Source organism: Helianthus annuus, chromosome 2 (genome assembly GCF_002127325.2).
Source record: "Helianthus annuus cultivar XRQ/B chromosome 2, HanXRQr2.0-SUNRISE, whole genome shotgun sequence".
NCBI classification, from domain to species: Eukaryota; Viridiplantae; Streptophyta; class Magnoliopsida; order Asterales; family Asteraceae; genus Helianthus; species Helianthus annuus.
In genome coordinates, this window is record NC_035434.2 from 80,733,508 (window position 1) to 80,805,596 (window position 72,089).

Consider the following 72,089-nt stretch of genomic DNA (forward strand, 5'->3'; position numbering starts at 1 on the left):
TTGTGGTGTACTTGGGTTTTCACTCCAACTCCAAGGGTTTGAACTCATTGTGAAGTTTTATAAAACACAATTTAAATTAAAACACAAATTTTATGTTTTGACAAAATAATAAGCCTTTTGTGAAAAATACAAGTTAAAGGTTCACGAACACTAGTAGTCTATGAAGACTATATGTCCCACGCAGACTATATGGCTACGAACAGTGACTCATAACCACGAAGACATATAATGATGTTAACGAACAATGTGTAAAACCAATTCCTGCGAACACTTAATTTAAACTAGTTTATAATTTCCACGAAGACTTGATTAACCAATTCCTACGAAGACTGTTAATACTTACAATAAATAAGCCCAAAACTTTAAATCCCAATAAAAAAAAAATTGTGAAGCCCAACATTAATTCAACGAAGACTTAAACCCCACAAAAAAATTTGTTGTAATCGGCCCAAACGATATTGGCCCACTTGGAGATATTAAGTTTCCCACGAAGACTTATGAATGACTAGGCCCAAAGAAACCACCACGAAGACTTGTTTGATTGTTACGAAGACTTGATTGCATGAGGTGGCCCACAAAGATTCAATAACAAAAGCCCACTAAGAATGTTTGTTGTCTACGAACAGTACCTTGTTTCCCAATTGTTTTAGTATGTTCACGAAGAGTTGTAATTTAAAAATAAAGCCCACGAAGACTTGAATGAAAACTTGAAAACTTGACCGACGAAGACTAGTATTGGGCTATGAAGAGTTGTATCAATGAAGAGTGATGGGCCAAGAAGAGTAGTGTCACGAACAGTGGATGACTACGAACACCTGATAAACTTGTCTACGAACAGTATGGTTCCACGAAGACTAATTGCTACGAACTATCCTATTGTTCATCCAATAAGTCTTCGTCAATTTAACTGTTCGTGAAAGTAGACTATTCGTAAACTGGAAATAGTTGGTGAGATTCCCCTGTTTTTAGTAATTCACTTTTTCTGGTTTTACAAAAGTTGAAAGCTGGATATCCTAAGTTGGTTAGAAAACAAACATTCGAAATCAAGCTTTTTCAGAAAATCCTTTTGAATCTTATCTCTACCTTACCAAAAACCGGTGACTTTTTTGGTTAACCGACTCACCGGAAAATTTGATGAACACAAATTTGGAAAGAAATTTTAAGAAAAACCAAGTCCTAACATGTCTCCATGTGTTTTAACTGGGTTTTTGTAAAAATTTTCTCCAAACAACAAGCTTTTACTAAGTTTTAAACACTTTTTCAGAAAAAAACTTGATTTACTTGTTCTCAAACTCAAAAACCACTTCCAGAAACTTCACAAAGTGTTCAAACACAAGGTCTTGCTTGGTTTTAAACAAGGAAGAGAGCCAAAGCTCTGATACAACTTGTAGGTCCACTTGGAGGATCAAGATTAAACCTACTTCCATGTTTGTTAACACACTAACGAGTGCGGAATCCACGTAAGTATGCAAACCAAAGCAAAAAGGAACAAACACAAAGTAACCAAAGATTCACAAAGCTTTGATTAAGTGAAGAGAATCAGTACACATACACACAGTGTTACAAACTCACAGGACTCTCTTGACTCTCTTAACTGAAATGTGGAACAAGTATCTATTTAAATAGACCTCAATACCCAGTTTACTACGAAGACTGATAACAGTGCCACGAACAATCTACAAGTCCATGAAGACATAAGTCTTCATGGACATCATAGGCGAACAGTTAGATTCCACGAACATTTAGTCTTCATGGTGAACCATTTACCCATCAACAATCCATCATTGGCTACGAAGACTTGAGTCTTCGTTGAATCAACTAATCATGATAATTTCCATGAACACTCAATGGTTCTTCATGAAGACTACTAGTCTTCGTCCACCATTATTCATGCTCTTCAAAATTGCATGCAAATATTAGCTTATCCACATGACATCATCATGACATCATGATGATGTCAACGTAATGTCAACTTGTGGCTCTTCGTGCTTCGTGTATCGAACTCTGGGACACACGATGGAGGAATGTCGCGATGTCGGTCTTGAGCCGAACTTAAACGAGTCAAACCGAACCGAGTCGAACCGAACTGAGCTGCATTCACAAAGTACATCAACAAGTGTAAGTATCATCATGATGGAGCTTGTCGCATTTCGAGGTGCGACAAATAAGGAAGATTGGTTCACCGAATAGAAGATTGTTGGGGAAGACGAAACAGAGGCAATAATAAAAACGGCTATGGGAACAGAAATGGAAATGGAAATAGGAATGGAAATGGTGCTGGCAACGGAAATGGTAATCGTAATGACAACGGTGCTGGAAATCGAAATGCAAATGGGAAAAACCAAGGATGTTTTGGTTGTAGCAGTAAAGAGCATTTCGAGAAAGACTGCCCGAAAGAAAACAACGCTCAAGCTCGAGCATTCGTGGTAGGAGTAAGGAACGCTCGCGTGGACCCTAATGTACCCACTGGTACGTTTCTCATCAACAATCACTTTGCATCCATATTATTTGACACTTGTGCCGATATTAGTTTCGTGTCTGTGGAATTTAAACGTATGCTTGGGATTGAATCTAGTAGATTAGATATTCCTTAGTCCATAGACTAGCCGATGGTAAACTTGTTGAATCGGGCGAAGTTGTTAGGGGATGTACATTGGAACTTGGTGAACGAAGATTTAGCATTGATCTTTTGTCGATCCAATTGGGTAGCTTTGATGTTGTGGTCGGCATGGATTAGCTATCCAAGAATAGGGCCGAAGTCGTTTGTCATGAGAAGATCATTCGCATTTCCCTTGCGAATGATGAAACACTCATAGTGCATGGAGAGAAAAGAGACACGCCTCTTCGGATCATCAACTGTATGAAGGCACAAAAATGCTTACGAAAAGTATGAATTGCCTTCCTGGTGCACGTGGTAGATAAGAAGGTTGAGGAGCTGAAGCTTGAAGATATTCCTGTGGTAAAGGATTTTCCGGAAGTCTTCCCCGACGACTTACCAGGATTACTTCCGCAGAGACAAGTCGAGTTCCATATTGACTTGGTTCCAGGCGCCGCCCCTGTGGCCAAGGCACCATATCGATTTATAAAGGATTTATAAGGCCGAGCTTCTCGCCTTGGGGAGCTCCAGTATTGTTCGTAAAGAAGAAGGATGGAACCTTGCGGATGTGTATTGATTATAGAGAGTTGAAAAAAGCTCACCGTTAAGAATCAGTATCCACTGCTGAGGATTGACGACTTATTCGACCAGTTACAAGGATCGAGCTATTACTCCAAGATTGACCTTCGATCGGACTATCACCAGTTGAGGATTCAGGAGGAGAGCATACCAAAGACAACGTTCAGAACTCGTTATGGGCACTACGAGTTCCTAGTGATGCCATTTGGATTGACGAACGCACCGGCTGTATTTATGGATCTGATGAATCATGTATACAAATCGTATCTCGATAAATTCGTGAGTGTACTTATCAATGATATTCTGATCTATTCACGAACAAAGGAAGAGCACGAGCAACATCTCAGAACCATTCTTGAACTGCTGAAGAAAAAGAAGCTTTATGCAAAGTTCTCAAAGTGTAAATTTTGGATTCGCGAGGTACAGTTCCTTGGCCATTTTGTGAACGAGAATCGTATCCATGTCGATCCATCAAATATTGAAGCGATAAATAATTGGGAAGCCTCCAAGACACCGACTGAAGTGTGACACTTTTTGGGATTAGCGGGCTATTACCGAAGATTTATCAAGAATTTCTCCAAAATTGCTCAACCGCTAACTTCCCTCACACAGAAAGATAAGAAGTTTGACTAGGAAGAAAAGCAGGAAGAAGCCTTCCAACTTCTCAAAGACAAGCTACGCGATGCACCAATACTATCTCTACCCGAAGGCACTGAAGACTTCGTCTTGTACTGTGACGCTTCGCGTCAAGGTTTGGGTTGCGTGCTCATGCAACGCCAAAAGGTCATTGCATATTCATCGTGACAATTAAAGGTTCATGAGAAGAATTATACCACCACGACTTGGAACTTGGTGCCATGGTGTTTACTTTGAAGATTTGGCGACATTAACTTTACGGTACTCATTGTACTATCTTCATAGACCACAAGAGTTTGCAGCACATATTTAATCAGAAGGAATTAAATATGCGCCAGCGACGATTGGTTGAGTTACTGAACGATTATGACTGTGTGATCAAGTACCACCCTGGAAAGGTGAATGTGGTAGCAGACGCCTTGGGTCGAAAGGAAAGAGTTAAAACCTTAAGGGTTCGAGCTTTAGAGATGATGATTCGAACGAATGTCACATCACGCATTCATGATGCACAACAAGAAGCCCTCAAGGAGGAGAACCTTAAAGCTGAATATGTCTTAGGTATGGAGAAACAATTGACGCCAAACGAAGAGGGAACCTTATACTTTATGGGACGCAATTGGGTTCCGCTCTTTGGTGGTGTTCGAGAGGTAATCTTTGACGAGGCTTACAAGTTAAGTTACTCCATCCACCCAGGACTAGACGAAATGTATCAGGACTTGAAAGAGTATTATTGGTGGCCAAAACTCAAAAGCGACGTTGCTACTCACGTTAGGAAGTGCTTAACATGTGCTAAGGTCAAGGTTGAATATCAGAAACCATCAGGTCTACTGCAACAACCTGAAATTCCCGTATAGAAGTGGGACCAAATTGCGATGGACTTTATAACAAAGTTGCCTAGGACCCCTAGATGGCATGATATGATATGGGTAATAGTTGATCGACTAACCAAGTCTGCACACTTCCTACCTATTCGGAAGAAAGATAGCACTGGAAAGCTTGTTGAGCTGTACCTTAAGGAAATTGTGGCACATCATGGAGTGCCTATTTCGATAATATCAGATAGAGATGGACGTTTTGTATCAAGGATCTAGAAATCCTTTCAAGAGGCCTTTAGATCTCAATTAGATCTGAGCACGGCCTTCCATCCGTAAACAGATGGCCAGAACGAACGGACTATACAAACTCTTGAAGACATGCTTCGCGCATGTGTAATGGATCTAGGAGGCAGCTGGGACACTCACCTACCCTTGGTCGAGTTTTCCTATAATAACAGCTACCATATGAGCATAAAAGTCGGAACGTTTCAATCTCTATATGGCCGCAAATATCGCTCATCGTTGTGTTGTGCCGAAGCCAGAGATAGACAACTGATTGGTCCCGAACTTGTTCAAGAAACGACCGACAAAATCATGCAGATCCGAGACCGTATCAAGGAGACTCGTGATCGACAAAAGAGCTACACCGATCATAGACGAAAACCTTTAGACTTCAAGGTGGGAGACAAAGTGTTATTGAAGGTCTCACCTTGGAAAGGTGTAGCAAGGTTCGGAAAACGTGGAAAGTTGAATCCACGGTACATTGGACCATTCAAGATCTTGGAAAAGATTGGTACCGTAGCGTACAAACTAGAGTTACCGGAGGAACTGAATGGCGTACATGATACGTTCCATGTGTCAAACCTCAAAAAGAGTCCAACCTAGGAAATAGTTATCATCCCTGCGGATGAGGTACACATCGACGACAAACTCCGTTTCACAGAAGAGCCTGTGGAGGTAATGGATTGGAAGATCCAGAAAACAAGGAGGAGTCGCATCAAACTCGTTAAAGTACGTTGGAACTCTAAGCACGAACCTGAGTACACTTGGGAACGTGAGGACCAGTTTAAAGCTAAGTACCCCCACCTATTCGAGAAAGCTCCTATGAGAGATAACTCAGCTTGAATTACAGGACGAAATTCTATTAACGGGGGGAGACTGTGACAATTGGCACAAAACCGGTAATGTCCATACTACTTTATTAATTAATTATTATTTGCAATTATGTGCTTAAATGTCAACATTATCTGTTTGCTTACGTTACATATGAATTCATGCATGTTTTATATTTCAAATATCACATTGTGCATTACATTAAGCGTTGCGTCAGAAAACTAGTAAACTCACCGGTAAGATACGCTGTGTTAGCACTTCCGCAGAAAGCACTCAGACAGTAGATTTAGGGCCTAGGAGTAGGTCCAACATCAAAAACACCTTAAAACCCAAGTGTGGATACAAGGGTTAACGTATACACTTTCTGGAAACTAAAATAAGCACTAAAAGGCACCCGAAACTCACTTTAAATGCTGAATTCTGCATAATTCAACAGAAAAACAGAAAAAACAACATTTAAACACCAAAACACTATGCAGAATTGAAATTTTAGTGTCCAGAATAACTTGTAAAGTGTCGGGAATTAAAACTGTCACAAAAGGTGCTTCATACCTAGTAAAACTGCGTAATTTAGCACTTTAACGAACCGATAACCGAACGCATAACCAAACATTACCCAAAACATCAAAACTAGACTAGAAGCATTATTTTTATGATATAAAGCTAGTGTTGGTGATAAAACACCTTAAAAATCATAAAAACACATAAACACACCAAATATTACTTAAACCTTCTAGTTTACAATTTCCACCCACAACTTCCAATTTTTTTGCATTTTACCATCCCCCCCCCCCCCGTATGTGTAACCGGCCCCAAATGTGGCCCCGCACCTTTTCCATTAAACAATTCACTAATGTACTCTAGATATGGGACATTTAGACTAATGGTTAAACATTTGTTGGAAGAAAGTTATAAGGAACCATAAGTGAGTTAACCTATTCATTTTCACTTCAAATTTTCTACATCTTCTTCTCTCTTTTTCTCTCAACATCATGGCCACACTACACCACACATACATCTTCATTTTCAATCTTCAATCAAGCAATCCAAGGTGATATTATGGTGTAAGAAGATGATTTAAGAAGGTGTGAAGCAAAGGAAGCTTAAGGACCACTTGGAAGAGCTTTTAACCACCTATATTCTTCTATCTTCATCTTCATCTTTGTTGAGCCACTTCCCTAGCCATTAGAGCTAGTAGTAAGCATGCTAAACTCTATTTTACTTCATATTAGTGTTATGTACAACTTAAACCATCTAAGAAACTAAACTTTAAAAGATGAAGATGCGAAGATCTAACATAATCTAAAGGAAAACAAGTTATTTTAGTGATGTTTGATGTTTGTGTTGAAGTTTTGTTGTTGAATGTTGTGTTTATGTTTAGATCTATCATGTTAAAGCTTGATTGAAGCTTATATCTAACAAGTTTAAGCATGGATCTTGAAAGATCCATGGTTAAACATGAAAATGAACTTACTATTATGTGAACTTGAAAAATGATTTTTAAAGCAAGATCTTGTGTTCTTGAAATAACTAAGTTTATGTAAAGTTAACTTTTGAAACTAAAGTCCATGAAAAGTTTTTAAAAGGTTCATCAAGAAGCCTGTTTATGAAAGATTCAAGTATGTTAAGCATGGATCTTGGAAGATCCATGATGAAACATGATTTTAAACATAAAGATCTTTTAAATAAGCACAAGAATGGGTTTAGAACATGTTTTTTCAAGACTTTGAAACCCTAAAACTCATGGATGGTTTAGTTAGTAAGTTAAAGTTTCATTAAAAGTTTGTTTCAAATTAACAAGAACACTTGTTTTTGAAAATCCTTGTATGTAAAGTGTAGATCTAAAAGACTACACATTTTTAACGAGAATCAAGTTAAACATAAGGTTTTACATGATAAAATTAGTGTATGTTACTTGTGAAAACTGTTGGAAATTGTTTTTGGTGATGAAAAGAAAATAAACACATGTTTTGAAAACATGAGAAACCTCCATTTTTAGGGGAAACTATGTCAAAATTTTTATTAAATTTTGACACTTAGAAAAATATAAGTTTTGATAAAACTTATTCCTCAAAAATTCATTTAAAAATATTTATCAAGATTTCCTAATCTTTGTATAAAATTACAAGCAAAGAAATAAGGATTTCTTCAAGTTAAAATCAATATTAAGTGTGTATATTTTTAGGAAAATATATATATTTAGTGATCACCAAATTTTATGCTAACTGTATATTATGTGTATTATATATAGTAGTGTATTAGGATCATCAAAATACATTAAATACTCCCAAGGAGTATCGCCAACAAAACACACATAAAAATACATAACAAATACCCAAGAATACTCATACAAAATAACTCATGAAAGGGTATATGGACAAATACAAGACAATATATTTATATAAATATATTTCTTAACAAATTTTGGAATTGGACAATTTATGGACAAGTATGGACATGGATATATATTTGGACAAATATATATATATATATATATATATATATATATATATCTTTTACCAAGTAATGAGAATGATACAAAAATCGGAAAATAACAAAAATAAATATATATATTTTACAAGATAAAACATATATATATTTCAGATAAGTCTTAAAAATATATTATTTTTAAGAAATATAATTCCGGAAAAAGTTAAAAAAATCACATTATAAATTTTTGACAAATAATGTAAAATACACAAGTTTTTACATAAAAATACAAGTATACTTTCCTAAGTATACTTGCACAAAAATAATATTGGAAATATTATTTAACAAAATACTTATATTTATTTTTCAAAAATAATATAAGTAACATATTTTGAATAAGTTAAAAATATAGTTATTTTTTAACACTTACTGATCTTCACCGAACAAAGAAACAAATACATATTTTTGGGAAGTAAAATATATATTTACAAATGGATAACACAAATTCAAAGTACAAGAACACGACAAACTGGCGAGACCCGACAAACAAGGGCACGACCCTCCCACATGATGAACATACACAGAACAAATACATAAACCTAAGATGGTGACTTGTACTCCGTGTGTTACAAGTCTAGTGACTAATGTACATAGAACACGTATAGGTTATGACGCTTACGAGACAAACCCGGTGAAGTTTACGACGCAAGATACGCAAAACTGTGAGTTCATGTCCCCACTTTTAAACTTTTACTTGTTTTCTAAACTTGGGGAAAATACATGTACTATGGTATGTAGAACATAAAACTAAGGAATGACACATAGATCATGTGACGAATAGAGTGTCATAAGCACCATTAATCAACTGTATACCTAGACTGCAGAACAAAAGGTTGGATCTAATAGGTTTCAGGCAGCCACACTCTTGGCCACATTGTTACGGAGAGTGATTTTGTGTCTCTAGTCGTGAATCGATAAGTAAAATACAAACTCTTGAAGACATGCTTCGCGCATGTGTAATGGATCTAGGAGGCAGCTGGGACACTCACCTACCCTTGGTCGAGTTTTCCTATAATAACAGCTACCATATGAGCATAAAAGCCGGACCGTTTGAATCTCTATATGGCCGCAAGTATCGCTCATCGTTGTGTTGTGCCGAAGCCAGAGATAGACAACTGATTGGTCCCGAACTTGTTCAAGAAACGACCGACAAAATCATGCAGATCCGAGACCGTATCAAGGAGGCTCGTGATCTACAAAAGAGCTACGCCGATCATAGACGGAAACCTTTAGACTTCAAGGTGGGAGACAAAGTGTTATTGAAGGTCTCACCTTGGAAAGGTGTAGCAAGGTTCGGAAAACGTGGAAAGTTGAATCCACGGTACATTGGACCATTCAAAATCATGGAAAAGATTGGTACCGTAGCGTACAAACTAGAGTTACCGGAGGAACTGAATGGCGTACATGATACGTTCCATGTGTCAAACCTCAAAAAGAGTCCAACCTAGGAAATAGTTATCATCCCTGCGGATGAGGTACACATCGACGACAAACTCCGCTTCACAGAAGAGCCTGTGGAGGTAATGGATTGGAAGATCCAGAAAACAAGGAGGAGTCGCATCAAACTCGTTAAAGTACGTTGGAACTCTAAGCACGAACCTGAGTACACTTGGGAACGTGAGGACCAGTTTAAAGCTAAGTACCCCCACCAATTCGAGAAAGCTCCTATGAGAGATAACTCAGCTTGAATTACAGGACAAAATTCTATTAACGGGGGGAGACTGTGACAACTGGAACAAAACCGGTAATTTCCATACTACTTTATTAATTAATTATTATTTGCAATTATGTGCTTAAATGTCAACATTATCTGTTTGCTTACGTTACATATGAATTCATGCATGTTTTATATTTCAAATATCGCATTGTGCATTACATTAAGCGTTGCGTCAGAAAACTAGTAAACTCACCGGTAAGATACGTTGTGTTAGCACTTCCGCAGAAAGCAGTCAGATAGTAGATTTAGGGCCTAGGAGTAGGTCCAACATCAAAAACACCTTAAAACCCAAGTGTGGATACAAGGGTTAATGTATACACTTTCTGGAAACTAAAATAAGCACTAAAAGGCACCCGAAACTCACTTTAAATGCTGAATTCTGCATAATTCAACAGAAAAACAGAAAAAGCAACATTTAAACACCAAAAAACTATGCAGAATTGAAATTTTAGTGTCCAGAATAACTTGTAAAGTGTCGGGAATTAAAACTGTCACAAAAGGTGCTTCATACCTAGTAAAACTGCGTAATTTAGCACTTTAACGAACCGATAACCGAACGAATAACCGAACATTACCCAAAACATCAAAACTAGACTAGAAGCATTATTTTTATGATATAAAGCTAGTGTTGGTGATAAAACACCTTAAAAATCATAAAAACACATAAACACACCAAATATTACTTAAACCTTCTAGTTTACACTTTCCACCCACAACTTCCATTTTTTTTGCATTTTACCATCCCCCCCCCCCCTATGTGTAACCGGCCCCAAATGTGGCCCCACACCTTTTCCATTAAACAATTCACTAATGTATTCTAGATATGGGACATTTAGACTAATGGTTAAACATTTGTTGGAAGAAAGTTATAAGGAACCATAAGTGAGTTAACCTATTCATTTTCACTTCAAATTTTCTACATCTTCTTCTCTCTTTTTCTCTCAACATCATGGCCACACTACACCACACATACATCTTCATTTTCAATCTTCAATCAAGCAATCCAAGGTGATATTATGGTGTAAAAAGATGAGTTAAGAAGGTGTGAAGCAAAGGAAGCTTAAGGACCACTTGGAAGAGCTTTTAACCACCTATATTCTTCTATCTTCATCTTCATCTTTGTTGAGCCACTTCCCTAGCCATTAGAGCTAGTAGTAAGCATGCTAAACTCTATTTTACTTCATATTGGTGTTATGTACAAGTTAAACCATCTAAGAAACTAAACTTTAAAAGATGAAGATGCGAAGATCTAACATAATCTAAAGGAAAACAAGTTATTTTAGTGATGTTTGATGTTTGTGTTGAAGTTTTGTTGTTGAATGTTGTGTTTATGTTTAGATCTATCATGTTAAAGCTTGATTGAAGCTTATATCTAACAAGTTTAAGCATAGATCTTGAAAATCCATGGTTAGACATGAAAATGAACTTACTATTATGTGAACTTGAAAAATGATTTTTAAAGCAAGATCTTGGGTTCTTGAAGTAACTAAGTTTATGTAAAGTTAACTTTTGAAACTAAAGTCCATTAAAAGTTTTTAAAAGGTTCATCAAGAAGCCTGTTTATGAAAGATTCAAGTATGTTAAGCATGGATCTTGGAAGATCCATGATGAAACATGATTTTAAACATAAAGATCTTTTAAATAAGCACAAGAATGGGTTTAGAACATGTTTTTCAAGACTTTGAAACCCTAAAACTCATGGATGGTTTAGTTAGTAAGTTAAGTTTCATTAAAAGTTTGTTTAAAATTAACAAGAACACTTGTTTTTGAAAATCCTTGTATGTAAAGTGTAGATCTAAAAGACTACACATTTTTAACGAGAATCAAGTTAAACATAAGGTTTTACATGATAAAATTAGTGTATGTTACTTGTGAAAACTGTTGGAAATTGTTTTTGGTGATGAAAAGAAAATAAAAACATGTTTTGAAAACATGGGAAACCTCCATTTTTAGGGGAAACTATGTCAAAATTTATATTAAATTTTGACACTTAGAAAAATATAAGTTTTGATAAAACTTATTCCTCAAAAATTCATTTAAAAATATTTATCAAGATTTCCTAATCTTTGTATAAAATTACAAGCTAAGAAATAAGGATTTCTTCAAGTTAAAATCAATATTAAGTATGTATATTTTTAGGAAAATATATATATTTAGTGATCACCAAATTTTATGCTAAGTGTATATTATGTGTATTATATGTAGTAGTGTATTAGGATCATCAAAATACATTAAATACTCCCAAGGAGTATCGCCAACAAAACACACATAAAAATACATAACAAATACCCAAGAATACTCATACAAAATAACTCATGAAAGGGTATATGGACAAATACAAGACAATATATTTATATAAATATATTTCTTAACAAATTTTGGAATTGGACAATTTATGGACAAGTATGGACATGGATATATATTTGGACAAATATATATATATATATATATATATATATATATATATATATATATATATATATATATATATATATATATATATATATATATATATATATCTTTTACCAAGTAATGAGAATGATACAAAAATCGGAAAATAACAAGAATAAATATATATATTTTACAAGATAAAAAATATATATATTTCAGATAAGTCTTAAAAATATATTATTTTTAAGAAATATAATTCCGGAAAAAGTTAAAAAAATCACATTATAAATTTTTGACAAATAATGTAAAATACACAAGTTTTTACATAAAAATACAAGTATACTTTTCTAAGTATACTTGCACAAAAATAATATTGGAAATATTATTTAACAAAATACTTATATTTATTTTTCAAAAATAATATAAGTAACATATTTTGAATAAGTTAAAAATATAGTTATTTTTTAACACTTATTGATCTTCACCGAACACAGAAACAAATACATATTTTTGGGAAGTAAAATATATATTTACAAATGGATAACACAAATTCAAAGTACAAGAACACGACAAACTGGCGAGACCCGACAAACAAGGGCACGACCCTCCCACATGATGAACATACACAGAACAAATACATAAACCTAAGATGGTGACTTGTACTCCGTGTGTTACAAGTCTAGTGACTAATGTACATAGAACACGTATAGGTTATGACGCTTACGAGACAAACCCGGTGAAGTTTACGACGCAAGATACGCAAAACTGTGAGTTCATGTCCCCACTTTTAAACTTTTACTTGTTTTCTAAACTTGGGGAAAATACATGTACTATGGTATGTAGAACACAAAACTAAGGAATGACACATAGATCATGTGACGAATAGAGTGTCATAAGCACCATTAATCAACTGTATACCTAGACTGCAGAACAAAAGGTTGGATCTAATAGGTTTCAGGCAGCCACACTCTTGGTCACTTTGTTACGGAGAGTGATTTTGTGTCTCTAGTCGTGCATCGATAAGTAAAATGCCTATGGTTTGGATGCTTCCTATGTCGTCACATATGTTAATGTTCTCGCGAAACATTAGCGATCTCGTATTCCTTACATTTACAGAACTCAGTTTACAGATACGTTTTACAAATTACATACCATGTTTTCATACTAGTATACAAACATTCTATACGAAAACTGCATGAATTCACACCAACTTATGTTGACGATTTCCAAAACTTACATGTATTTTAGGTAACTAGATGGATGTACACACGGTCTCCTTGTTCGGGATGGTTGTTTATGTATCAAGTCATTTTGTGTCGATGCTCCTTGCCACTTTTGGAGGATTTGTTCGTTGTCTCCCGCCTTCTACGGAGATATAATGAACAAAACCTTGATTCTTGTTTTGAAATGGTGTTGTAGACTTTCAAACAATTATCTTTTATGTGACGTAAACTTTAAACTTAACCTTTATTTTGGGATGATTAAACTGTGAATGGAAATTGGAGTTTATTTTATAATCATGTCATATGTTTACCGTTCGTATGCAATGAGAACCTTTCATGATCACACCTCGTGCTTCCGCCTTAGAAAGGGGTGTGACATTTTCTTGGTTGATTTATTTTTGGTGTCTTTATGGGGGATTGAAATGACATAAGAAGAAAAGTGCATTAACTTTCTTTTGATTACCTGGGTGTTAATGGATAAAAACATACTTTGATTTTGATTATTTGAAGCTATGAACCAGCAAGATCTAGTATTTTTATGTAACACTACGTATCTATGTCTTAGAAATGTCACAATTGAAGCAAAAAATGGTTGTTACATTTTTTTTCATATTATTATAAAAATAGAGTGTGTTGTTACATTTTTTTTTGTGTTGTTATGGAAATAAAGTGCATTGTTACATGTTATCAGATTTTTTTATAAAATTTAACTGCCTTGTACAGAAATAAAATACGTTGTAACATTTTTTGTGTTACATAAATAAATTGTACCTAATCATGTAAAAAATGTATGTTACATTTGTAACATAGATGATATAGTTAACATTTTTTTTCATATTATTGTAAAAATAGAGAGCGTTGTTACATTTTTTTCTGTTGTTACGGAAATAAAGTGCGTTGTTACATGTTATCAGATTTTTTATGAAATTTAAGTGACTCTTACAGAAATAAAATACGTTGTTACATTTTTTGGGTTACATAAATAAATTGTACCTAATCATGTAAAAATGTATGTTACATTTATGTAACATAGATGATATAGTTAACATTTTTCATATTATTGTAAAAATAGAGTGCGTTGTTACATTTTTTTTGTGTTTGTTACCAAAATAAAGTGCATTGTTACATGTTATCAAATAGATATTTTATGAAATTTAAGTGGCTGTTACAGAAATAAAATACGTTACATTTAAAAAAGTATGTTACATTTATAAAATTTGTGTCACAAAAAATAAACTGTATCTAGTTATGTAAAAGTATGAGAGAGAATATAGAAAAAGAAAAAAAGAGTACACATGTTTCTTTTTTATGTATGTCAGTGATTTGAAAACAACAAATTGTTATCTCCATATTACCCCTGATTGTACATTTTGATATTATTTTAGTAAAAGTGTCATCACTTTTTACAGAAATTGATCACAACCACCAATAACAATTAATCAATGGTAGATATAGGGTTTTCTGAGTTTCTTTACTCCAGAAGGTTTTCGATTTATCCTTTATATATAGGGCTAGGTTAACGTACAATAACTCTTATCGTACAATATGTACGCGATCATCTCAGCCGTCCGATTTGGTGTGAATTCAGTTTTAAACATGCGATTTGTGCTGAAAAACCAACATGCGATTTCATCAAAAATACCAACATCTGATTTCTAACATTCTTTTTTATAACATGCGATTTCACAATATCGTACATTAAGAGATATTGTATTTTACACTTTCACTATATATATATATATAGGGAGGGGCTCATGCGAGAACTCCATTTATTGCGAGAACCGCGAGAAACAATGTGAACACAACCTAAAATAGCTAAAAAACCTAAAAAAACCTAACCCCCACCCCCCCCCCAAAAAAAAAAAAAAACTAACCCCCCCCCCTCCCCAAGCAAAATGCTAAAAACTAAAACGCCAAAAAAACCTAAAAAAAACCTAACCCCCCCCCCCAAAAAAAAAAAAAAACCTAAACCCCCCTCCCACACCCCCCAAAAACCTAAATCCCCCACCCTCTCCCCCCCAAGCTAAAATGCTAAAAAACTAAGCCCCCAAAAAACCTAAAAATTCTACAAAAAAATGTAAAAAAATAAAAAAAAAATCTAAATTTTTTTTAATATTTTTTATGCTCAAATCGCTACTTTTAGTGGCAAAAAAAAATTTAATTTTTTTTTGGCTTCGAAAAGTAGCGATTTTTATATAGAAGATATTAAAAAAAAGTTTTGTTTGTTTTTTAGCTATTTTTAGGCATTTTTGGTTGAGTTCACATTGGTTCTCGCGGTCCTCGCAATAAGAGGTGGTTCTCGCATGATCATCTCCCTATATATATATATATATATATATATATATATATATATAGGGAGGTTCATTTGAGAACAAAATTTAATTGAGAAGAAAAAGAACAAAGGGTAAAATTATAAAATATTAAGTAGTTTTTCTTTCCTCTCATTTATTACTTTATTTAAGTAATTAATTACTCATAAAGACTATTATTCTCTACACTATTTTTTTTTGCTTACACACATAAAAAGTTACCCTACACAACATAAAAAATTATCCTACACATATCGAAATTTGTCCTACGCACATTTAAATTTATCCTAGACAACTCATAATTCATCCTACACACCAAGTAATTTGTCCTACACTCTAAATTATTTTTTTTTTATTTTTTGAGAAAAATATATATTTTGAAAATAAGTTACAAGTTTAATTTAGTTTACTATTAAAGAGGAAGACTAGAAATTAATGCTATATGTAAGTTTACAAATATACCCTTACATTAAAATTAAATGCAAATATTAAATGAAGTAAAATGAATCATTCTAATTGATTGAAACTTATTCTTTTATTCTTCTTACAAAACATTTCTTCTCATTTGAACTCTCCACTATATATATATATATATATATATATATATATATATATATATATATATATATATATATATATATATATATATATATATATATATATATATATATATATATATATATAGGGGACCGCTAAAATGAGAACCACCTCGAGTTGTAAGAACCGCGAGAACCACACCGTACAGGGCGAGGTGGACCAAATTTTTTTTTCAAAAACGTAGATGCATGTATTATAAACACATTCGTAAAAAAAATTTTAAAAAAAATGCCGTGCGTGTAGTTTTTTACACCACAAGTTTGTGGTTTACGAGTCCCGTGTGGTTTACGAGTCCCGTAAATTTACGGGACTCGTAAACCACAAACTTGTGGTGTAAAAAACTACACGCACGGCATTTTTTAAATTTTTTTTTTACGAATGTGTTTATAATACATGCATCTACGTTTTTGAAAAAAAATTGGTCCACCTCGCCCCGGATCAAGTAGTTCTCGCGGTTCTTACAACTCGAGGTGGTTCTCATTCTAGTGGCCCCCTATATATATATATATATATATATATATATATATATATATATATATGTGTATATAGGGTAGGGTTCTAGAGTGAACACTAGGTGGAGAGTGAACTATGTGAACGAATCTGGGCCTTTGGATTACACCATCTACAGATTTTTATATATTGGCAAGATTGTAATTATAATTTTGTAACTTCCCTTTAAAATAACTGATAAAAGGGTATTTGTGTCTTTTGTAAATTGCATTTATTAAACAATAAAATCAAAATCCCTAAAATCTCGCTAGTTTTCGTACATACAAGATACACAACTGTTAGTGTATACACATGTGTACAGTCTCGCTAGTATCAGTTTATACAAGATACACATACGTTAGTTTATACACATGTGTACAGTCTCTCGCTAACTATCAGTTTATACAAGATACGCAGCTGTTAGTTTATACACATGTGTACAGTCTTTTATACATCTCTGTATTATATTTAGAAGTTGTAACCTATATGTATATTAACAACATATAGTATATTATGCATGCACATGAGTAGATTCGTATAAAAAATATGAAATTAATGAAAACGAAACATATCACATGTATGCAAAGATAAATAACTTCATCACATATTCAAAAAAAAAAGGTTAATGCCCAAAAATAATTACAATTTCAATCTCAGAGAAATTTTTCAGTAGTTATTGAAAATTATAAAAAGTTAATGTAACACTCGTCTTATAATTTCATTTTATAACCATAAAATACAGACTTTTTAAATTCGAAATACATGACCAACAAAAACTTTGTTAATAACTAAGATGTATGTCGTTATAGTATTTCGACATAGTCGACTAACTAGATTAAAATGTTCAACATTCAAAAGAGTTTACAAAACAACATGTTTTTAACTAGATTAGGTTAGCGCGGAAGCATTCAAAACTTGTGTTCGGTTCTTGATTCCCTTGCTTGATCAACATCCACAACAAACGAGCATCACCTATGGTCAAAACCACAATAATCGTTAGTTTTGTCATCTTAATATTAAGTAAAAAACGAGTTTTATTGCTTAAATAATGAAAAACAAACAAATTAACTGCCAAACTGTGAGCCACGGTTCAGGACTGTGGCCCACGGTTCGCCCAGCTCAAAACAGAACTGCCAGACTGTGAGCCACGATTCAGGACTGTGGCCCACGGTTCACCCAGCTCAAAACAGAATTGCCAGACTGTGAGCCACGGTTCAGGACTGTGGCTCACGGTTCGCCCAGCTCAGCCTTCTTATATATATTTTTTTCGCTTAATTCCCCATAACTTTTTATTTACATATCCGTTTTAGCCGATTCTTTTTCCTATATGTCCGTATTAAAATTACGGATCTAACCATATAAATTTCACTTAACGAAAACCTGGATTATGAACGAATGGCCCATAAAATCCTTGTTTCGATTATTCGAGCCATTAACTATGTGTGCAATTTGTTCTCCAATTTATTCTTTGGCATTCTAATCTTATTTACCCATTCCCCGGGATAGAAATTCTTGGCGTATCTGTACCATTACATGGCTTTACGCTCGTATTCGAATTTCGTGCTTGTTTTCTATAGATTCAAGCATTGCCACTTTATGCAATTCTTACAACTAGTTTCTACCATTTGACCCGATAACACGGATTCATAACCTTAACTTAGTATAACCATTCATTGCTAAAATTGCTATCTAGCTCTAACGCAATATGAGACTTTCAAATCTTTACGCGCAAGAATCAATAAAGACATAGTTTTGACCCGTTTGGTTGAGGAGTGAAAATCCTCACTTTAATGTCAAGCCAAACTATTTCTAACCAATATTTTGACCCGCTCTCTATGATACACCGAACGATTCTAACCGTTCATTTCAACCCGTATGGTTTATTCCCACCATACTTTAACCATTTACTTTGACCCATTTGGTTTGCCGAGTGAACTTCGTCACTTCCACGGCTTACCAAACATACTCTAATCATTAAATTTGATCCGTTTGATTTATCGAGTGAACTTCGTCACTTCAATGACACATCAAACGCGCATATCACACCACGATATTATTAACAAGCTATAACTAAACATTGTTGCATAACATAACGAAACTAATAGTTACGTACCTTCAAAGCACTCCCTTTAAGCGCGTATCACCACCGGCTTGTCCGCTTGACGTCCCGGTTTCCGTGCCTATAGATTTCAATCACAATTTATTTAGAACTCATTTCTTAACATATATCGCATAGTTTGCCGAAACTTTACAAATTTGCGTTTTAGCTCTAATTTCAGTTTTAAGCCTTCTTTGAGGCATTTTTACAAACACCTTAAAGGCACAAATTCTCACAATTCATTATCAAGTTCATAACTTGTTATATAGCCAAGATTAACGTCATTCGGACAATTTCATATCAATTTTAACATCAACCAACTAGAAATTACTTCATAAAATCAGATTACACTAGAACAACAACCAAAATCCTAGTGTTTGTCAAGTTCCCACAAAACCCACTAATCACCTTCATTGGTGTTTATGGAATTCACAAGAATTAAGCATGATTTCAACTTATAATTGTCTAGGGTTCACTCCTAGACACAATATTATTCCTATATCATTCATGCAACAACAAATTTCGAATTCTCTAATTTCATCCAAAAATTCAAGTAGATATTTCTTATAAAATTCACATACCTTATGACCCCCTTACAGTGGAGATCACCAATCTAAGCTCGAATTTCGTTTTGGAACTGATTTATGCCTCTAATTTGTGAGTTTTGTGTGATTTAGGGTTTAATGGAGGTTTTTGGTCGCCTCCTGTATTCTATTCGATCCAGACACACACTCAATGTGTGTGTTTGGTGTTTTTATTTTGTTTTAATAAGTTTAGTTTCAAACTTAATACCTTTAGTCCCCCATCTATTATCAGGTATTTATCTTAGGTGTTTTAACTCACTAGCAAGCCACTACAAGGCTTTTCCTCTAACTAGGTTATTCTGTTCCTGGTTAATTCATTTTGTTTATTTACCAATTTTGTATTTATCATAACAAATTTATATTTTCGGGGTGTTACAAGTCCACCCCCCTTAAAAGGGTTTCGTCCCCGAAACCTTCTTTAAGTAGTTCTTTGGTTTGGACCTAGCCATCTTAATTTCGTTTTTCGGGCCTTATTTCTTTTAGTTGAAGGTTATCATTTGCCTCGACGCACGCGTCTTCCACATGTAAGTCCTCATGGACTTTAACTTGTGTCTTGTATTTCTATCTTATCGCCTATTTGTCCCAATTGTCATTTGACCACTCAATAGTATGAGTTTGCCAAAATGTTTACTTTATAGTAGCTCTATATTGACAAGTGTTTTATGCAAGTCACAACACAATTTCGACCTTAGGTGATCTTATCGGCTAGACTGATTAGTCACTGTCACATCCTGCCCCGTATCACGCGCTACAACATAATTATATTCTATATCACTTTTCATGACCATGATTGCATCGCATCACGTCGTGTTTAAGTTCTTATGAACTTTTTATTATCAAAACCTTCTTTCTAACGTATCGTTTAGCACCTATCGGTGTTATGACCTACATCCTCTATTATTAACCATTTTCTATTTTGTCTCGTAATGTGCATATTTGTTAAACATTGTTTCTCACTAAAACTGAATTCCTTTGTTTAATGTTTATTTCTTTTCAACACCTTTAATTCGTTTATTTTACTAATCCTTAATACAATCACACCCATCAATGTTCTTCCTCATAACGATTTTATTAATTACATGTTACTTGGATAGTTACCCATATCCAAGTTTCTAAATCCATATTTATTGATACTTTATTAAGTTTCCGGGTTCTAGTGTACGCACGCCCCTTCCCATGGCAATATCTATCATAACTATTTTTGTCTCGGTTCCACATACTCACTCTTGTTTATTTTCTTATACACACCTATATATATATATTGCTTTTATATAATTCTCTCATTTCACTACTCATATATGCCCATATGCAATTATCATTCGCACTCATATCAATTAAAATCCGTGTTAAAATTGAATTTACAAGTAACATACCTGAAATGACATCAGGTTCTATCTTTACTTCAGCTGCGGTTAATTGGAAAGATCTGGCCCTTGCCTTTTGTCACTATAAGAAAACTGGGTTTTTAGTACGCACAAAAGCGTCCTAAAATGCTATTTTAAAGGACCTTTCATTTAATAGGACCAACGGTAAAAGCGTTTCATGTAAAGGGGTCGTAATAAGTCCCGGAACTAAAAAAGCGTCCTAACATCTCAAATAAGATTATGAAACCAATTTTATGGTCGCGTAATGTCTTTGAACAAGCAAAATAGTGTCCTAATAAAAACATATTAGGACACTTTTGCGATGTTCTAACATGTGCTTACATACTTTTAATCTTTTGATACACTTACAAGCGTCCTTAGAAATTAATTGATAGGACCCTTATGATGTAACATTATAGCAAATTTAGTACCAAGAAAAGGGTCCTAATATACCAAATAGGATTATGAAACCAATTTTATGGTCGCATAATATGTCTATAGACAACTTAAATAGCGTCGTAAAAAGAACATATTAGGACACTTTTACAATGTTCTAATATGTGATTACCTACTTTTAATATTTTGATACACATACAAGCGTCCTTAAAACACTACAAAAAATGCCATTTAGTGGCATTCAAAACGTGTCATCAAATACATAAAAAGTGCCACTAAAGACACTTGCATGAATGAGCGGGACACAAAAAAAGTGCCAGTAGAAGCAGTGCCACTAAGCCCTTTAGTGGCACTTTTTTTTATCTAACACTAAATAAAAAGTATAACGGTAAAGCAATATTTCTTAGACGGAAAATGCATTTCACTAAAGATAAAAGTGTTCTTTCTTTGTACACATCCTACTCAATACTATTCAAAGACCATAATAACTAATTCAACAATATTCATTCCCTCAAAGTGCCAGTTTCTACTACGAATATAATAATCACTACAAAGTAAAGTTCATAATGAACCAAAAATTCAAGAAGCTTCATTCATCATCTTCCTGCAAAATACCAACAATAATAATCAGTGCAAAATTAGAATCACAAAACCATAAAAAAACTTATAATTTTTAACTCTATACTTAAATATAAAGATGTTCATCATCCGGTTCTTCTTTTTGGGAAATGGGACGGTACCCCTGGAAAACTTTTATTCATACGTTTATGTTCTTGGAGTTATTCATAAAACAAAGGAAGGCACAAAGTTGATACTTCAAATTATGGTAAAAAAATTATAGGTTACTACTCACGTTGGTTAATTATAATGTGAAGAGAAGCTTGACACTAATAAAGAATGCTGAGTTATCTTCTCTCCATAGTTTATAACGAAATGTTAACCTTTGCAAAGTTGTATTCAAGGATGTTGACTTATCACTGTCAACCTTCAAGCATACTCCCCCAACTGAACAAATAACGAGTATAACAATTTACAAAACACATTAATGAGATAAGATCACATAACTTAGTTAATGAATCAGTGAGTAAAATCATATAAATAAATTCAATTAATGATATCATTAGTTCATTACCAATGTGCTCCAGCAGATATATGTTAACTTACTAAGTTATAGAACGAGACCAAGAATTATTTGCTGGGGGTGCGGATGAGGTGTTCAACCATATTTTCAAGGGGTGCGATCGGGTTTTTTGCCTAAAATATACACTAATTATTTTTTTTCCAAGGGGTGTGGCCACCTTGGAGAAAGGGTGGGTCCGCCCAACTTGACATGAAACGAGGCAGTTTCTCAGCAGCATTCTGAAAACAATAAAACGCGATAAGAAATCGATACAACGAGACCAAGTTATATATATAAGTTAACTTACTAAGTTGTACATAGTTGTAAAATTTTCACCTGGCGGGCAGAGGGTGTCCTATAAGTGAGCATATGGGCAATGGCAGGGATGATGTAGACTGTGAAGCTGACCAAGAGTGCCCCAACTGCAGAGTTAATGGGTCCAAATAAGGGGAAGATAATAGCCAAGAACCATATGGGGATGACCATGGGCAGCCTTGCTACTGCCCGTAAAAAGATGCTCTTTGTGTCATGCATTGTCACAGCCCCAAAATCCACCTGCGGATAACACCCGCTTTGAGGGCGTGACTGACCAGGATCCAGCCACCAATTATACGGAACATCGATTAATAGTAGAAATACTTACTATCCAAAGTGGTTAGCAATACCATAGTTTAAGTTCGATGATTAGTTTAACAAAACAGCGGAAGCATAAACCAAATAGTTTTAAAGATAGTTCTTAGTTCAAAATAAATAAACCCAACACACAGGCTCTGACGAACACTACACATCCCCAAGCAGCAGCTCCTGAGTCACTGGTTACCTGCAAAGCATGCAGTAAGGGGTCAACAATAATGCTGAGTGAGTTCACTAGTTGTCCAGTTTTAGTTTACCAAAAACTTAAGTTGTTTAGATAAAGCATTTATAATCACGTTGTGGGGAGCTACCCCATCTGTAAGCTCACTAAACTGTAAATACCGAAACTGTTGACGGAATATAAATTCGTGCCCCGAGTCAATGTCTATCGTCATTGACCATGTTGCAAGGTCTACTAGTTCACGCCCGATCTCCCCCGGTCACGGTGTGAGGTTGTCAAACCTAATAGCGCTATCAACTAATAACCCGTTCGCCCCCGGCGATTAATCGGTACTGTAAGCAGGGACTTAAGGTGATAGAGTTTCGTTTAGCATGGCTAGTTGTGATTTATAAATAGTATCCAAACGTATCTCCCCCGGAGATAGTAATTACCCATTCTGTTTTCCCCCGGAGTGATGGGTCAAAAGTATTTTTCCCAAAGTTGGTAGTTTGTTCGTGTCCCTCCGCGGGACGCATGCTTTTAGTGTGTGAACTCACCTTGGGTTGCTCGGCAGATTGGGTTACTTGTCAAACACGTTGGTCACCACGTCCTAACATGGTTACCGGTATAGGTCAGGTTTGGTGTACAAGCAATCACGTAAAATCTACACATAACTATCACGTTGCATGCATAAAAATATAGACAGTGGGTTATTGGGCCGGCCCTAGCATTTAAGCAGTCAAACAGTAACACGCAGATCAGTCAACAGGTAGCCCATATCAAGCATACTATGGCCCAATAACCAAAGTGGACAGCCCAGTCGCAACCAGATGGTCTCGAGTCGCAACCAGGAGGTCTCGGCTTGTCACGCTGTGATTGCGAGTCGCAACCGTGTGGTCTCGAGTTGTCACGTTGTGGTTGCGAGTCGCAACCGTCGTAGTCTCGAGTCGCAATCGTGTGGTTTCGAGTTGTCATGCCATGGTTGCGAGTCGCAACGGTGCGGTTGCGAGTCGTAATGCTGTCTCTTTCATGTTCACGTGTAGATTCAGATACATCAGTCCACATTGTACTATGTAATCAGGCCCAAATCAAGTAATAGCCAATAAGGTTTTACTAACATTTTTCCTAATCTGACCATTAATAAAAATAGATCAAACTTTGCCATTTTTGAAATCTTCAAACCATATTCAAACAAGTTCATCACAAGTTCATAGTTTTTCTAGGGTTTTCATGTCAACATAGCCATACATTTTGGACCGAAAATCACATATTTCATCAAGATCAACATGTAAGAATAAAGAAACATACAATATATATCCGAAATCTTAAGTTTAACATCATCATTGCAAGAAATAATGAAGCATAGTATGGTTAGCCATGAATACTCTTAAACTACCATTATCTAGCCATCTTTAAGCATGTTAGCAAGTATTCATACATAAGGTTTAACACACATAGTCCAACTTCACAAATCACCCAAAAATCATGTATAACACTACTAACCAAGCATTTCTAGTTCATTTAACCCACATAAATCCTATGCACATAATAACAACACTAACCGGTTGAGAAGGAGAAGGATGAGCCGAAACAAAGGAAGAAAATGAGAGGAGATGAAGTGTCCGAGTGATGATATTGTCCGAGATTCCTTGACCGAGATTCTTGTGAGATCCGAAAGTTGGAAGAAGGTTAGGATGTAGAGGGTTTTCTAGTGAGAGAGAAATAGAAGGAGTGTGTGGTAACTAAAGAATGAAGAATAAGGGGGAGGTTGGGTTTATATAACAAGCATCAACTTAGGCTAAGGGGCTTTCGGCCCAAGCCGGTTACGGCCCAAAAAGGCCCACTCGAGACCGAGTGGCCCACTCGCAACCGAGTGGTTGCGAGTCATGGTCTCGAGTCGTGGTCTCGGCTCTCATATACATATATATATTACATACATATCACACATATCATGCACAAAGATCACGTTTTCATTTAATATCATATGTATACACCAAAAATATTACAAGGTGTTCGTTCGGAAAATCCTAGAGTGTCACATGCATCCCTATCACCTTCTCCCACACAAAGTACAATGGTGTGCAAGCGAATCCAAATGTAATAAACTGTCCATGAAAACGAAACTTAATAAGTTTTTCAAAGGTTTTCTTTCACCATAGAATTGTTAAACGGGTCGTGTTCGGAGGTTGACGTGTGACATGAACTCGAAAATCGTCACACATGAACCTGAACTAGATCCGTTTAACCAAAAAATATTTAGCATTTGTAATATTAAAAATTTAAAATTCTAAATTTACATATTTTTAATTTCTTTAAAGAAAGTATATTTAAACTATGCCAGGAAAATTACACAACAAAGGACATATTCTTTCGGTTTAGACCTTAGACCCAAAACGTAAGAATTTTGTTTTTTTGCTGACGTGACGTGCCCTGATTAGATATACTTTTATAAACGTGTAATTATTTTAAACCAAAAAGTTTCGTAATGTTTTTCGATTACACATTGCACAAGAAAGGCAGCAATTTTACCTGGTGAATGAGCATGAAAATGACTGCGGCATCACGCCATCGGATCTTCGGGAGGAGGGAGAAGGCGTTAGAGTGGTTGAAAAGCTCATCGCCAAACTCCCAATACACCGCGGCAGATGACAGAAGGGTTAACGTGAAAACATATAGTGGCAAAAAGGTAAATATATTTGAACTTTCGGGGCTTCCACATAGCGTGCATAATTTCCCTATAAATCATCAAAAAATATCTTGTTAGTTAACTAAAAAAAATTATAAATTGTAGCGGTGAATCACATTTTCAATGTGTTGAATAACCGAGGGATTACAATACCTGGCCGTGAATTAAAGCTGCAATGGCCATGTACCAAGCAGTGTAAGTGGTCATGCCGAGGCCGAGAAACGACTAGATTCTGTAGTTATGGAAGGACGGAATGAAAACCGTCGTCGCGCAACACGCTCCAAATATGTATGTCCATGTCCTCTTGTCCAGATTATCATTTATGTAGTATATGTTACTGTCAGCAAAATTGAAAAACCGTATTGGTGAATAATATTTTTTTACATAGATTATAATAAAAAGAATAATGATAAAGCTAACCAACTAACGAAAGTTCCAAATCAAACAAAATCGAGTAGACAAACCTTGCACAAGCTATAAGCTGAATAACAGAGCCGAACAGAAGAAACGTGCAATTAAAAGCGAGTCCAATCGCTTTCCAGTAAGGTCCCAGCAATCCATCAAGAACTTCAAACCACTGCAATTTCCAACAAACAACGATCAAACCAACTGAAGGTGATTCGTTTGACATATTTTGGAAATACAAAGCAAATAACCAAACCCGTATAACATGGTTTTTAAAATTAACATTCTCCTTCTCTTTTCTAGATCTATACTCAACATAAAGAACACTGATCAAATACGCGGTCCAGCTGCCCAACCATAGTCTCATAGAACCTTTTAATAAGGGAAACATCAATGGATTTTCCACAGCCACTACTTCCAACCAAAGCAATACTATTCCCAACAAAAGAACTTTAAATGAAAATGTTTAGAATTTTAACATCTGGTCTTGAGGCTTTTAAAAGGTCAACCCTTTTCAAGTCTAATTGACCTGAAACTTACACAAACAATCAAGATATGTTATTGGAAATCAACATTAATTAATTTATAGATGCACATAGAATAATTATTAAAAGGAGATACTCACGTTCACAGTGAATACAAAATGAAACATCTACTTAATTAGCTAAACCATATACCTAAGTGCCAAAAACATCAGAAGAATCAATTGAATAGGAATACACAAACCAACATAACCTAATCTGTTACAGAAATCAAGAAACAACATAATTCCAGAACAAAAAATGAAATCGCCTCAAACATTACCTGCTTTAGACACGAAGATGAAATTAGGGTTTTTACCGTGAAATCATAAATTGAGGCAATTAATGCACTTTTAGACGCATATCGCCAAATCTGACTAATTGTCCACTAATTAGCATCAAGGGAATCATTCGCCCATGCCAATCGCCGCCAGTATCGACGTCCATAGCGAGGTGACGAGTTCCGGTCTGGCGAAGATAGGGAGGGGGTTTGCCTGCAGTCTGACGTTACGAGAGGGAGATTGAAGAAATCCTAATTGGAGTTGTAGAATGAGGGAATGATTTTGGGGGGAGATGTTACTTGAAAATTTCTAATACATCTAAGAGGGAAAATTTGGGGAAATTTTATTAAAAGGATGAGGGGGGAAAGTGCTTGAAAGTATAAGAGCATTCACATCCAACCCACTAAAATTATACATACATTCCACTAAAAAACAACTCCTATATCAATATATTTCCACTAAAAACAAATATTTTTTCTCTCTCCTTTTCAATTAAATAAAATTTTTATACCTTTATTATTACATTTTTTTTCTCTCTTCTTCACTCACAACCACTTTCAATATATATTAAAAAATTATAGTGGGTGAACAGTGTCCCTCCAAATATACAGATGAACAGTAACATTTTCTCTCTCCTCTACTCACAACCACTTTTTATACTTTTTATATTTTAAAAACACCACATTGAGAATATGATGTCTTGGATGTGAATGCTCTAATAAGGGATCTTAATAGGATGAGTAATGGTATCGGTTACTGTATCGGTACTGATACTGAATTTAGCGAACTGGGTATATTTTTAGTACTGGGTAACGAACAGTACCATATCGGGTATGTTCGGTACTGGTACCGGTACTCACTTTTGAGGATTTTCGGTATCGGTATTTTTGTATGGTTATTTTCAGTAACGATACCCACTTTTGGGGATTTTTGGTGTCGGTATTTTTCGTATCGTTATTTTCCGTACCGGTTGGTACCGATCATATCCCTGGATCTTAACGAGCTAAGCTACTCGACTTCAGTTTGAAATAAAGCTTGTATTTAGATGTTACTAATTTAAGTAAAATTTAAAAAATAAAAATTTAATATAACAAATAGGGTAGTAACCAAGCTGAGTTGAGGCGACCGATTCGGCTAGTTTTGTACCGAGTCGATTCTGACTCAAGCGTTTTTTAACAAACAGGGTAGTAACCGGCCACCGCCACCGCCGGCCACCACCACCACTCACCATCACCTCTCACCACCACCACCACCACCACCACCACCACTGCCGGCCACCATCACCGGCCACCACCACTACTCACCAGCCACCACCACCACTCACTAGCCACCACCACCACCACCACTCACCGGCCACCACCACCTCTCACCAGCACCACCAGCACAACCACCTCTCACCAGCACCAGCACCACCACCACTCACCGGCCACCACCACTACTCACCACTACCACCGGCCATCACCACCACCACCACTCACCGGCCACCACCACCTCTCACCAGCACCACCACTACCACCACTCACCGGCCACCACCACTCACTGGCCACCACCACCACTCACCGGCTACCACCACCTCTCACCAGCACCACCAGCACCACCACCACTCACCGGCCACCACCACTACTCACCACCACCACCACCGGCCACCACCACCACTCACCGGCTACCACCACTACTCACTACCACCACTCACCGGCCACCAGCACTACTCACCACCACCACCACTCACCACAACCACTCACCGGCCACCACCACTACTCACCACCACCACTCACCGACCACCACCACCACCACCAGCCTCCACTCACCGGCCACCACCACCACCAACAGCACCACCACCTCTCACCAGCAGCACCACCACCACCACTCACCGGCCACCACCACTACTCACCACCACCACCGGCCACCACCACCACCACCACCACTCACCGGCCACCAGCACTACTCACTACTCACCACCAACACCACCACTACTCACCACCACCAACACTCACCGACCACCACCACCACCACCACTCACCGGCCTCTACTCACCGGCCACCACCACCACTCACCACCACCACTCACCGGGTCAAAAACCTAGTGTTATTATAAAACTCTAGCGAATAAGCGTCCTATAAAAGTGATGTTTTATGACTCAAATATCAGGTGTCCTATTACAGTGTATTATAATAACACCACAATGATTAAACGTCCTATAAAGGTTAAATTTATAAGACCTAAGTGTCAAGTGTCTTTTTAAGTTACATTATAATAAAACTCTAGCGAATAAACGTCCTATAAAACTAATGTTTTATGACTCAAATATCAAGTGTCCTATTACGGTGTATTATAATAACAACACAATGATTAAACGTCCTATAAAGTTTAAAGTTATAAGACCCAAGTTTTAAGTGTCCTATTAAGTTAAGTTCTGATATTATTTCGACTAGAAAGGGTCCTATAACACTGAACATTTATGACTTAACTACAACGTGTCCTATTAAGTTATGTTATAATAAGACCCCAGATGATCAAGTGTCCTAATACAGTACCACATAATGGGACACTAACAATTAAATGTCTTATAAAGTACTTTATTAGGATTACATTTTAAGTGTCCTATTAAATTATATGATAATAGGACCCCAAAAAATCATCCATCCTATTAAATAGTTTTTTAGGACACCGGTTTAGTAGAGTATATTATAAAAGGACCTTAAAAGTTCATTAGTCCTATTAAATAGTTTTTTAGGACCCTCTTTTACAAGAATCCCGCAGAAAAGGTCCTAAAAAGCCATTTTTGTTGTAGTGTGTGCTTCCATCTGCACATCCTTCTCATTCTTTTTCTTGTCCAACTCTGGGCACTCAAATTTCTTGTGACCCGGTTGGTAGCAATTGTAACAAACCGAAACCTTCCCCGAGCATAGCATAGTCGTATGCCCTGTCTTTCCGCATATAGGACACGGTTTATCCTTAAAGCGACAGTCGCCTTTATGCCCCTTTCCACATACCTTACAACTCGGCGATCCGTCCTTCACATCTGACTTCTTTGCCGATTCAGTAGTTCGTGCCTGCTTCGTAGGACTTGGGTTCACATCATGCACCCTTCGTTCGCCCCTCTCAACTTGCTTCTTCAATTCAATCTCTCGCTCTCGGGCGGTGTTAATGATTTCAGTGAGGGTCTCGTACTTTGAGGGAGTCATGAACTCCCGATATTCAGCACTCAGCATATTGTAGTAGTAGTATATCTTCTGTTCCTCGGTCGTCGCTAACTCATCACTGAATCTGAGTTTGTCAAGGAAGATACCCATGATCTTATCGATTGATTCACCCTTTTTCCTTAACTGGATGAATTCTTCCTTGATTCTGTTGATGACCTGGTCGCCTTGGGACTGTGGTGTTTAAGGAATGGTACCTTAAACTCGTCCCACGTCATAGCCTTTGCAGCTTCAGCTCCAATCTCCTTCTTCTTATTATCCCACCAATCCTTGGCTTGACCTCTCAACTGAACCGTACCGTAAGCTACAAAATCGCTTACGTCACAGTGGGTCCTTTCAAACACTCCCTCAATATCACTTAGCCATCTTTGGCATATTATCGGGTCAACTTCCCCGTTGTAAATTGGCGGTTTACACGCCATAAACTCCTTGTATGAACAACCCTTACGTTCTCCAGATTTTTCTTTCACAAGGTTGACATTGTCTTCCAACCTTTTAACCTGTTCCTCAACTAACGAAAGCACTGTATTCTGGATTTTGTCTATAAAACCGGATAGACTATTCTCGATTGCCTTTCCTACCTCTTCGGCAATCACCTCTTTCATTTGCTCGGTGACTATGGGCACCGCATCATTATTACCCTTTTCCGTCATATTGAAACTGAAATGTTTATACCAATTGTTAATCATTTCATTTATAACGTATATTTTGTTCGCTTCAGTTTAGCCAAGTTCATAACTTGCTTTAACCGTTCTCACTTAGTGCACTTTCCGGGTTTGAGTGTGATAACACGCTCTTCCCGTGCACATCAATTCACATCTCTTTTGCAAATATAATTTAAATCTACTAAAATAACTAATTCTTACCAGATGATTGATCAAGCTTGAACCGAACACACTTTGTTGACAACCTTGAGCTCTGATTACCAACTTGTAACACTCGTCTTACAATTTCATTTTATAACCATAAAATACGGACTTTTTAAAATCGAAATACATGACCAACAAAAACTTAGTTAATAACTAATGTCACGCCCCGAAATTTATAAGAAATCAGATGATATATAATCTTACTAATATAATAAAAGAAACTCTTTTGAGACACGTGTCAGATGCTGAGGACATCAAAATTGTTATTTCCCCACCCATAGTTAACATTCGCGGATATTACCCGACCCGACAGTGTTAATTAGATTACCCTATGATATTTCCGTCACTCTTTCTTTCAATTCTACGACTCAATCAGAAACCCTAATCTCGCCTCTTCACTGGATTATTTGCATCTTTTGCTTTCCAGTCTGTCTTCTACTCATCTTATCTTCAATCTCGGTAACTTATGATCTTTGGTGATTTTTTTTTACTTATTTTGATATATGTAATGCGTAATCCTACTCATTGATGTCCTGAACGATTAGGGTTTTACTTTCTCTCTTCAGTCGGTTGCTGCAAGATGGTAAGCTATTGTTTTCATACGTTCTTTATTTTCTCTTTATTTTGGTATTTTCATTCTGCACTGCACATCGCTTCATTCTTCCTCCCACTCGAACTTGGATTTCTCCATTCATCGCTGCATCTTATCTTTGGATTTCAACAGGTTTATTGCTCACCAACACCTTTAATTCCATTGATCGCCCTATCGTGCATATTTGATTTTAATGTTTGACCTAAATGATGGAGGAATTCTGATTTATCTATCAAAAGGTAAGAGATGATATTTTTTTTTAGGAATCTGTACTAAATTTTTTTAATTGATTTGATTCATAGCAAGCATAATACTTCAATATTTGAATTTGTTGTCTCAGTTTCATACATAACGTCCACAAACCCTAATTATTTTTGAAGCTCTGGATGCTAATTTTGATGCTTATTTTTAGTTTAGATTTTATGTTTTCTTTACAAGTTCTAATTGCGTAGGTATGAAATTTCGGAAGTGGATCCGTGAAACAAATTTTGTATTTATTCAACCAAATACAACGAACAAGTTTTGGTGTTATTCACTTATTCTTGATGACTTCAGAATGGATTCCATCTTGGACATATCTCAAAATGTAAGATTATTATACAAAGATATTAACTAAAAGTAGATACATATTCGTTGAGATGGCTGAATAACAACTACCAGACAAACCATCTTTAGCAACATCATTTTACTTTAAATTTTTTATTTTGCGGTTTTTTTCTGATGTTGGGGAATATGCACTCGACTCACATCATGGATTTGTTATTCGGTTAGGATTTAGTAGAGACACGGAACTTGGTATGTCACCTCTTCATTCTCATTCTTTTTAACCTGCCTAAATCCGTTAACAGTGTTGTTTCTTGTGCTCCTTTTTGTGTAAGTATAAAACTTGATTAAACAATAACCAACAAAACAAAAGTAAATAAAATTGACTTCACAGGGTGTTATTTGTTTCTTCTCTTTTTTATAGTTGAAAGTATTTACAAATTCTGTTTTCTTTACGAAGAAACTTTCAGTCTACCTTACCTCTACATTTATTTTTCTAGGATTTCATGTGGATCACTTAGAGGTAACCCGTGACTTTGAATGTTTGCTTGGGGGAATAGTTCTATGATAGAGAGTTCTATTTTAGAGTTGTGAGATGCAAAACACACACATGAATAAGCACTATCTAGGGACATGATCATCTATCTCTGGTAAGTTTTTTAGAATTTTCGGGTAAAAGGATTTCAATATCATTTTGTGATTTCACTCTGTTAAAACCGTGTAATCAAAATGACAGTTATTTGGGTGGGTGAAAACTTATCTGAGATTGCACATACACATTGACATGCGATTTTTTATTACTCTCATACATCAGGGCATGCGATTGACCATCGTGGTCGCCATCGACATAGTGCCAGAGCTGAGCTTAGAGGTAGCACAGCCGATCAGAGAATCAACTTATTGCTTTGGTGCAGAAGGTACATAATCCTTCTTTCAACACTATTGTTTGATTTATTATTAATTCAAGTTTCACTAAAAACATAACAAAATATATTTCTTAAGATGTTGTACTCTTAAGTTTTAATTTATTTTTTGTTTCAATTTCTTTAAACATAAATAATCAGTGTGTTGAACATGGTTAAATAACTTTATTATGAAAAAAAAACTATTCTAAATTCTTTAGGCAATATGGTGTGTAGCCAAGCCTCTTGGTGCCCTCCTTCATTTGGATGAATTTGATTGGGCCAACAAGGCTAAAAAATGGGGTCCAAAACTAGAGCCCTTTAGCGCTTGCCATTGCCCGTCGTCACTCCACACCGATTAGCGACTTAAGAGGTTGTAGGTATTCAGATACACTTCGAGTCGCTTTTTATATGACCCATGCCATTTTAACTAACTGTTTTTATTTAGAAATACACCGCATCTCAAATCAATAGTCAGTGCTTTAAAGCACTAGAAAACAACACTGATTGGAAAAAAAAATATTAACTAAACTATTGCTTTTTTTCTTTTTTTACTGCACTTTCTTTTGTTTTGTTTTAATTCTTTTCAGTTTAATTTTATTAGATTATTTTTTTGTATTTACTAATTTATTATTTAGCATATCAACCCCACAAAATAAAAACACGTTACCACTATATTTTTAGGATTTCACTGTCGTTTAGAGGAGAAAGATTTAGGATATTCCTTACTTATTCTGCTCGCCTTAGGCTGTGCGGTGTAGGGATCGTCCCCGCCCCGTCCTGGATCGGCACCGCCGTCCCCCCATTTCGCCCCCACCGCCGGCGTCCTGAACGTCCGCATGAAGATGTTGGAGACGGGCCTCCCCCTCTCTCACACACCTATACATACAATATATACATATATATTTTAGGTCCATCTCCCATTTCCTTACCTCCATCCTCTTTGCCCCATCCTCGCACCCGATCTACGTGGTGGACCATCCTCCAAAGATGGACCCATCACCATACCGCATAGCCTTATTAAAGCGGCTCACTTTTCACACGCTAACCATAATTATTACTGTTATCGTTATAGCTTTTGTTTGTTCTTTGCATTTCTATAATTGTGATCTTCAGGTTGCCCAAAGTTGAGCTTGAGCTGAAATTTAATCTTCGGGGAAAAAAAACTTGAAGTGTTACTTAATCATATGTCTCGCAAGTATTGATAGTGTTTTTTCTATTTTTAGTTTTATTTTAATAATGGTTGATTGAGAATCAACTTATTTCAAATATAATCGTAATAACTTTTTTTAAGATGAGATATACTATTGTTAGGATTTAAGTCATGTGTGGAAACCTTGAAATTTTGTTGTGAATTATAATTGTATTTACCCATTTATGAATGAATTACTGTTACTATTACTACTGTACTATTACTATTTCTAATATTTTTGAAGTGATTGAACATATAAATTTTATTTTACTTTAACAAATATTTATCAATTGTATAAAATGTCTTTTATACAACCCGTGTGTTACACGGGTCTATAACCTAGTAATAATACATAGGAAATTAAATAATTAAGAAAAAGGAGTTTGTATAAAATATATTGTTTGAAAAACAATATTTTGATAAAAAAAGTTTATAGTATATATAAAAATATACCTTGGTTTTAAGAAAGTCGAATAAGTAATATATTAAAATATATTTTAGTTCCAAAATCGTTAACCCAAGTGTACTAAATAACGCCACGGTATGTAATGTGATGAAAACACTTATATATAAGAAGTACCAGTGACGTGTCTACCATGTTTTCATCATATTACAACCGTCCTGTTATCTAAACACTAACCAAAAACCAGTCGTTAAATAAATAGTATATTAATTATACTTTAGTTGTTAAAAATAATAATTTTCAGTAGTATATCAAAAGTATACTTTGGATTTAATAAATAACATATTAAACTATGTTTTGGTTTTACAAATAACATATTAAACTATGTTTTAGAATTTGAAAATAACATATTAAACTATGTTTTGGATTTTTAACAAAATATATGTTGGTTTTGTACAATATCACATATGAGAGCATATCCAACTATACTTTTGGGAGTATAACTAAATATACAAAAATAATGTGATTTAAGAATTCATTCAGACCTAGTGCATCAAAATTCATCTTTGAGACTATAGAATCCCTATTTGGATGGAGAAATAAATTGGTTTCAGACATTCCATGACAACAGAAATGGGGTGTCAAATCCTATAGCGCTATATCATACTACCAACCGGTCTGGTGAACAAAAATAAGTCTTAAACAATCAGTGTTTAAACCATAAATAATCATTCAGTTATCAAAAGAAAAGTACTAATATGTATAATCAATTATACTTTGAAATCATGAAGATAACAAATAGGTACACATGCTTCACCCCAAAACATTGAAAACAGTAAAAGAGGGGACTATGTACTCACTTGAGAGTGCTTAGAAGTCTTGAACAACCTCCAAGCAAAGCTATAGCGAGCACGGAATCAAACGGCACTTAATGTAGGTAACTACATAAATAAACCGGACCTAAAACGGAAGATCGGATAGGATGAGGTCTCGTAAACCAAATGAGTGTGGGAACTCATATGATATGGTTTAACAAGGCCTACATACTAAAAGGAAACCTAACCTAATTGCTTATGACCCATTACGACCCGTTTAGGTAGCTTACGCTACTTTAAAGCGTCGTTCGCGTAAAACGCGCTCGGACCACCTAACTAGTCCTATGACAAGTATTATATGCCTAAACATGTTTAATTATGTTGCATATTCAGTTAAGTGACAAAAGTTTGGGTTACATATGCTTAAATATCAATGATGCATTAAAAGGGCATTTTGGTCGTTTTCCTAAGGCATATAAACTACCTATCATACAACTACTTAAACGAAGTGACCATAAGGTATAACCTCGGAAGGTTATTCCCTATACATCTATGGTCACCTAATGTGTTTGGTCGGATCCTAATGATCGACCAAACGGGTCTAGTTCGAAAGTCTAAGCGAGTGTTTAGTCCGCTTGACTTACGACTCTACACAAGCACTAATCTAAAAATTGACGAGCTAAACATGCTAAAACATGTTTAGTTAAGTTAGAAAACAGTTTTGGTATCAAAACAAATGGTTTTGATACCTAAAAGTAGTTTGGTTACAAAATACGCGAGAATACGCATTTTAGCCGAAACTACGACTCGTCACTAACCTAGATAACGTGGTAATCAGTAGGTATAGTCACTGGTGACTACAACCATCGTGATTACGCTCACGTTATGAAGTTCAAACGAACTTCGTATTGACTATAAACTGGTTAATGCAGAAAGTCAAACAAAGTTTGACTTTAACGCTAAAAACGTAAAAGAACGAAAGAATACTTACAACGGGTCCAAGAACGGAACTTTTGATCCGATTACTCTTAGGTATGAAGTAAATACTTCAACTTAGAGAGATGAAATCAGATCAAAAGGTGTGAGTTGAAGTAAATACTTCAAGTTAAGATCGTTCCTCGCTAAGCGTGATTCAATCTCATCCGTACACATGTGCCCATGGTTTTGTGAAACCATGGGAGCCCCTAGAATGGCCCATAGTACCAAAAATACCATTAAATATCAGCCCATGGTTTTGCAAAACCATAGGTTAAAACCATCAACACTCAAAATTGGACTAGGTTCATTGAATCTGGTCAGAAATTTCAAAAATGGTCCCTGCACTTGTAAAACTTGATTTTTTTTTTTGCATTTTAAGCCCCGTTAACCTCATTTGAAGGCTCTAAAATGATGTTAAAGTATAGGGAACATAAAATATGCTCAAAACATCTCGGATGTCGGCTCGTTTGGTCGTACGGTTGCGTTGTTCGGTTAATTACAACAGAAATCGTAATGAACACAAAAACGATCCAAGTTACGTGACGAATGGAATTTTATCATGCCAATCACTAAAATAAAATATTTTAATGATTACATAAATTTTTGGATGTCCGAATATATTCAGGACGTAAGATATGCGCGAAAATGCAACTTATGCACTTTTGATGCTTTTAGTGTCTATTGATCAAATAAGTTCATTTTAGCATACCGAACCCTTCAAAGCCTATTTCTAAGCTATGTAAAGGATAGTTAGGGTATGTTTAACTTATGGTCATGTTCTAGAATGTTCGTTACTATACAAATTGGTATAGTTTTGCACTTTGACGCAAATAGTCCCTGCGATCGAACAAACTTGATTTCAACACACCAAACCATCCAAAACTTATTTCTAAGTCATGTAAAGGTTACTTAAGGTATGTTAAGCCTTTGTCACTGTTCCAGAGTGTTTGTTGCATTAAACTGGTTATATTTACGCATCAGTTCGCGTATAACCTTCCAGAAAGCGATTTAAGGCTTGAAATCGAACAGCAATTGATATGTGCAAATGATACACATATTTTTACAAATCCCAAGTATGAAATACAATATTTCATTGGTTTGGTATTTGTTTGATGGTTGAAGTGACACAGGTGTCACAGTCTCCCCTACTTTAGGAAATTTCGTCCCGAAATTTAATTTTAGCGGAAACTTGTGAAGACAGCTGTGATGGTTCGCCTTTAAATAAATCCATTGAACCCTAAGTAAAACTCTGGGCCATGTTAGGATTCTTAGCGAAATTGTCAACCCTCAAAGTGAAGTCCATGTAGTATCAAAACATGGGGTTTCGAACTACGGACATATGAACGTTTCTTATGAAATCAGAGGAAACTTGTGAGTGCTTGAAATTAGAATTAGGGAGTGTAAGATAAAATGACATCGGTCAAGGTCCAGGACTTCTCCCGTATCATTATTCTTGTTACTATAGGTCTTAACACATGACAAAACTTGTTGTGGTTTATGTGCACTGAATTCCATAATTATGTATGCATCCATAATTACGTAATTCCTTGCACAGTCCGCACAGTTTATTTCATAATGCGTAGGGGAAAAATCAATTGAATAAGCATGAAGCAATTTGACTAGACCACCAAAGGATCTTTTTAACTAGATCAATGAACGATGTTTTTAATTAGATCAACACATGATGTTCTTAACTAGACCGTTGTATAATCTTCTTAAATAGACCACTTAAAGGGATCTTTTCAATTATATTATCACATGATATTCCTAACCAGATTTTCAAATCAATCTGTTTAACTAGACCACTCAAGGGGTCCAATTATAGATTAGTACCTCATAACCCAAGGGACTTAACTACAACATAAAAGTCCATTAAGGATTTAATATAGTACCTTTGGATATCCTACTATGAATCCCTCATATGAGATATGGAAGATTCTACGAGGATTTGGATGGATCACATAAAAACACAAAACACATAAGCACATAATCACATAATTGTTTAACTTTATCTTTACTTTGTTATCTTTGGACATGGATATTTAAAGCACGCCAGGAATCCAATCCGTGGATTCCATTTGGCACTTTAATCATTAGAATCTAACTATGAAGATAGGAAGATCTTAATAAGAATTCGGCTTTGTCCTTATTGAATCGTAATGTACGTATTAAGGCATACGAATAATTCAATTAAGGGCTCCGATTTGAGTGATATTCATCCACAAGGATCTAATTATGAGGATAGAAAGATCTTACATGGATTTTGGAATTTGTGTAACGAGAGGTGCTTCGAGACCTTGCACTAGGCGTTCTTAAGTCGATACACAAGGTAGAAAGTTCATGAGGTTGAGGCGCTAGATATGCCAAGGTGACATATGAAGCAGAACTTGAAGGTTAAGCAGCAACAAGGTTTGCAACTGCTTTGCTTTGAACAGCAAAGCGACACATGTTAACCAAATGTCTCCATCATCCACCGTGGGTACATTTGTAACCGGATATTTGATTTGGATGATGATGGTTGCATTGATTGCTCCAAGGAGCAGTTCCCTTGCACGACTTCATCCCTGAGACAAGTCATGGTGATAGCTAAATCAACGGTCTTCTGGAGTACGACGCCTATTTGTTGGGCAATTGTAGCACCTGGTCCAGACACTCGAGTCTTGTTGCGATGAAGAGGCATTATGAAGAAAATGGAAGACATGGGAGGAAACAAGGGAAATGAAAACAGAACGCATAAAAATTGCGATCATTTGTTTGTTACCTAAGGCAAACAAATGAGACGGTGACTAATCAAAGTAAATGGGTCAATACAATGTATCGCGAAGACATGCTCGCCTATAGGTGGACACTCACCCCAAGAGTTCCCAGGTAAGAGTAACTGGTCCGATATTGCGGATTTGTACGAATACTCTAGCCTTAGACAGAAGACACAGGGTACAGGCACCCACCCTTCTAGTTTGCATGTGTTCACATTATTTAGACCAAACTTTGACGAGATTTTGAAAACTTAGAAGGTTCAAAACCTAGTAATTAATCAACCTAGAATAGATGATTGGTTTTCAAAGTAGAAACGAAATTTGTGTTCTTGTTGTGGTTGTCACCTAAGGATAAGTGACAGTATTGTTTTAAAACTAAACACAAGATAACTTGTGTTAGGGTCCTAGGAAGGTTATAGTCTAGGTCAAAGCATTACTAATAACCTAATTCCCTATAACCATTTGCTCTGATACCAACTTTTCTGTCACACCCCAACCACGTAAAACAACAAAACGTGGCGGAAACGTCAGGGAGTGTTGTAACAGAATCATTGTTTCACAACCATGGAATAAATAATTTCGTTTTATTGAATTAATGAACTCATTGTTTTAATACAATCAAATAAGCACAACTATTATCTTTCAAATTTTAAAGTCGCTAAGGCACGAGTCCATCCTATGTATAGCATGCACCAGCAATCATCACATAACAACACCTGAAATATGTGTAAAAATAGGTACGTCAGCATAAAAATGCATGTGAGATACATAGGTTTTATTGTAATTAGGATTCATGACTTATAAGTTTAAGGAAAAATGTTTAAGAAAAGTAGTCATGATCCTTGAAAAAGGATTTCTTTTGTAAATCATACCAAAATTTATAAGAAATCAGATGATATAAAATAATAATACATAGGAAATTAAATAATTAAGAAAAATGAGTTTGTATAAAATATATTGTTTGAAAAACAATATTTTGATAAAAAGGTTTATAGTATATATGATAGTTATTAAAGGCACTAGGCGCACTCAAGGCGCACAGGCCTCGCCTGGGGCCTAGGCGCAAAGCGCAAAAAAAAGCGAGGGCCTAAGAAAAATAAAGCGCATAATGAAAAAAAATAAAAATATATTATGTATTAGAAAAAGAATACTATTCTTAAAATAAAATAAACAAAGTCTATTATGTAACACTTTATATCATCTAATTAGTACCAAAATATTAGTGTAATAAAGTAGTTTTCCTTGAATAAAGTAGAAATCTGGCTAGAATCTTGTTGGAATTTAGAGAACTTGGCCGGAAGCTCTCCGGAATCTAGGAATGTTGCCGGAATGTGCGCCTGAACCATCACCTGGAGAATTAAAGCGCAATTTCCTCGACTGAAAGCGTAACTGCCTTACCTCGCTTTAAAAATGGGCCTAGGCGCAAGAGGCGATGGCTTTTAACAACTATGGTATATATAAAAATATACCTTGATTTTAAGAAAGTCGAATAAGTAATATATTAAAATATATTTTAGTTCCAAAATTGTTAACCCAAGTGTACTAAATAACGCCACGGTATGTAATGTGATGAAAACACTTATATATAAGAAGTACCAGCGGCGTATCTACCATGTTTTCATCATATTACACCCGTCCCGTTATCTAAACACTAACCAAAAACCAGTCGTTAAATAAATAGTATATTAATTATACTTTAGTTGTTAAAAATAATAATTTTCAGTAGTATATCAAAGGTATACTTTGGATTTAATAAATAACATATCAAACTATGTTTTGGTTTTACAAATAACATATTAAACTATGTTTTAGATTTTGAAAATAACATATTAAACTATGTTTTGGATTTTTATCAAAATATATGTTGGTTTTGTACAATATCACATATGAGAGCATATCAAACTATACTTTTGGGAGTATAACTAAATATACAAAAATAATGTGATTTAAGAATTCATTCAGACATAGTGCATCAAAATACACCTTTGAGACTGTAGAAATACCACAAAGGCAATCCTTATTTGGATGGAGAAATAAATTGGTTTCAGACATTCCATGACAACAGTAATGGGGTGTCAAATCCTATAGCGCTATATCATACTACCAACCGGTCTGGTGAACAAAAATAAGTACTATTCCAACAATTAATTTTATAATTTTTGAAAAATCAGTGTTTAAACCATAAATAAGCATTCAGTTATCAAAAGAAAAGTACTAATATGTATAATCAATTATACTCTGAAATCATGAACATAACAAATAGGTACACATGCTTCATCCCAAAACATTGAAAACAGCAAAAGAGGGGACTATGTACTCACTTGAGAGTGCTTAGAAGTCTTGAACAACAACCAAGCAAAGCTATAGCGAGCACGGAATCAAACGGCACCTAATATAGGTAACTACATAAATAAACCGGACCTAAAATGGAAGATCGGATAGGATGAGGTCTCGTAAACCAAATGAGTGTGGGAACTCATATGATATGGTTTAACGAGGCCTACATACTAAAAGGAAACCTAACCTAAGTGCTTACGACCCGTTTAGGTAGCTTATGCTACTTTAACGCGCCGTTCGTGTAAAACGCGCTCGGACCGCCTAACTAGTTCTATGACAAGTATTATATGCCTAAACATGTTTAATTATGTTGCATAATCAGTTAAGTGACAAAAGTTTGGGTTACATATGCTTAAATATCAATGATGCGTAAAAAGGGCATTTTGGTCATTTTCCTAAGGCATATAAACTACCTATCATACAACTACTTAACGAAGTGACCATAAGGTATCACCTCGGAAGGTTATTCCCTATACAACTATGGTCACCTAATGTGTTTGGTCAGATCCTAATGATCGACCAAACGGGTCTAGTTCGGAAGTCTAAGCGAGTGTTTAGTCCGCTTGACTTACGACTCTACAGCAGCACTAATCTAAAAATTGACGAGCTAAACATGCTAAAACATGTTTAGTTAAGTTAGAAAACAGGTTTGGTATCAAAACAAATGGTTTTGATACCTAAAAGTAGTTTGGTTACAAAATACGCGAGAATACGCATTTTGGCAGAAACTACGACTCGTCACTAACCTAGATAACGTGGTAATTAGTAGGTATAGTCACTGGGGACTAAAACCATCGTGATTACGCTCACGTTATGAAGTTCAAACGAACTTTGCATTGACCATAAACTAGTTAATGCAGAAAGTCAAACAAAGTTTGACTTTAACGCTAAAAATGTAAAAGAACGAAAGAATACTTACAACGGGTCCAAGAACGGAACTTTTGATCCGATTACTCTCAGGTATGAAGTAAATACTTCAACTTAGAGAGATGAAATCAGATCAAAAGGTGTGAGTTGAGAGCAATGGGGGGTTGGGTATTTATAGGATTTGGTGAACCGTTAAGATCGTTCCTCGCTAAGCGTGATTCAATCTCATCCGTACACATGTGCCCATGGTTTTGTGAAACCATGGGAGCCCCTGGAATGGCCCATAGTACCAAAAATGTCACACCCCCAAAATACCACCTAGGGAATACCCCTGTTAGGCGTGTGACGTACCAACAACGAGCCACTAATCATGTTTCACCCATACAAGTTTTCACCTAAAAAGGCTTTCATTCATTTCAAACAAGTGTTACAAAATCATAATTTATAACTCGTTATGTTCAGCGGAAGCATAATACATAGTTTAACCAAACTCAAGTGTATGAAATCAGCTAGTCTCTTTTCAAGTTTCCATGTATCTCGACCCATGACCACTCCAGCATCCCAGACAGCAAGTCCCAAGTCCAGACATACCTATAGACTACAAGCATGCACACACGTGTATCAGACAACGCTAGTGAGTTCATAGTTTTACGAAAACGTTGATTACCAAGTGTTTAGTTAATCCATTGCATTTAAATCCAAAAGTAATGTTGATAATATCTCGATACTGAACAGGACGGCTCCTGATGTATGTTTTGCCCTTTCCCTGGTGGTCCTATCAAAGCACTGGGCCCGACTGGGTAATTAGTTCACAACCGTCCTCCCCGGTACGGTGTGAGGGTGCCAAACCTAAGTAGCGCTACCAACTAATACCCCGTTACCTCCCCGGTAACAAAAGATGGGACTTAAGAGATAGAGAGTGAGAATATTATCCAACATCCCAGTTTTAACCAAAAGACTTATCCCTCCCCAGGATACCCACTGATTGTCGCAACCATCGGGATGCATGCTCAAGAGATGAACTCACCTTTGGTTTGCTCGGTTTGACATTATACTTCTAGTGTTCGTTAACTGCTAGGTCCGTTGCACGCAACCTATGGTACAATAGATATAAGTATACGTATGATGGGTCATGCAATACCCTAATGTCCAAACAAGTGTTCAGCGTGTTGAATTTTAACGTATAACACGTATAATTCAGTTATCATGATTCGCATAACTGTAACGTTGGACCTTCCTAATATTAAATATAGTTTGGCCTAGAGAACCATAGTATACCCGGTCTCAAGGGATTATAACACACTTGATACCCCATGTATATTGTTCCAAAGGTGGATGGTAAGTTTTATAATTAATTCCGAATATGCCCTTTTTGGTTTAGGACCCTTACACCACATCCTAAAAATCAAGCCTCAACCATAATACAGGTGCTACGTAATCATGTAGAACAAAGCGGATCCTAATAACTTCAACAAATTCAAATGCATGTAATTTTCCAACAAACGTGGGCATGTGAGGGGGGGGGGGGATCATGCGCAGGCCACTTTGTTCAATTCAACATAAAAAGAATTCTATCAAATATACACATATTCGAATGTCTTATTTATTTTCTACAAAAATGGGCAAGGATGACATATGACTTAATATATTGTGATGACCACATTTATTATACAAGATTGGACACCTGGAATCCATATACACATTTATAATAGTTTAAGAATTTGTGTACTGTTGTTGCTTATAGTATTTATTGAATAGGATTGGATTTCTTGAGAAAAGACACCCAACTGCAGCTAAAGAAAACCCCATTGAAATATTCATGTGCGACCATGATAACAAATCATCATATTACTATCAAAATCCATCTGAATAAGACAAATCCCTTTAATACACAGATTCAAAACATGCATCTTTACTTGTGGTGTACTATATGCATATAGGGTTGTACCACCATTAAAACCCAGCTTCTATATTCAAGCTATTTGTATGATAAATACTCACAATCTAGTTCATACATTTGTCATTGAAATCAACTAACAACTTCATCATTTAATCCTACAAGTTTCGTATATAGTCACTTATTATCATTCAGTATGAACCATCCTTGTCAAATAACAAACAACATCGATGGAAACTAATATGACAGGCAACAGGTTCGAGCATGCTCATCGATGTTACTTAAACAAATAGTGGGTTTAAACATTGTATATGCGCATGACCATGTTGCACCCTATGCTTAATCGGTTGTATGTTTTCATGAAACCCATCACCAAGCATTCATATGATTACTATCAGAATATAGTACACATGCAACCAGAGATCACGAATTCCACTTCCATGGTTATTTTGAGACTATGTTAACAATTTGTCCTACTCCTCATGCATAAATATACATCTTCACTTTGAGATTATGTTAACAGTTTGTCCCCATGCATATATAAACATCAACACCCCACAATATCTAATCACAAAGCCAGGATACATACAAAGTGGAAACCAAATCGGTGACGATTATACTAACCAAGTGTTCGTGTGAGAGAGAGAGCCGAGTTGAGAGACGGAGAGCTTCGGGTGCATCCGGCGACACCTTTGTGTCATCAAGTATTTAAGAGTCGAAGAATGGTTCCCGTCGTGATCCTCCGCGTGTGCTGACAATTTCACTTGCTCCAATAATATTCCGATAATGGGAGGATGTTCATGGTGAGGTTTGTTGTTAAAGTATAGTAGGAGAGTGCAAGGTAGAAAACGTGACCAAGGGTTTTGAAGGAACCATATTCGATGTCTGCCATTGATGATGGAATGGTGTGGAGGAAAGAAACTGCGGTCAATATCAAGGGAGCTAGGGTTTTACAAATGATTGTCAAAAGAGGGAGTGCACATGTTCTCATAAATTGCATCCAACAAAAGAATCGGTGGGTTGGGCCGAAGGTTAAGAGGATTTTGGCTTACATTGGGCTAACCGGCCCAGGAATACATGGCATGTTCACACCTGCGTGTGCAGCCGGTTGTGTAGTGTGCGACCTGGAATAGTGTGCGGCCGACTTCGTAATACCAACACTAGCATTCACAAAACAATCATACACAATTAAAAGATATTTATCCACTTGACATAACACACACCTAATTATAACGTAGAACGGAGCATGGAGAGTAACGATATGAGTTGAGTGTTACGAGGTTAGGCGATTCTGACCTCAAAGTGCGGGTTGTCACATCATCCCCAACTTGAAAGAAATTTCGTCCCAAAATTTGGTAAGCCATCACAGAGGAGTGGAGTGATAAATGGAGTGATGAATCAAGATGACGATGAATCAAGATGATTGTGGATTTTCCTCAGGTGCCACATCATCCCCAACTTGAAAGGGAATTTCGTCCCGAAATTCGCCAATGTCATCAGGAGATGCTTCAACCGTTTGAACAATCAAGGATACTAGAGCTTCGTCTGATCCTTGAATTCCTACGTGAGCTCCGGTCCATGTCTTGAATTCCAGCAAACTTTCGTGATTGGAATCCGACTATGTTAATGATTCTCGACTTCCTAGTTCATGCTTTCAATAGATACCTTGACAACTGAAACTTGTCCTTAACCTTAGGTGCTAGTAGGGGCATCACAAGTGTTTCATCGAACAACACTCCTCTAGATTCGAGACATAAATGACATTGCGAACATTACTCGATTCGTCAGGTAACTCGAGTTTGTAGGCCACTTTACCGATTCTTTCCAGAGTTTAGAATGGTCCAACGTAACGTAAATTAAGCTTGTCTCTCTTCCCTAAAGCGTACCACACCCTGCCAGTGTGAGACTTTCAACATGAAAGGATCGCCTACAGCGAACTCCCAGTGTTTCCTAAGCTTATCAGCTTTAGCTTTTCTGACGGTCACGCGTTGCCGCCAAACGATTCTCGATCCAAACAATCTTCTCAGAGATTTCAGTATAAGTCCTGGACCTGTGATTAGAATGCCACCCACCTTAGTCCGACAAGGATATCGGCATTATCGTCCGTGCAATACCTCAAACAGAGCTGTCTGAATACTAGAGTGGTAACTGCTACAGTAGAACTCAACCAAGGATGAGTGTCCTTCCAGTTTACTAAAGTCCATCACACACATGCTCACAGCATGTCTTCGAGTGTTAGGATGGTTCATTTACTCTGACCGTTTGTCCTACGGTGATAAGCAGTGCTCATGTCTAGACGTGAGCCACAAGATTTGTGTGTTGCCTGCCAAGAATCGGGTATGAACGCAGATCTCAATCAGAGGTAATAAGAGTTGGCACCTCGTGCATAGAAGCCGCCTCTCTCAGAGGAATATTCACAAGCTTTATAGGCTCGTCAGTTTCTTGATTGCAAGAAAGTGTGCGGGTTACGTGGGACAATCGACGATTACTCAGGTGACAAAGTTCGTTTCTAGTTTTTAGTAGACCAGTGACAAATCCATGGCGATGTGTTCCCATTTCCAAAAGGGTGTTTCTGGTTACTGACCCAAACCAGAAGGTTTCTAATGTTCCACCTTGACTTTCGCACATGTCAAACGTCGTTCACATGCTTCGCTGTGTAGGCCTTCAAGCCCAGTCGTCAGTACAAGATCCTTAGACCCTAACACATTCCATCAGAATCCAGATGACTAGAATATCGAGGCTGTTGTGCTTCGTTCAACACAAGTTCCCTTGGATTGCTATATAGTGGAATCCATATTCGTTTCATGAAGTAACGAATATCATTCCAACTTGCCAAAAATTACTTCTCCATGCCCCGCATGGACCCAACTTGAAAATTCTCTTCCTTCAGTGCTCCAGTTTGAACAGGGTGAATCTGATCGGGTAGGCTAGAGTCGATAGTGAGCTGCAAAGCCCATACGCGTCTAGGTTCCACAGTCGAAATCATTCAAAGGTTCCATCCAGCGATGCCATCACATGTTTTTCTCTTTTGAGACAAGAGTACACGGGAGGCCCTTGTGATCGGTCTAGGTAGTGCATTTTGTACTGTCCAAGTAATGCCTCCAACTTAAATCCAAAGACCATGGCTTCCACCGCAGATTGTGAGTCGTGCACTTCTCCTTGTTAATCCACCACATAAGCCACCACCTTCTCGTGTTGCATCGGCGCGTAACTGGGACTCTGATTCAAACCATCGTGGTATACCACTAAATCACTCCTACCCTCGGGTAAAGACGATGCTCAGTGCATTGTAGTATTGGGTCCCAAAAGCTGAAAAGACGCTCTCCTGTTTTGTCTCCCACGAATGCACAGCACCCTGCTGTGCTAAAGGGATTAAAGCTGCGTGATCTTCGAAAACCCCTTGATGAATCTATGATGGAATCCAGCGTGACTAAGAAATTACTGTATCTCTGAAAGACTCTTTGGTGCCGATCAAGTTCTAATAAAATGTACCTTAGCGAAATCCACGTGTATCCCCACTTCGTTGACTACGTGACCAAGAAAATGTACCTCCCAAATGCTGAAGTCACACTTAGGTGGACTTCGCGTATAAAAGGACAGGGGATGACGGTCTATGATAGCCACCTTGTGGTAGTCTGTACATGTACGAAAGGACTCGGCCTTCGTTTCCACAATAGAGCGCGGTTCCCCAAAGAGCTAGATCAAAAAAACTCCCATCCTGTAGTTTCCTGAAGTTGGTTAGACAGTTCTTGCAACCCTCCTAGTGCAAGACAGTAAGAGGTGCGAGAAATCAGGGCTGCCTCTGGCGCGAGATCAAACTGAGATTCTACCTTATCAGTCGTGGAAGTAAGCCTGAAAGTTCCTCGAGTAGCACACCGAGAGGAATCACGAACAATTGGTGGATCCTCGGTCCTTTTCCCTTAGCCTTAACATTAGTAACGGTTGCCAACATAGCGGGGTAATCCCTCCGTAGACGCTCCTGGCTTTCATTGCTGAAATGATACTAACCTTTACACCACTCTGATGCTTTAGGACAGACGACGATTTGCCACTAAGGAGAGGGATACTCAAAGTTTTCTTCTCACAAGGTATATATGCGCGATATCTGGATAACCAATCCACACTAACTACTACAATCAAACTATCAAGGTTAGATGTCGAATACTGGTCCCACAAGGTCGAGTTTGCATCCAACGAACATATGAGAGTTTACTTGTCTTGCTACCAGTCGATTTAACAACAGGTTCAGTTTGATGGAGCATTAGGGTTAAATAGAACAGAGACGAAGCGATTAGTTACCAAGAACATGCAGGCCACCATGCTGTTATAATCCTGGCGTCGCCCACGCCAATCCTAAATGCCCTTCCATGAGTTTCTTTTCCAGTGTTTGTTATTTTCGTTACAAAAATTTCCAAGACTGCCGTCGTTCCCTCGATTGTTGACGTCTTGACTTAACAGCAGTCATTCCTTGCCAATGTCACCTTCGTTTCCATGCTACGATTACAAGTACCTTGATGTTGCCATAACTGTTGCCTCTAATGTCGTTGCTTGAAACGGAGCCCTACAATCCTTCATCGAGAAAGTCCCCATCTTGTCACATTTTCTTGCCACGTCCTATAGCGTTACTCATTGTGCTGACAGTCACACATTCCATACTACAATCGATGGTCATCGCCGATATCCCGATTGATTCGTAAGAGTTGACTCTCATAAGTCGCTTAGGATTTGATCGAAGTCAAATTGCTGATGTTCGCTGCCAGTAATCAGAGTCGTTCTAATACTGAGTTTGGTGAGGCTTTACGCGCATCCTCTTGTCCATCGTTCTTGCAAGTCAACTGGGTAACGCACGGTATGTTTCTAGAGTGTTGCAGATGTGATCGCTTCGGGGTCTAAGACATCAGTACGTTGAGTTCCAACAACAAAGAGGAGTTGGGGGGTATAGACCAATCATTGACGCTGCAACATCCACTCAGGGACGTTCGTACAAGCACCTAGCATTCTACACAGTTTGCTAGGCATTCAGATGGGTGTTCAGGTAATTCTCGATAGCATCGAGATTCGAAAGGTTTCAGAGGGAAGTGAAAAGATCACATTCAAGTAGGAGACAATCACTGCTATGACTCCTATAGACTGTTGTGATTCACATCAACCAAATAACGGAACGGAACCCCTTTTTCACTTGTTAAATCTCATTGGGACTCGCATGAACCCCACACTATTATTATGTGTGCACCCACAATAATACTGTGATTTGCATGCTCATCTCAGCTCCACCTAACTCATGTAAAATGGTTCCCCAAACTCGAGTAGCAAACAAAGAACATCACAAAACGTGAGTCATGAATGTTTAGGGAAATACCACCCTATCAGTCACATAACACATGCAAGTAATACATGAATTCATACTGTTGTGCTAAACGTGCAATCACATGCAATATCATATGTAAGTGTTCACTCGTTATGCAGTACAATGAGTATGCGAGAGACGAACCTTGCAATCTGGAGCTGAGTGTCATTGTCGTATTCACGTATTCAGAATTGTTCGGTTATAGTCTGGTTTAACAAAAACGTTTTAAAACCATGTTCACTATAACCAGTGGCTCTGATACCAAATTGTCACACCCCCAAAATACCACCTAGGGAATACCCCTGTTAGGCGTGTGACGTACCAACAAAGAGCCACTAATCATGTTTCACCCATACAAGTTTTCAACTAAAAAGGCTTTCATTCATTTCAAACAAGTGTTACAAAATCATAATTTATAACTCGTTATGTTCAGCGGAAGCATAATACATAGTTTAACCAAATTCAAGTGTATCAAATCAGCTAGTCTCTTTTCATGTTTCCATGTATCTCGACCCATGACCACTCCAGCATCCCAGACAGCAAGTCCCCGTGAACCAGAGTACACCCAGTCTCAAGGGATTATAACACACTTGATACCCCATGTATATTGTTCCAAAGGTGGATGGTAAGTTTTATAATTAATTCCGAATATGCCGTTTTTGGTTTAGGACCCTTACATCACATCCTAAAAATCAAGCTTCAACCATAATACATGTGCTACGTAATTATGTAGAACAAAGCGGATCCTAATAACTTCAACAAATTCAAATGCATGTAATTTTCCAACAAACGTGGACATGTGAGGGGGGGGGGTATCTTGCGCAGGCCACTTTGTTCAATTCAACATAAAAAGAATTCTACTAAATATACACATATTCGAATATCTTATTTATTTTCTACAAAAATGGGCAAGGATGACATATGACTTAATATATTGTGATGACCACATTTATTATACAAGATTGGACACCTGGAATCCATATACACATTTATAATAGTTTAAGAATTTGTGTACTGTTGTTGCTTATAATATTTATTGAATAGGATTGGATTTCATGAGAAAAGACACCCAACTGCAGCCAAAGAAAACCCCATTGAAATATTCATGTGCGACCATGATAACAAATCATCATATTACTATCAAAATCCATCTGAATAAGATAAATCCCTATAATACACAGATTCAAAACATGCATCTTTACTTGTGGTGTACTATATGCATATAGGATTGTACCACCATTAAAACCTAGCTTCTATATTCAAGCTATTTGTATGATAAATACTCACAATCTAGTTCATACATTTGTCATTGAAATCAACTAACAACTTATGATTTAATCCTACAAGTTTCGTATATAATCACTTATTATCATTCAGTATAAACCATCCTTGTCAAATAACAAACAACATCGATGGAAACTAATATGACAGGCAACAGGTTTGAGCATGCTCATCGACGTTACTTAAACAAATAGTGGGTTTAAACATTGTATATGTGCATGACCATGTTGTACCCTATACTTAATCGGTTGTACGCTTTCATGAAATCCATCACCAAGCATTCATATGATTACTATCAGAATATAGTACACATGCAACCAGAGATCACGAATTCCACTTCCATGGTTATTTTGAGACTATGTTAACAGTTTGTCCTACTCCTCATGCATAAATATACATCTTCACTTTGAGATTATGTTAACAGTTTGTCCCCATGAATATATAAACATCAACACCACACAATATCTAATCCCAAAGCCAGGATACATACAAAGTGGAAACCAAATCGGTGACGATTATACTAACCAAGTGTTCGTGTGAGAGAGAGAGAGACGAGTCGAGAGACGGAGAGTTTCGGGTGCATCCGGCGACACCTTCGTGTCATCAAGTATTTAAGAGTCGAAGAACGGTTCCCGTCGTGATCCTCCGCGTGTCCTGACAACTTCACTTGCTCCAATAATATTCCGATAATGGGAGGATGTTCATGGTGAGGTTTGTTGTTAAAGTATAGTAGGAGAGTGCAAGGTAGAAAACGTGACCAAGGGTTTTGAAGGAACCATAGTCGATGTCTGCCATTGATGATGGAACGGTGTGGAGGAAAGAAAATTGTCGTCAATATCAAGGGAGCTAGGGTTTTACAAATGATTGTCAAAAGAGGGTGTGCACATGTTCTCATAAATTGCATCCAACAAAAGAATCGGTGGGTTGGGCCGAAGGTTAAGAGGAGTTTGGCTTACATTGGGCTAACCGGCCCAAGAATACATGGCATGCTCACACCTGCGTGTGCAGCCGGTTGTGTAGTGTGCGACCTGGAATAGTGCGCGGCCGACTTCGTAATACCAACACTAGCATTCAGAAAACAATCAGACACAATTAAAACATATTTATCCACTTGACATAACACACACCTAATTATAACGTAGAATGGAGCATGGAGAGTAACGATACGAGTTGAGTGTTACGAGGTTAGGTGATTCTGACCTCAAAGTGCGGGTTGTCACAAAAAATATCATTAAATATCAGCCCATGGTTTTGCAAAACCATGGGTTAAAACCATCAACACTCAAAATTGGACTAGGTTCATTGAATCTGGTCAGAAATTTCAAAAATGGTCCCTACTTGTAAAACTTGATTTTTGTTTTGCATTTTAAAGCCCTGTTAACCTCATTTCAAGGCTCTAAAATGATGTTAAAGTATATGGAACATAAAATATGCTCAAAACATCTCGGATGTCGGCTCGTTTGGTCGTACGGTTATGTTGTTCGGTTAATTACGACGGAAATCGTAATGAACACAAAAACGATCCAAGTTACGTGACGAATGGAATTTTATCATGCCAATCACTAAAATAAAATATTTTAATGATTACATAAATTTTTGGATGTCCGGATATATTCAGGACGTAAGATATGCGCGAAAATGCAACTTATGCACTTTTGACGCTTTTAGTCTCTATTGATCAAATAAGTTCATTTTAGCATACCGAACCCCTCAAAGCCTATTTCTAAGCTATGTAAAGGATAGTTAGGGTATGTTTAACTTATGGTCATGTTCCAGAATGTTCGTTACTATACAAATTGGTATAGTTTCGCAGTTTGACGCAAATAGTCCCTGCGATCGAACAAACTTGATTTCAACACACCAAACCATCCAAAACTTATTTCTAAGTCATGTAAAGGTTATTTATGGTATGTTAAGCCTATGTCACTGTTCCAGAGTGTTTGTTGCATTAAATTGGTTATATTGACGCATCAGTTCGCGTATAACCTTCTAGAAAGGGATTTAAGGCTTGAAATCGAACAGGAATTGATATGTGCAAATGATACACATGTTTTTACAAATCCCAAGTATGAATACAATATTTCATTGGTTTGGTATTTATTTGATGGTTGAAGTGACATAGGTGTTGTAGGATCGTGTAGATGACCCAAACGAGTCGTTCAGAGGAGTTTTACTTTGTTTCAGGTGCGGAAAACAAGAAACAAAGGTAGAAACAGCTAAATCTTCACTTTAATCACTGATTATATTGATTTAACAGCAATTACAATCAGTCTTCACACTGGCAGCACCTCGGTATGAAATTCACGAACAGTTACTATGATTTCGCTTGAAACAACTATATATAGTGTGCTTGATTTCGCTCGAACATGCTCGAGAGGAATCAGCAATACAAGCGAAATCAACCTAAACATCATTCGAGCGGAATCAATACTTGTGATTTCGCTTGAAATGGTCAAATACCATTTCGAGCGGAATCAGCTTAAAACATTCTAAGCATTCCTATTTTCTCGAATAGCGTGCCCTGATCTATTCTATCTAGACTAAGACTCGATACAAGACAAAGTCGACAGATGCATGCACTAACAGACTCCCCCTCAGATGTTGACGAGTCGTACGTGTCGAGTCTTCGCATCTTCATTCTTGATCAGTCTCTGGGCTTCACTTTCTCTTCTCAGCATCAACAGACTCCCCCTAACAATGTGCTGGCAATCCTTAAGTTCATCAGCATCATCTGCTTCAGGATCGTAGTCTGGCTTTCACTTTCTCCACACAGTCTTCAGATATCAAAACCTGGCTCATGCTCTATCCACAGAATCCTCAGGTATCGGAACCTGGATCTCTTAAACACAAGCTTTTCAGGATCGATCAACCTGGCTCTCAATCACTCAGCTTTGATTCCAAGATCGTCATCTGGCTCTCTTCCAGCTCAGGATCTTTAAACCCAGCTCATACTTAAACCTTCATAAACTCTACCTCAAAGTAAATTTCTCACATTTAAACATTTCAACTATAAAGGCATGCACTAACACAGACTCTCCCTCAGATAAAAAAAATTATCTCTTAAGAAACTTGATGAACCACTTGTAAAATTATAGATTAAAAACATTTTGTTTACAAACACAGACTCCCCCTCACCACATCGTCATCATGTTTAGCACTCGTAATTTTGAAAATCAGCTCTCCAACATCAGTTGTCAAAAATCTTTTTGTATTTTTCAAAATTTATGCTAAAACACACTAAAATCTTTTTGGATTTTGAAATAAGAGAAATAAAATGCAGTAAAGAAATATTTACAGACAATATTTTTGTGAGTTTGGGTAAGAGGATCATATCAGTTTTTGAGACAAGTCACCAACACCGTTAAGCTTCATTTCATTTCAAGTTCTAAACAATTCACCTAGATTGTCAGTATATTTGTCCACTTAAATTTTCACATAAATTTTAACTGATCCGAGATACGATATTAATGTTTTAAGCACTTCAACTTAATCGCGTGTCCCACCACTTGAATATACTCCCGTATCCAGATCCCAATATTCAGTCTTACAGGTGAATATACCTAGATGATATCTGTAAGGGGTTAGGTACGAAACCGTGAGAGCTCAGGTCAGAACTTCTGTTCAGCAGAGAGATGACGGCTCGACTTTTGGTGTGTCCCCTTTAGAGGATCTTTTGATACAATAGCAATGACTATCAATTTTATTGTTTCATCAATTTGCTGAGGGCGGCGCTTTTTCAAGCATTTGCGAAAAGTATTATACGGGGACTAGGTCAGTATTTCCATACAGCAGAAGTCCCGGGATAATACCCCAGATATCACTAAGCATAAAGACCTAGTATCTCAGAAAGAGGGACCTTTCAAACAAGATTTCGGGGTTACCCATATATCCAAGAAGTTGTTACCCACGATATAAGCAAGTTTGAATTTAGATTTATATCCCATCACAATATACTAAATGTGCAAAAACCTACTGGCATATCCGCAGTGAGATTTGTTTATCACATTTTAACTTTCCAATTCTTTAGCATGTTGTGACAGTCCACTGATATACTATCATTTCCTCTTTTAAACAACAAAACTCATTTTTGATTTTATCAAGTTTTTGGGTTTTCAAATATTCTAATGTTTTTGGATTTTCTGAAATTTTCTACTCCCCCTAAAATGCAAACATATTAAGGAAAATTGAAAACACACTATACAGAAACTTGACAACCGACATGGAAACGCCTCAGATCGCCATCCACTTGGCATAAACAATCAGAACTCCCCCTTTCAACAAACTATTTTCTCATTTTGATTTCAAAACACTTAAGTTTGTTTTAATCAAAATGATTTTTCCGAAAAATAAGTTTGTTTTTACCACTTGTAAGTTAGATAGAAAACCACTTGTAGGGATTGGTTCATCATCTTGTTCATTCAACTACTTGTATAGGATTACATCAAGTTCAAACTAATGACCTTGACGAATCACTTGTAAGATCTAACCTCTTACCACTTGTAAAAACACAAACACCTGTACCATGTGTAGGAATAAAACATCTAGACACGTCATTTTACCAATCAAGGATGCCGATTCCTACTTCGCAATTACCAACCTGGAAGTTCCGGCGTAGTCCTTCAACCTGTAAAGTTTCAACAATTTCCAAAACTTTCATACAAACTCATTAAACATGAATGATGCTGATTCCTGGTCCACGATTACAAACTTGGGATCTCCGGCTAGTCCTGATGTTCACGGAAAGAGAATTTCCACCCAAGTCTTTTCAGACTTGAGTGTTTTCAATTCATGCATAGTAGGGTTGTAAGTTGCCTTTTTAGTTGCATAGAAATCTTTAACCCCTTTTGTTTTCCCATCAAGCATTTTCCCAAAAATTTTCTTAACATTTCCATTGAAAACTTTCTCGACATCAAACTCAGTTTTCTCAGAATAAAACTGACCTGAGATTACATCTTTACCAACTTTCTGTTTAACTTTCTCAAACTTTCTCGACATCATCATTCACTGAATTTTTTACCTCAATCAGTGGCTCTTCTGGCTTTGTGGAACCAGATTCATCGCCGACTTTCTCATCAACCTTTTTAACAACCCACACTTGGTTGTTCTTGGCTTTCTTTTTGTAAACATTTTTCTTTGAACACTCACCAACTTCATGAATTGAATTTTCAAAAATTTTGACTTTTTCAGTTGGTGGTTCAACATCAACCATTTTTTCTTTCAGTTTTTCAGAAACTCCTGGTTTTGTCTTGATATTCTTTAGGCAGTTCCATGCAATGTGGCCAGCTTCATTGCACTTGAAACAGGTTCGAGTTTCTTTCGGATGAAAAACTCCAGTTCCATTTCTCTTCTTTTCAGCAAGAAACTCCTGGTTTGATTGTCTCTAGAAAGGTTTCTTTTGTTCTTCCTCTGCACTTCCACCTGAAACAAATTTTGTTTTTGTTTTAGAATTTTTCTCATTTTTATAGTTTTCTGGTGGAATAATTCCTAATCCTTTCTTTTTGTAGCTACCATTATGGTTTGGTTTCTTTTGAAAACAAGAACCAGAATTATAACCTTTTTTCTTGTTTAAACGTTGTTGTACTCCTGAAGTGTATTTTTTAGGTTTTCCAGTAAGATTTAAGTCTTTTATTTCAGAAATATTAATTTCTGTCATTTTGAAAACCTTTTTGATCATGTCAAGACGAACACTTCTTATTGGAAACTCTTTGTCAGAGTATAATTTGTCAGAATCATTTAAAGTGTATGCAGCTTCAAATGTTTCATCATTCAAATTTTTCTTCGATAACAAAAATTCTTTACTATAAGACCGTTTAACCGACGACTTTGGACTGTTGACTGAAGAATTTGAACCTCCAAACTCAGACTTTGACTCAGACTCCTCATCAGTATCCAACACCAGATCGACCACCTTTTTGATTAACTCAGACTCATGATCTGTGTCAGACGATGTGAAAATAACGTCAATATTTTCTGGTAAATCATCAGTTGTGTCGGTTTTTAGCTTTATATTGACCGCTTTTTCAAGTTGCTCCTCGTTTGGTCTTCTGGGAGAATACCCTTCCCAGATTGGAGGCGAACACTTGTTATAGCTAACAGTCGGTTTCTTACCAGTATCCTTCTTCTTTGGCTTGTCGTCTTTGAATGCTTCAAAACCTGCAACAGTCGAATAAATTCGATCAATAAGATAATCAGAACTAGAATAACTCTGCAATAAACGTCTGATCCTCTCATTCTCAGTTTTCTCTTTTTCCAACTCTAGCTTCCACTTTGCCTTCTCCTCTATGTAGAAGTTGATAGCTTTTTGCTTAGACATCATCGTAGCATTCATCATCGTCAAAGCATCTTCTCGTTCAGAGTTTGTCTTTTGAAGACCAGTTACAGTTCTGTTCAAAACATCATAAGATTCTTTCACATAATTAAGATTGAATAGCAACTATTCCTTCTTCTTCTCATACTCTGCCAGCTTCTCATCTTTAGCTGCACATTGCTTGCATGGTTCAAGACACTTTGAACATGGCTTGATGACCTCTACAATCTTTTCAATTTCAACTATCTTTTCAGCTTCGACCACTTTCTCAGTTTCGGTCACTTTTTCTGCTTCACCGACCTGCTTAGTCTCAACAATCTTCTCAGCAACAGTTTCAGATTTCATTTCCTTTTGTTCTTTTGCAGCCCGTTTTTCCTTCAGTTTCTCCAAGCGATCTGCAAATTAAAAATGAAAACTTTCAGGAGACAGATGAGATTTAGCAATGTTAATATGTTTTTCTTCTTTGTCATCACTGCTGTCATCTGTTGGCGACTGATCAAGTGCTACAGATTTGTCAGAATTATCATCTGAAGAATCAGTATCAGATGGTGTTTTATCAAAAACAATTTCTTTTTCTAAACTGGCATCACTTTGTGAACTTTCATCTGCACTATGTGAGCTTTCATCAGATGCAACAGACTCTTCCTCCACATTCTTCATAGTCTCACCAATAGACTTCATCCATGTGGCAAACATATCTGGTTCTTTAACAATCTTAGCAATGAATGCTTTAAATTCTCCTTTTTCATCAACAAACATATCCCAGCTGAATCCTTCAGGTAACCTTTCATCATCCTGATTGATCAAACATGCTTTGCTTTTGGGTGATATGTATTTGTTCCAGTTAAAATCCACCAGACATGCTCTCTTTGAATCCTCGATCACCTTTCTACCATGACCCACCTGTGGTTCTTGATGTTGTTGCTGTCCCACTTGTTGGTATATAGATTTCCGGTAGTAATCATCTTTTCCAAACGGATTCTAAGCACCATTTGCCTCTCTGTTCTTGCATTCTCTTTTGAAATGACCTTTCTCCCTGCATCGAAAACAAGTAACTTTAGATTTATCAAAACCTAAAGTAGAAACGTGTGCATCAAGAAAATCATTTCTCCCAATAATCAACTTGAACTTTTCAGCTCGTCTAAGGACACTAGCTAGACACCATTTGATGTCCATAAGTTCCATTTCTTCGGCGTCTATCTGATCGTAATCCTCCTTTGTGAGCATAGGATTTCCGATTCTTCCAGCAACTAATCCTTCATAAGATAGCAACACAGAACCAAGTAAAACCATGTGATCTTTTGCAATCTCTTCAGAAAAACTTTGGCCGTCTGGAAGATTCAATGCGATGTTACACTGGATAACATAGCCATTTCCAATTTTAGTACTTTGAGAATGAAAGCTTGTAATTTAATCTTTTGGATTAACACTCGGAAATGAAGAGAATCCACTGTTTTTGGTTGAATTCTGATCAACTTTTTCTGTAGAATCTCCAACACTAAATGCAGTTTGAATTTTAGGGCTTCTTTCAACCTCTGGAACACCGCCTTTGTAGTACATTTTTACATCCTGTTGACCACTTGGACTATTCATCCTCGCGATCTTCTGCTGTTCCAAATCTTGACCCTCAATCTTCTCAATAAACTGAGAAATTATTAACCCATCATAAACTCCAGTATTCATCAATATCATCAAGTATGTACCCCACTCCTTTTGCGGTAAAGCATCCGCTAACTTGTCTACCCACTCTTCACGATCTTTTGTTATACCAAGCATCGACATGGATCGCACCAAGTGGCAGTATCTTTCAATCAGCTTCTTTGTATCTTCACCGGGTAAACTTGTGAACAAATCAAACTCTTTCTTGAGTAATGCTTTCTTGCTTTTAATCATGTGCTCACTACCCTCAAACTTGATACGTAGAGCATCCTAGATTGACTTTGAAGTTTTGTCGTGCTAAAGCAATATGAAGATGTCTTCTTTGATGGCTTGCTGTAATAGACTGATCATCATCTTCTCAGCTTTGTACATATCCCGTTCTTGAACAATAAACTCAGATATAGCTTTCTCAACTTGTAGATCAGTTCTTGGCAAAACATACTTTTTCAAAATACACTCCCATGATCTCAAATGGTTTGCCTGAACCCAGTTTTCAAACCGATCTTTCCATCCGTAATACTCCTCAATGATCATTAGTTTCGGGGGTTTTTGGGTAGTTCCTGTTTCATTTTCCAAATTCATGGCTTGAGCAATGACAGCCGGAGTAGACGGAGTAACAAACGCGTTGTAAAAATCGTTATCCATTTTTCAATAGCACGTATTCCAAAAACAGTTGTTTCAAGCGAAATAACAAACAACCCTTCTCGAGCGAAATCACCAAAATTCAATTTGGAGCGAAATCTGAAATTTGATATTCTGGAGCGAAATCAAACAAAAATTTGAAGTGGAATCTACTATTTGTAAATTGGAGCGAAATCACAAGTATTTTGGAGCGGAATCTCTGATTCGATGTACTGGAGCGGAATCACTAGGAACTTTTCAAGCGGAATCTCAAATTTGGTACTCTGGAGCGAAAACAGAAACCTCCTGAAGCGGAATCAACACTTTGAAGCTGAATAAGACAACTTGGAGGGGAATCAGTCACACAACTCGAGCGGAATCACTAGAGGTCCATTCGAGCGGAATCAATTCGAAGGTCATTTTCAGTCACTTTTAGTCCGAATTTTGCTGTGAAACTTTCAATGATTTGTTAATATGTCTTTTTACACAGTCTGTGAAAAATTGATCAGGTTTTAACCGTTAAATTTCGTTCTGTTGAAGAAAGAAGGTGTAGAAGTAAGAAATCTTGATGAAAATCAGCTAATCTCTGTAGAACTCCTCCTCCTGAGCTCTGATACCAGTTGTAGGATCGTGTAGATGACCCGAACGAGTCGTTCAGAGGAGTTTTACTTTGATTCAGGTGCGGAAAACAAGAAACAAAGGTAGAAACAGCTAAATCTTCACTTTAATCACTGATTATATTGATTTAACAGCAATTACAATCAGTCTTCACACCGGCAGCACCTAGGTATGGAATTCACGAACAGTTACTATGATTTCTCTTGAAACAACTACATATAGTGTGCTTGATTTCGCTCGAACATGCTCGAGCGGAATCAGCAATACAAGCGAAATCAACAACATCATTCGAGCGGAATCAGCTTAAAACATTCTAAACATTCCTATTTTCTCGAATAGCGTGCCCTGATCTATTCTATCTAGACTAAGACTCGATACAAGACGAAGTCGACAGATGCATGCACTAACAGATGTCACAACTAAGATGTACGTCGTTATAGTATTTCGACATAGTCGACTAACTAGATTAAAATGTTCAACATTCAAAAGAGTTTACAAAACAACATGTTTTAAACTAGATTAGATTAGCGCGGAAGCATTCAAAACTTGTGTTCGGTTCTTGATTCCCTTGCTTGATAAACATCCACAACAAACGAGCATCACCTATGGTCAAAAACACAATAATCGTTAGTTTTGTCATCTTAATATTAAGTAAAAAAACGAGTTTTATTGCTTAAATAATGAAAAACAAACAAATTAACTGCCAAACTGTGAGCCACGGTTCAGGACTGTGGCCCACGGTTCGCCCAGCTCAAAACATAACTGCCAGACTGTGAGCCACGATTCAGGACTGTGGCCCACGGTTCGCCGAGCTCAAAACAGAATTGCCAGACTGTGAGCCACGGTTCAGGATTGTGGCTCACAGTTCGCCCAGCTCAGCCTTCTTATATATATATATATATATATATATATATATATTTCGCTTAATTCCCCATAACTTTTTATTTACATATCCGTTTTAGCCGATTCTTTTTCCTATATGTCCGTATTAAAATTACGGATCTAACCATATAAATTTCACTTAACGAAACCTGGATTATGAACGAATGGCCCACAAAATCCTTGTTTCGATTATTCGACCCATTAACTATGTGTGCAATTTGTTCTCCAATTTATTCTTTGGCATTCTAATCTTATTTACCAATTCCCCGGGCTAGAAATTCTTGGCGTATCAGTACCATTACATGGCTTTACGCTCGTATTCGAATTTCGTGCTTGTTTTCTATAGATTCAAGCATTGCCACTTTATGCAATTCTTACAACTAGTTTCTACCATTTGACCCGATAACACGGATTCATAACCTTAACTTAGTAACCATTCATTGCTAAAATTGCTATCTAGCTCTAGCGCAATATGAGACTTTCAAATCTTTACGCGCAAGAATCAATAAAGACATAGTTTTGACCCATTTGGCTTGGTTGACGATTGAAAATCCCTACTTTAATGTCAACCCAAACTATTTCTAACTAATATTTTGACCCGTTCTCTATGATACACCGAACGATTCTAACCGTTCATTTCAACTCGTATGGTTTATTCCCACCATACTTTAACCATTTACTTTGACTCATTTGGTTTGCCGAGTGAACTTCGTCACTTCCACGGCTTACCAAACATACTCTAATCATTAAATTTGATCCGTTTGATCTATCGAGTGAACTTCGTCACTTCAATGACACATCAAACGCGCATATCACACCACGATATTATTAACAAGCTATAACTAAACATTCTTGCATAACGTAACGAAACTAATAGTTACGTACCTTCAAAGCACTCCCTTCAAGCGCGTATCACCACCGGCTTGTCCGCTTGACGTCCCGGTTTCCTTGCCTATAGAGTTCAATCACAATTTATTTAGAACTCATTTCTTAACATATATCGCATAGTTTGCCGAAACTTGTTATATAGCTCTAATTTCAGTTTTAAGTCTTCTTTGAGGGATTTTTTGTCACACCCTCAAAATCCACCTGCGGAGTATCACCGCTTGGGAGCGTGACATGACCAGGATCAAGCCACCAATTATATCAAACATAGCATTTAATAGTAACCATAGACATAATTGACGTTCAAAACCAAACATTGTATATGTAGCGGAAGCATTTAAGTAAAACCCAATCATAAGTGTTAACGTATGAAATATCATAAGTGTTTCGTAAACATTCATAAATCCTTGTCCACAACGACCAGCTCCTCCTTGTGCAAGTTCCATAAAGTACCTAAGGTCCTGCAAGGCATGCAGCAAATAATCAACAAACTAGTTGAGCGAGTTCACAGATAGTAAGTTCATAACAGTAATGTGTAAGTTCATCTAGTGGGGGCTTCCCATACAAGTATATACTATTGGTGAGGGATTCTCACATTTATCCTTAACAATGGGGGATTCCCATTATGGTACTTACTAGACTATTTACAACCATGTGTTCTTCTTAATCCGAGAACAGGAATACGTACTAGGTCACGCAGGATTTACGTGAGTGCCCTTCCCCGAGGACAGTGGTACGTGTGGGGTTTACGCATGATTTACGTAAGTGTCCTTCCGACCCGGAAGACAGTAGATGGTATTGGGTTACGTAGGCTTTACGTAACGTATCCTCCCGACCCGGGAGACAGATGGTAATTACTGGGTTACGTAGGCTTTACGTAACGTGTCCTGACTATCCTGAGGACGATGGTCTATAGTCTAGTGATTGCGTAAGTACGAGTAATCATATCATCTCAACATTCCAACCCAATTCCCAACCCGGGAATCCCATGCCTTGGCTGTGTGAACTCACCTTGGTTTGCTCGGCAGATACACAAAAGTGCGGGTAAGCTAGTAAGTGGTCAACCACGTCCTATCATGGTTATCATACAAGTCAGGTTTTGACTTCACGTAAAGCACGTAGAAACATACAAGTTAACACGTTGCAAGCATGCATGGGTCATGGTAAGCACGCAACAGTCAATCATAATATAACCATACTTTTGTGCGATTGAACGACTAATCCCCAAATGGTCCTTAGCCCAAATAATATATGTGATCCAACAGCATAAGCGGCCCATAATATAATTAACACATAAATGACTTGTGCGGCCCGGATCAGGTTGTGCGATCCGGCCGAGTTGTGCGATATAAGCTAGCCCAACCCAATAACTAACATACGGCCCAAAGTTAACTAACATATGACAACCCAATAACATATCAGCCCAAATCATTAATCAAATAACAAATCTTGTGCGGTCAGTAAACTTTGTGCGACTGATAAGGTTGTGCGATCGGTCTTTGGGCCTGTCCGGCCCAACAGTTAAGTACAACATATAACTTGTGTGCATGGCCCAACACCTTGTGCGACCCACACTAGCTTGTGCGACCCACCAGGTGTTGTGCGATCAGGTCTGTTTGTGCGCTCGGACCTCATGTACGATCAGAGGTCTTATGCGTTTAGTGAACCTTGTGTGATTTGATTATCTTGTGCGATAGGCACTTGTGTGATTGGTTTGAATATCCGGAAATCATGCATTCGGTTACAACTTCACAGTTTCCAACTTTTACACAATTAGTCACAATTAATCGGTTTCCATGTTTATTAAATCAATTAACAGTTTTTCAACAAATCAAGCAACATATCATCGATCAAACAAGCCAACCTATCATGAACTCACATAAACCCTAACCGAATCAAACATCAACAAGAACATCACTATAGCATTCATACGGATCAATCATATCACCTAAGTGTATCATTCGAGTTCGACATATCTCAGCCGATTACATCTTTTCCATCCTAATCATGATGTAATAACATAATCAATCATAGTAATCATACATGTGAGCCGATTCACAATTACTATTAACTATTATTATAAACAATATGTTAGCAAGAATCCTCGGGTATCAAGCAAACATATCCGGTAACATCAACACACAACAATAACAAACATATCAAGTACTAACCGGATTAGAGAAGAAGCAAAAGTGATCCGATTACAATGATCTTGCCATCGGTTCCGAGCAAAACGAGAGTGATAGAGAGGAAATCGCCTAGGGTTTGTGTGTGATAGTGTTTTGTGTAACCAACCAACAATACCAATCCCCAACTATGGGATTTACACGGTTAAGGGAAGTGGGCCGAACCCACTTGGTCTGCCCTAATGGTCCGCATGCAAGTGTAAGCCTAAATGACTTGTGCGGTCGAGTGAATGTGTGTTGTTGTGCGATCGGGTTAATACATGCATACATACGTTACATCATGCACTCAATAACAAAACATTCATTAAATCCAATCATATAATTTAGTTCACATATGCACGTAGCGTTACACAAAGTAAGTCTAAAGTTCGAGTTGTCACATTATCCCCAACTAATTGGAAATTTCGTCCCGAAATTTGGTATGCACTCACTGAGGAAGCTAGGTAAACTGTATTGTTCACTGATTTTCCTGGGGTGTCACATCCTTCCCCCGTTGATCTGGAATTTCCTCCCGAAATTCCGAAATAGTAGCTTCAGCTTCAGCAGTGGTTATACTGTTCGCGAACAATTGGGGGTACTTTTCTGTCATCCTATCTTCGCGTTCCCAGGTGTACTCTGGGCCACGTTTTGAGTTCCAACATACTCGAACAAGAGGGATTCTCTTGTTTTTGAGGACCTTCACATCCCGGTCCGTGATTTCAACTGGTTCCTCGACGAACTGCAACCGCTCGTCGATAGTGAGTTCTTTGAAAGGAATGATGAGGTTTTCATCTGATAGGCACTTCTTTAGGTTTGACACATGAAAGACATTGTGAACTGCCCCGAGTTCAGCTGGTAGGTTCAACTTGTAGGCTACTTTGCCAATCTTTTCTATGATTTCGAATGGTCCGACGTATCGCGGATTCAGTTTGCCCCGTTTGCCAAAACGAACCACACCCTTCCAGGGTGAGACTTTTAGTAAAACCCGGTCCCCGACCTGAAATTCCAAAGGCTTTCTACGCTTGTCCGCGTAGGCTTTCTGACGGTCGCGTGCTGCCGCCATGCGTTGTCTTATCTGTGCTATCTTTTCTGTGGCGTCCACTACGATTTCTGGACCCGTAATTTGACTATCTCCCACCTCTGCCCAACAGAGAGGTGACCGGCATTTACGCCCGTACAATGCCTCGAATGGAGCGGCTTGTATGCTGGTGTGATAGCTATTATTATACGAGAACTCCACTAAAGGGAGGTGCTTTTCCCAGCCGTTGCCGAAGTCTATAACGCATGCCCTAAGCATGTCTTCAAGTGTTTGAATTGTTCGCTCAGACTGCCCATCCGTCTGAGGGTGATATGTTGTGCTCATGTCTAATCGTGAGCCGAAAGATTTATGCATCGCTTGCCATAGCTCTGACGTGAATCGTGCATCCCGATCCGAAATGATGGAAGTGGGCACCCCGTGCCTCGAAACAACTTCTTTAAGATAGACGTCTGCGAGAGTGGAGAACTTATCCGTTTCCTTTATAGGTAGGAAGTGTGCAGACTTGGTGAGTCAATCCACGATCACCCATATGGTATCATTCCCACGCTAGGATCTGGGTAAGCCCGTGACAAAATCCATGGAAATTTCTTCCCATTTCCATTGAGGTATCCTAGGCTGCTGAAGTAGGCCAGCTGGTTTCTGGTATTCGACCTTGACTCTAGCACAGGTCAAACATTTTCCAACGTATGTAGCGATGTGGGCCTTCATACTAGGCCACCAGTATGTAGTACTGATGTCGTGGTACATTTTGTCCGACCCTGGATGTACCGAGTAGCGAGACTTGTGAGCTTCATCCATTACAAGTTCGCGTAGACCGCCATAAAGTGGGACCCAAATACGCCCCGTTACATAGTAGGCGCCGTCTGCCTTCTATTCCATCTGCTGTCGTGAGCCGCGTAAGGCTTCAGCCTTGACGTTTTCGGGCTTCAATGCTTCTGCCTGAGCACCTCGTATCTGTGCAGGAAGGCTAGACTGAATCGTAAGCTGTAGCGCTCGCACGCGCCGTGGTAGAGTGTCTTTCCGACTGAGGGCGTCAGCCACAACATTGGCTTTGCCTGGATGGTACTTGATGGCGCATTCGTAATCGTTCAGTAGTTCAACCCATCTTCGTTGATGCATGTTCAAATCCTTCTGCTTAAGGATATGCTCGAGACTCCTGTGATCGGTGTAAATTGTGCACCTGGTACCGTACAGGTAGTGTCGCCATATCTTAAGCGCGAAAACAACAGCTCCCAGCTCTAAATCGTGCGTCGTGTAGTTCCGTTCGTGAATCTTAAGTTGGCGTGAAGCGTAAGCAATAACTTTATCCCGCTGCATCAATACGCAACCCAGACCCTGTATTGATGCGTCACAATATACTACGAAGTCATCTGTGCCCTCTGGCAATGAGAGAATAGGGGCGCTGCAAAGCCTATTCTTTAGGTACTGAAAAGCAGTCTCCTGGGGCTCTCCCCAGCGATAAACGACACCCTTCTGTGTCAGTAGTGTAAGCGGCTGAGCAATCTTTGAAAAGTCTTTGATGAACCGCCGATAATAACCCGCCAAACCCAAGAATTGGCGTATTTTTGTCGGTGTACGCGGTGCAGGCCAGTTTCTGATCGAATCTACCTTGGATGGATCGACATGGATCCCATCCCTGTTCACCACATGGCCTAAGAAGTGGACTTCACGAAGCCAGAAGTCGCATTTAGAAAGCTTGGCGTACAACTGTTCCTTTCGAAGGAGTTCCAAAATAAGACGAAGATGCTGTCGTGTTCCTCCTGACTCTTGGAGTAGATCAGAATGTCGTCGATGAAAACAATGACGAACTTGTCAAGATAGGGTTTGCACACCCTGTTCATAAGATCCATAAATACGGCAGGCGCGTTCGTTAACCCGAACGGCATGACAAGAAACTCGTAGTGGCCATAACGAGTTCTGAATGCGGTTTTGGAGACGTCCTCCTCCCGGACTCTCAGCTGATGATAACCAGACCTCAAGTCTATCTTTGAATAGTAACACGACCCTTGTAACTGGTCGAATAAGTCGTCTATGCGTGGGAGAGGATAACGGTTCTTCACCGTCACCTTGTTCACTTCCCTGTAGTCTATGCACATTCTGAACGTACCGTCTTTCTTTTTCACAAATAGTACTAGAGCTCCCCAAGGCGAAGAGCTTGGACGAATGAAGCCCTTTTCCCAGAGCTCTTGTAGCTGCTTTGACAGTTCCTCCAATTCTGATGGAGCTAGACAATATGGTGCGCGAGCTATGGGTGCTGCTCCTGGAGCGAGCTCGATTTGAAATTCGACCTGATGATAAGGCGGTAAGCCAGGTAAGTCTTCAGGAAACACCTGAGGGTAATCGCGTACAATTGGAATATCCTCCAATTTCTTTTCTTTTGCAGATGTGTCTGTAACGAGTGCCAAGATTGCGGTGTGGCCCTTCCGCAGGCACTTCTGAGCCTTCAAGAAAGAGATGATGCCAACCACTGCACCACTCTTGTCGCCTTGGACTTCGAGAGGTTCTTGACCCGAACGAGGAATGCGAATTATCTTCTCACTGCATAAGATTTCTGCTTGGTGTTGGGATAAACAATCCATCCCAATCACGACGTCGAAGCTACCCAAAACTATGGGAATGAGATCGATAGAGAAAGCTTGACCAGCTAGGATAAGATTACAACCCTGAACTACGTGCGTGGCTTCTAGACTTTTACCGTTAGCTAACTCTACTACATGTTTGGTGGGTAAAAGTGTTGGTGCACGTTTTAGCAGTTGACTCATTTTCACAGACATATAGCTTGTATCCGCACCCGAATCAAACAAAATAGTAACGTAAATATTGTCGAGGAGAAACTTACCCATAACGACGTTGGGATCGTTCCTTGCGTCACCTTGACCTAGCACGAACATACGACCACGAGCTTCGTTGCCGTTGTTGTTGTTTCCCCCGTTGTTGTTATTCCCGTTGCCCTGATTGTTGTTGCGGTTCTGATTCTGGTTCAACTGAGGGCAATCGCGCTTGAAATGACCTTCAGCCCCACAGTGAAAACATCCCCGGTTTCCACGCTGTGGCTGTTGTTGCTGATTCTGGTTCTGGTTCTGCGGAGCTGGTAGTTGAGGTTGCTGGTTCTGATTCGCAGGCCGTGGACTCCTACAGTCTTTGGCCTCATGCCCCATTTTGAGACACCTTTGACAACGACCCTTGTTGCATGGGCCGCTATGGTGCCTGTTGCAGTTGTGACACTTGGGGTGAAAACCCTGATATCTTCCCCGTCTATGACCACCAGAGGATTGCTGACCAGGACTCTGGTAGTGGTCAGTCTTCTGTTGCTGAGCTTGAGACTGAACGGATGCTGAACCTTTACTAGAATCTCCATCCCACTTTCTTTTGCTGTCGCTAGTAGTAGCGGGAGTAGCTGAAGGAGCAACGGTAGCAGTAGCGCTGACACGCTTAGGCAGTTTGTTCTGATCCACTGCCTGGTCGGTGATGCGATGAGCGAGACGTTGAATATCCTGGATGTTATCGAGATTAGCCGAGGTAACATGGCTCTGGATCTCTGGCGCCAATCCCTTGAGGTACATCTCAACGCGCTTGTATGGAGGGTCCACCATGGTTGGACACAGCACGGCCAGCTCGTTTGACCGTTCAGTATACGCTTCGATCTCTGACCCAACCATTTTCAAATTATACAGCTCGTCTTCCAACTTGTGAATATCTTCACGTGTACAATACTCCCTCTTGATAAGTTCCTTAAAATCGTTCCAGGGTGTGGCGTTAGCAGCTGCCAACCCCAGAATTTGCACCTGCGCGTTCCACCAGGTTAGCGCGATTGCTTCCAAGGTGCCAGTTGCATAATTGACCTTGCGAGCCTCAGGGCACTCGCACATCTCGAATACTGACTCTAGCTTCTCAAACCAATGGAGGAGTCCCACTGCCCCCTCGGTGCCACTGAAAGAATTTGGACGACAGTCCATGAAGTTCTTGAATGTGCAGACAGGCTGCTGCGCGTGTTGACCTATTGTGTGCGAATAGGACGAAGTTAAATACGAGAGTTAATGTAGGATCTAAGGATCCTAGTATGAATCTATACTGCAGGGTATACTACCTTCTTGAGTAGCTGCAAGTGCCGCAGCAACTTGAGCTTGAACGAGAGCCTCTAGCTGGGCTTGTGTCATGTTAATTCTTCCAGACATGACCTTCATAGTAAAAAGTAACGTGAGTGAGAGGGGTTCGCGAGTAGGGCGATGACAGAAAAGTGTAAGCACGTAGGGATTCTCATGCTATAGTATCATGTGTATCTAAACGTAATGCGAGCAAAGTTCTAAGCAGTTCAAACAGGAAATAAACATAAACCTTATTACCTAGGATGTCGAGTCTTGCACGTGGAGCGAAGCGTCGTTGTGGATCGTTGAGAGCACTGTTCTGGTTATAGTCTGGTTTTAATAAAACGTTTTCCCATATTAAAACCAAGTTCTCTATAACCAATGGCTCTGATACCAATCTGTCACACCCTCAAAATCCACCTGCGGAGTATCACCGCTTGGGAGCGTGACATGACCAGGATCAAGCCACCAATTATATCAAACATAGCATTTAATAGTAACCATAGACATAATTGACGTTCAAAACCAAACATTGTATATGTAGCGGAAGCATTTAAGTAAAACCCAATCATAAGTGTTAACGTATGAAATATCATAAGTGTTTCGTAAACATTCATAAATCCTTGTCCACAACGACCCGCTCCTCCTTGTGCAAGCTCCATAAAGTACCTAAGGTCCTGCAAGGCATGCAGCAAATAATCAACAAACTAGTTGAGCGAGTTCACAGATAGTAAGTTCATAACAGTAATGCGTAAGTTCATCTAGTGGGGGCTTCCCATACAAGTATATACTATTGGTGAGGGATTCTCACATTTATCCTTAACAATGGGGGATTCCCATTATGGTACTTACTAGACTATTTACAACCATGTGTTCTTCTTAATCCGAGAACAGGAATACGTACTAGGTCACGCAGGATTTACGTGAGTGCCCTTCCCCGAGGACAGTGGTACGTGTGGGGTTTACGCAGGATTTACGTAAGTGTCCTTCCGACCCGGAAGACAGTAGATGGTATTGGGTTACGTAGGCTTTACGTAACGTGTCCTCCCGACCCGGGAGACAAATGGTAATTACTGGGTTACGTAGGCTTTACGTAACGTGTCCTGACTATCCTGAGGACGATGGTCTATAGTCTAGTGATTGCGTAAGTACGAGTAATCATATCATCTCAACATTCCAACCCAATTCCCAACCCGGGAATCCCATGCCTTGGCTTGTGAACTCACCTTGGTTTGCTCGGCAGATACACGAAAGTGCGGGTAAGCTAGTAAGTGGTCAACCACGTCCTATCATGGTTATCATACAAGTCAGGTTTTGACTTCACGTAAAGCACGTAGAAACATACAAGTTAACACGTTGCAAGCATGCATGGGTCATGGTAAGCACGTAACAGTCAATCATAATATAACCATACTTTTGTGCGATTGAACGACTAATCCCCAAATGGTCCTTAGCCCAAATAATATATGTGATCCAACAGCATAAGCGGCCCATAATATAATTAACACATAAATGACTTGTGCGGCCCGGATCTGGTTGTGCGATCCGGCCGAGTTGTGCGATATAAGTTAGCCCAGCCCAATAACTAACATACGGCCCAAAGTTAACTAACATATGACAACCCAATAACATATCAGCCCAAATCATTAATCAAATAACAAATCTTGTGCGGTCAGTAAACTTTGTGCGACTGATAAGGTTGTGCGATCGGTCTTTTTGGCCTGTCCGGCCCAACAGTTAAGTACAACATATAACTTGTGTGCATGGCCCAACACCTTGTGCGACCCACACTAGCTTGTGCGACCCACCAGGTGTTGTGCGATCAGGTCTGTTTGTGCGCTCGGACCTCATGTACGATCAGAGGTCTTATGCGTTTAGTGAACCTTGTGTGATTTGATTATCTTGTGCGATAGGCACTTGTGTGATTGGTTTGAATATCCGGAAATCATGCATTCGGTTACAACTTCACAGTTTCCAACTTTTACACAATTAGTCACAATTAATCGGTTTCCATGTTTATTAAATCAATTAACAGTTTTTCAACAAATCAAGCAACATATCATCGATCAAACAAGCCAACCTATCATGAACTCACATAAACCCTAACCGAATCAAACATCAACAAGAACATCACTATAGCATTCATACGGATCAATCATATCACCTAAGTGTATCATTCGAGTTCGACATATCTCAGCCGATTACATCTTTTCCATCCTAATCATGATGTAATAACATAATCAATCATAGTAATCATACATGTGAGCCGATTCACAATCACTATTAACTATTATTATAAACAATATGTTAGCAAGAATCCTCGGGTATCAAGCAAACATATCCGGTAACATCAACACACAACAATAACAAACATATCAAGTACTAACCGGATTAGAGAAGAAGCAAGAGTGATCCGATTACAATGATCTTGCCGTCGGTTCCGAGCAAAACGAGAGTGATAGAGAGGAAATCGCCTAGGGTTTGTGTGTGATAGTGTTTTGTGTAACCAGCCAACAATACCAATCCCCAACTATGAGATTTACACGGTTAAGGGAAGTGGGCCGAACCCACTTGGGCTGCCCTAATGGTCCGCATGCAAGTGTAAGCCTAAATGACTTGTGCGGTCGAGTGAATGTGTGTTGTTGT

The 72,089-nt window shown here is 37.8% G+C and overlaps 1 long non-coding RNA gene and 1 pseudogene across 3 annotated transcripts; one reads left to right on the forward strand and one right to left on the reverse strand.

Annotated features, from left to right (window-relative positions):
- Positions 1-21,794: 21,794 nt before the first annotated feature.
- Positions 21,795-27,561, reverse strand: LOC110917984 (annotated as a pseudogene).
- A 4,024-nt stretch (positions 27,562-31,585) lies between these two features.
- Positions 31,586-34,695, forward strand: LOC110917947. 3 transcript variants are annotated; one of them, XR_004885384.1, is made up of 7 exons: positions 31,586-31,731; positions 31,818-31,855; positions 31,997-32,103; positions 32,317-32,450; positions 32,908-33,057; positions 33,222-33,324; positions 33,547-34,695. It is a non-coding gene; the product is annotated as an uncharacterized LOC110917947 (long non-coding RNA). The 3 variants fall into 3 exon arrangements; XR_002580978.2 differs by having other exon boundaries at positions 33,222-34,695; XR_002580985.2 differs by lacking the exon at positions 32,317-32,450 and having other exon boundaries at positions 33,222-34,695.
- The last annotated feature ends 37,394 nt before the right edge of the window (positions 34,696-72,089 follow it).